We start from the raw sequence: 61,059 nt of genomic DNA, 5'->3' as shown, positions 1-61,059 counted from the left end.
TAGTTGAAAAAATGTCATAGGGGTTGATTATTTCAACCCCTTACAAAAATAGTTCAGGGTTGAAAAAATTTCAAAAAGTGTAGTTTTATTGACAGATAATGTTCACCAAGTTTGGTTTCTTTAGCTTGATGTACGTGGAAGATAAAAAAGAAAAACAATTTTTTTTTGTAATTTTAGGAGGGGCGTAACTTTTCAGGGGAGGGTTTTTTCAAAAAATTTTATACCAAAGACCCATATTAATTTTCATCGGAGAATCGCCCCTTGAATTTTTTCGGTGTTATTTAGATACACCCTGTATAATCATCCTCCTACTTTAGATATTGTCTGTAAATTTATTTGTGGCATTGCGGTTTAAATTACATTTTTTTTTTTCAAAAACATCAAATGAAATGAAAGGAGAACTGTTATTTTATCGAGGGTACTTTCCCAGGACTAGAGGGGACATTTTCAAAGCTGTCGCAAAGCCTGTAACAAATCCACACCAACAAATATAAAAATTCAATTCAAAGAACTCACAAAAATTATCCATAGATAGCTAGAAGTGCGGGCGACGCACTCGATTTTAAATTTAAACGTCAGTGCAACACCTCTGTAACGTCAAGTTAGTCATAGATATCTCGAAAACGCGGTTATATAACCACCGGTGAAACTTCCCACCGAAGCATACGCGACCGTCCGCGCAAATTCCGGAACTCGCCCGCGCCCGTCCAGTTTCAGGAATTTCAGAGGCAGACTGACACCGTTCAGCGGGATGAGGGCTTTCAGGTTTCGGAGGGCTCCTGGCGCAGCCGGAGTGGGGAAACTGACGATGCGGTTCCGTGCCTTGCTTATAACGCTCAAATTAAACAAGTTGTCGTTAAGTTTTACAGGCGACGCTTCTAATTACGCGTATGAAATATTCGGGGTGAGGGGGTAGGGGCAGAGTGGTCGCGGCGACAATATACGGTGGGGTTAATAAGTGTTAGCAGGGCATCTAGAAACAAATCTCCAGCATAAATACAAAAAATATTGATACTGTAAAGTTACAACTACAATAGGTTACAATGTTGTGAAATTACATTGTAAAGTGTATGTAAAATGTGTAAAATTACTTTCAATATTCGTGAAATTACAAGTGAATTGAAAACTTTGATAAATCTGTAGAAATAATGACGTAAAAAGGCGTGACTGTACAAAAAAAGTAACAAATATAGACGACTACTGTAAAATTACAATAATCAAGACAGATTACTTCTTACTAATAATATATGTTCGTTGTAAAATTACATTGTAAAATGCCTATAGAATATTCTGTAAAATTATTCGTGTAATTTAAACATAATATAAAATAAATCCCAAGCAAAAATATCAACGAATATATTATTTTGTCACACAGTAACACCACAAGATTACAGTTACATAACAATTAAAACAGGTTACCTGTTGTGAAATTACATTAAAGTGCATGTAAAACTTTCTGTAAATTTACTTTCAATATTCCTCAATTAAAACCTTGGCAATTTTTCGAATAATTCCGTTAAAACATATCATTTTTCTATAGAATTAAAAAATAATATAAAGAAAACAAATTTCAATAAATAAATAAATGTCAATGAACATTTTATTTTATAATCTTCACATACTACGATAAGTAACACTGCAATATTGCGATTAGTAAGTCGAAGCAATTCAAATAGATTTTGCTCTTACCAATGGTATACGTAGACTGTGAAATTACAATGTAAATTGTAAAATCTTTTGCAGCCTTCACACATTGCGAAAATGTTAACAATTAAAATAGATTATACCTCCCCACATGAAATTACATTGTTTAGTGGTTATAAATATTATGTAAACTTAATTTAATTTTAGTGAAATTACAAATACTTAAACAAATGTAATTCTGCAGTAAAATTACAGCTGGATGTATAATTGGAATATTGTGATTACTGACAAATTTCAAACTCAAATTTCAATGAATATTCCCAAAGGAAATACAGTAAAATTATAATTAAACCAGATTAACTCTTACTTGCTATGAGCGTTGTGAAAAAAAAAACTACATGAGAACGTTGTGAAATTACATTGTAACGCGCCTGTAAATATGTTCGATAAAGTAACTTGAAATTCACATTCAAATTTGTTTAAAAATTATGGCAAGTTTACAATACAATAATTTAGAAAGATGTAATTTTGCTGTTAATTACATTTACTTATATAATTGGTAGTATGAATGCAACGAAATCATATTCCAAGTATAAATGTGTACAAAATTCCCCTAATTTGTTATTTTCACACACTTCGAAAGGGAATTCTGTGAAATTACAACAAATAAAACTTAACACTTAAGTAGTAAGTTGTGAAATTACATTGTAAAGTGCATTTAAAACAGTTTCTAAATTTACTTTCAATATTCGTGGATTAAAGCAATTTCCCAAATAATTGCATTAAAACATATCATTTTTCTATAGAACTAAAATTTACATATAATAATTATAAAGAAAGCAAATTTCAATAAATAAATAAATGTCAATGGACATTTTAATTATAATCTTCAAATACTACGAAAAGTAACACCGCAATATTACGATTAGTAAGTAGGTCATGGCAATTCAAATATGTTTTCTTCTTACCAATAGTATATGTAGGCTGTGAAATTACAATGTAAATTCACTGTAAAAATGTTTGCTACCTTCACACATTGCGAAAATATTAACAATTAAAATAGATGTTGTGAAATTGTTTAGTAGCTATTAAATTATTTTAAATTTTAGGAAAATTACAAATACCTAAACAAATGTAATTTTACAGTAAAATTACATTTGCTTATAAAATTAAAGGTAAATTTACAACGAAAGTATAAATGTGAACTATTCGTTTACTTTGTCATCTTTACATAGTAGCTACGCAAATGAATGCTAATAATAAAATAATAATTAATTCACCTGCTATGTATGTTGTGAAATTACATCGTAAAGTGCTGTAAATATGTTCTATAAAATAACTTTCATGAAATTCACATTTAAAGTAGATTAAAAATTATGACAAGTTTACCACATAATTGTTAGAAAGATGTAATTTTACTGTAAAATTACATTTGCTTGTAAAATTAAAGGTAAATTTACAACGAAGGCATAAATAATGTGAACGATTATTCATTTACTTTGTTATCTTTACATATTTACGGAAAGGAATACTAATAAAAAAATAAAAATTAATTCACCTGCTATGTACTTTGTGAAATTACATTGTAAAGTTTGTAAATATGTTCTATAAAATAACTTTCATGAAATTCACATTTTTAAAGTAGCTTAAAAATTATGGCAATTTACCGTACAATTATTAGAAAGATGTAATTTTGCTGTAAAATTACACTTACTTATATAATTGGTAGTATGAATGCAACGAAAGCATATTCCAAGCATAAATGTGTCCAAAATTCGCATAATTTGTTATTTTCACGCACTTCGAAAAGGAATGCTGTGAAATTACAACAAATAAAACTTAATACTTAAGTAAGTTGTGAAATTACATTGTAAAGTGCCAGGTATGGTGCTATATATATGATACTAAATAAATTATCTTTTAGAATGTCGAAATTTCATATTAAAAACTGTCAATTTTACAAAATTGTTTCTTAAAATTATGTAATTTTACTGTAAAAATACATTGACATTATTTTAATACAGACAGATAAATGGCTTCAATTAATTGATAGCAGAATAAGTCCTAAATTGTGTTATAAATATAACCTATTGCAATTTCAATTTTTTTCATAAAATATTAGATATATTTACGGCGATATTCAGTTTTATATTTTTACCATTTCAAATATATGATACCATTACTGTAAAATTGCATTAAATTTACAAAAAAAAAGTTTATATCCAATTATATTTAAAAAATTTTTTATTTACTGTCAATTTCTTTATTTCAGAATTTTATTAATAAAGAAGCATTAGTAAAAATAAGAAAATCATCAGTTACCTTCAAATTAAATTTATTTCTGATAAAATATGTTTTCAAATTATAGGAAGCTTATGAGATTTCCCTATCTTGCTTTTAACTGATATGAAGGACTATCTGTTATTGAAATTTAGACGAATATGCGTTTAATTATTTGTACGTAGTGTTCAGAAGACTCGCAGTCACTTGTATAAGTACAGACATGCCACATTTCGTGACAAATAGAACATTAAAATTGACTATTACAAACTTGTTTGCCGTAAAAACTTACTAATACTGTCAAAGCTGTTATATTTCTCAAAGAAATAATCTATCTGCATTACGTGATTGTTACGATACCCTAAAAAATTGCTATTTAAAGAAATTGAGTCATATGTCAATTTATCGAGAACGAATCTTGTAAATTTATGAAATGACATATCTCCCTTTTCGCCCTAAGCACCACAATTGATATCCTTGGCAATAGAGTTTGATCTGCAGCCAATAATGGGGTGTCATTTGAATATTACAAGTCATTTTGTGTTAGTTCCAGGTCACATGCTTTATCTGAGCAAATAGACCTGCCATTATGGTTATGTCACTACCAATATTTTACACAGGGCATCTTCTCTGTAAATATAAACAAAAATGGCAGATAAACATTTTTTTCAGTATTATTAATTCATGTAGAAATAAATGAAGTCCAAGAATAATGTCGTTAGTTCGTCGTTAGTAAAATATCTCAACTTTAAGTGTAATGCCATCTACTATCAACTGTGAGAAACTTCTTTTTGTGATACACAGTTTATACTACGTTTATCTGATATTGATTTTATAGTAGTAATGATATGTTACCGCGTACAGAAAACTGCATTGTGAGAACGTTTAGTACTTTCAATCTACGGTAGATATCGCGATATGTTTCCGTTTACATGCAAGACAATTGAATAAAAATTTATACATATTTTTTTGCTATAATGATAAATATTTATTGAGAACAGTACCTAAGCATGACAGAGAATACAAGCAACTTATTTAAATTTTTAGTTATAAATTTGTTACTTAAGTCGAGTGTGCCAAATTTAAGCTTGTTGTAATCTGCTGTAATATATAAATTTCAAGCATATATTTATTTAAATTGTAATATAACAACCATATTACTAATCACTACACCAAGTGCCATGTAGATCATTGAAAAATCGATTGAAAATAACCCAGAACAAGAAAAATTTGTTTCTCTTTTGGTCAAGTATTCGGATAAAATTAATATTTCTTCCTTTGTTCTCATTGATTTTCGAGTACCAGTATCGAAATCGTTTATCACCATTTTGTAGCTGATATCCGAAGTCTTGTTCAATTCCCTAATAACCCGTTCACAACTTACCGCCAATATAACCCCAAAACCCTAAAAAAAAATATGAAGATACATAAAAATTGTACCTACTAGACTAGAAGCACTAAAATTTAAACGATTTTGTTATTTTTCAATTAATATTAATTCTGAAATTGCAAAAAATAAGTTTAAGATGCGTAAGAACTGCACGAACAACATTTACAAATAGGTGAAAGAGTTAAGGACCAATGTTACATCCTTGAGGCACTCCTGAAGTTGATATGCCAATATTTAGAGTATGATTCTATATCGAAAATTAATGATAGTTTAGTTAATTCGAATTTTGTTCAAAAATTGTACAGACTAATGGTTCAATCCTTACCATAAATATACAAGTATCCCACCACGACCCTACAGCTCTCAATCTCCAATTAACTTTGTCAACCTGTAGGTCCATAAATGTCTTCACGAAAAAATTTATATCATTCAGAAATATCACCACCATTGTGAGGGTGACAAAAGCTATTTGATAACCATAAGAATAGTTAACAGCCTCTATCAAGCTCCATATACTGAAGTAGGTTTTAAGAAAAACGTACATATTCACTTGTTTGGAGTTGCTGGTTAGTAGATACAAATTTTCTTTTAGTTTTTCGTTAAAGAACCTTATTAAAACTCTCAATTTAATCAAATGGTTGGCTATTTGCAGAACAAAGGCTGACATGATGTAAGTATTTATGTAATAAGGTGTATTAATATGTGTTCGGTAAAGGTACTTGTAACTGTAGTAAAAATAAGCGAACAACCATGCTTCGTACAATAAAAAGGCAACGAAGAATATCTTGCCGTGGTATTTGTCTCTTCTGAATCGAAATCTTCTGATGAATGTAAGTTCTAGGTTGTCCAAGTCGGTGCCTAATTTTCTTATGCTATTTCGCCTGGCGTGTGTTGCGAATGTAATGAAAAATAAGCTCGATGCACTAGTGACAGAATATGCAAGTAAATCCAAAACCTTAATAGTTGGTATCAGGAAGTGGTAGAAAGCGACAATCCTAGCATAAAGACTGTACCCAGAATAAATAGCTAAAAGGATACAGAGGAGTATAACGTAAATTTTATTGAAAATTACCAGACATGGTTTTCTTGACTTGAGTGTTGAGATACCCAAAAATAAATAAATGTATTCCACAAGCTTCAATCCAGGTCCTTGTTTATGTAGAAGCAACATTTTGACTAAAGTCTGTGACAAATGACTGTACTTAATATTAATTTAATTGCTCGGTATTGAATGTTAATAAATCATAAATACAGACAGATGGAAACAATGGTTGCCACGTGCCACATTATTTTAATGTATGTCTTTTATGACTAGGACTTTCGAATGTATTTATTATTTAAAAATGTCCTCAATGTTGAACAATTAAGAATGAATGTGTGTCATATACAGTATGCGCCTAAAGTATGGAATAAATTAAGTAAAACCGAAACAAATTTTTCTTGGGAAAATTCCTCGAACAGGTCGATTTTTAATTTAAAAAATACATATTTTAGCATAAAAGGCGATTTTCAACCGTCATTTGTTTTCGAGTAATGACGTCATCGACATTTTTTTTAAATAGCTACCTCCTATTTTTTTTCTTGATTCTGCAAGATCGTTTCATTGTCGATCCGACAGTATTAAAATATTGCCATCTTACATAGGAAAGTTTTCGAGTAAATGACGATTGAATGTTAGAAAACCCAAATCAATTAAAATAAAGCAAAAACGTTATCAAATTTAGTTTTTCGAAATGCCTGAAGTTTTTTATGGATCACGTAGGTGTAAATCTTTACAAAGTGTCACTTTCACGCTGACTTTCTAAGTATTGTAAGCGATATAATAGTACATTATACTATAAGGGAGAGAAATGCGTTATTTTGGCAGAGGTGCAATTTGAAGCCCGAGGGCTACAATGCACCGAGGACAAAATAGCATCTCTCCCGAATGGTATATACTATTTTTTCCACGGTCTCATTAACTTAAAAACACATATTTTGTCATTATGAAGTAAGTAGCACCAGAATTATTGTATTCGGATTTGAGCATTTATTTAGTAGTCGTTGAGTTATTGTCATAACTACAAAATAAACAAACAAAAAGAATTGTCAAATTAAGGTGCTAGTTTGGTTTAGTTTAAAGTTTGTTTAGTGCACAATGAATAATTGTGAGTCGGAAGAGATTGTGGAGGCTGCAAATATTGCAATAAGCAATTTGCTGCCTACGAAGTCAAGATCTTTATACGATATAGCCTACAATCGGTTCAAAAAGTGGTGCGCCGAGAAAAATGTTCAAGTATACAGCGAGAATGTTTTGTTGGCATACTTCAGTGAAAATGCAAAGAATTACAAGTCTTCCACATTATGGGCGCAATATTCTATGGTTAAGTCATGCTTGATAATTTACGACAACATAGATATAAGCAAATTCCCCAAGCTGATCGCATTTTTGAAAAGAACCGGTGACGGATATCAAGCGAAAAAATCGAAAATATTGACAAAGGGTGAAATCGACCGTTTTCTATCAAGTGCAGATGACAAAGAATTCTTAATGATTAAGGTAAGATTACTTTTGTTGTTAGGTATTTCAATTATTAAGTATTTTGATTTTTTATAGGTTGGATTAATTCTGGGGATTGCCGGAGCTTGTCGAACTGATGAACTAGTCAATTTAACTGTAGATGATATTGAGGATGTAGGCTCTTCCTTGATTGTAAAAATTCCAAACACTAAGACAAAGATTCCACGAACCTTTGTGGTTACCGATGTGGGAAATATGCTTGAATTGTTTCGAAAATACCTGTCCCTTCGTCCTCCCCACGTCAAGCATAAGCGCCTTTTTTTGTACTACAAAGCAGGAAAATGTAGTTCGCAGCCAGTTGGCAAGAATACCATGGGAAAAATTCCGAGTGTAGTAGCTTCGTATTTAAAATTACCTGATGCTGCATGTTATACTGGTCACTGCTTACGAAGATCTTCAGCGACATTACTGGCAGATGCTGGTGTGGATATCACGACAATAAAGCGTCATGCTGGTTGGAAATCAACGACAGTCGCTGAGGGTTATGTCGAGAACTCCATTGAAAATAAGACCAAAATTGCTAATCAGGTTTTAGTAGGTACCACTACTAGCGCAATCACAAAAACTGTAAATGTAAGCGAAAGTAATATTCCTTCTAATATTAATTTTGAAAATTGTACAAATGTAACATTTAATTTAAATGTCAATAAATAATTTCAATGTTATCTTTTTTTTGCATGAAAAACGTTCTCCATAATGTAAACTCCCTTGGGAGCATTATACTCCCTTGGGAATAATCGACTACTTCTGTTTTAATTTTGATGTCATAGAAACTGATTTCTACTCCCGACCGTGGAAAAAAATTATTGTTGAATTTAAAGTATTATGGCACATTTAACTGTCACATAAAGAATGGAAATGTTAATTCTTATCGGATGCGGGGATAAGACCAGAACGCAACAGGAAGTTTGCGATTTATATAATGAAAAACATCCAGATCGCCGTATCAGCCAATCAGCAGTCAGTAAGATAGAATCTAAATTTAGAGAAACTGGTAATGTTGTAAATATTTCAACCTGGACGTCCAAGCGTTAGTGAAGATCACAAATAGAACATTTTGATAAGTATGGTAGATAATCTTCATAATACTTCACGATTGTTGCATTAAACAATGAAATTAGTCAGACCACAGTGCTACGTATCGTGAGGCAGGAAAATATCATCCCTACAAAATTCAATTTGTGCAGGAACTCAATGAAGACGATGCCGACCGCCCCTTACACTTTTGTGAAATTATGATGGATTTATGTCAAGTAAATAGAGATTTACACCGGCAAATACTTTATTCAGACGAGGCCACGTTTTGTCTCAATGGTACAGTGAACCGTCAAACTTGCAAGTATTGGAGTCGGGAAAATCCTCATTGAATGGCAGAGACACAACCCACAGAAATTAAATGTGTTGGCTGGAATATTTAACAACAGAATAGTAGGGCCTTTCTTCTTTGAAGGGTTCCTTCAAAGGCTTCCTACAGGAGAAAGATATTTAGAGTTTTTACAAAATGACCTTGTTCCAGTGCTTGCAGTAATTTTTCCTAACGATAATGACCCTGATATTCCTGATGACACCATATGGTTTCAGCAAGACGGTGCACCTCCGCACTATGCGCGGCCTGTTCGAGATTTTCTGGACAATTGTTTTCCTAGGAGGTGGATCGGCAGACGAGGACCGATAGAATGGCCCGCGAGATCCCCAGATCTTACACCCCTGGACTATTTCTTATGGGGCTACTTAAAGTCCAAAGTGTACGTTAATAGACCACATAATTTAGAAGAACTCTAAAATTGTATTACAGATGAAATACACAGAGTTACCCCAGAAATAATTCATAATGTGCAAGAAGAATTTCTACACCGACTTGCGTATTGTCAAGAAGTCGGTGGGTGGCAATTCGAAAACTTAATTTAGGTAGAAAACTTAATAAATTGTATTTGCTTGACATAGGAATTGTAATTTTTTTAATGAATAAAATTTACGTTTTCTAATATTCGATCGCCATTTTCGAAAACTTTCCTATGTAAGATGGCAACATTTTAATAGTGTCGCATCGACAATGAAACGATCTTGCACAATCAAGATAAAAAATAGGGGGTTGCTATTTAAAAAAAATGTCGATGACGTCATTACTCGAAAACAAATGACGGTTGAAAATCGCCTTTTATGCTAAAATATGTATTTTTTAAATTAAAGGAGAATTTTCCCAAAATAAATTTGTTTTTTTTTACTGAATTTATTCCATACTTTAGGCGCGTACTGTATATCTCTTATCAAAACTATTTATCGAAATATATTACGAACAAAAAATCATTAATTATATTTTTATCAATCGTTACCTATATTGAAAGGACACATATCTCCTTTCCTTCAAAATTTATATAAACACAAAGTCGAAGACAGAGTCTAGTTAGTCTAGAAAAAGTCACAAAATGTTTCTAATTTCACTTCATGGGAAAAAGTCAGTCTTAATAAAAAATTTTGCTTCTTTTTATAACAAATATGCCATCGAGAATATTAAGTTCGCTAGTACAGGGTGTCCAAGAAAAAAACTCTGAAAAATTGCCCGTGAAAGTATTATACTTAGTTATGCTGTTTAAAAAAAAATATTACATGTGCTGAAGTTGTAAATACACAACAACAAAAGAGGTAACTCCCCCGAATACATACACAAACATGCCATAATTTATTTCATAAAACCCCGCCGCGGAAAAGTACGGCTTCCTAAACTCCAACAGTTTTATTAAAAGGACGAGTTTTTCCTTTAAAATTTTGTAACGAGAATCCTCCAAACCGTGCGGCAGTGTTATCAAGAGCCTGTTAGCGACTTTGACCACTTCATCGACCTTTTTCGTTGCTTCAAAACAAGGATAAACCACCAAGACCCCGTATATCTGAAAAAGAAATAAACAGTGATATAGTGAATTTTTCCAATGGAATAAAAAATCTGTCGCTTACCGCTAATGCAACAGATGGATAACTTTTGACGCCAAGAACGGCAGCCCAGGTGCTTAAATGCAAAATTAAAATTAGGACCGAATTTAAGGTGTTAGTCATTAACAGCATAAGAAGACCTGACAGTCCAAGTATCTGTATCCCGTATATCGCGTTGAAAGCATCTATTGCTTTGAAAACTTCAATAACGAAATAAAGGATATCGTCTACCTCGGAGCCGCCAGTAAATTTTTCAAACACATCTAGATCGCTTTTCTCGGTAGTTTTGAGATTAGTTAGCCGCGTTAGTTCTTGCTGTATTCTATCTCTGACTGAGGTAATATCATCCTTAATGCAACTTGCGTAGCAATTTATTAGTAATGCTGTAGTTTGCACCATATAGACATTCATTTTATCAACTAGCGAAATAGAAATAGGTTCATAAGAACGATAAATGTATAATTCAGTAAGAATCCATACCATCTGTATTATATGCAAGCAGTAAAACAAGTAGTCGTTTTTTGTGTACTTCTTCCTTTTGGTGATTCTGAATAAGGGTTTGAATAAAGTTTCCCATTGTTTTGAAGATCTTTGCACTATTATCATGCAGAATATGTTGTAAAACGTTAGGCACCAGTTTATCGCGAAATCCAACACACCATAAGAAGCTTTGACATTGACGTAAATATACAAATATTTATTCCTGTAGTTCCACGCAAATGTAGCCAAAATGCAAGCTATCAAAAGCGGCAGTCTGATGTGATAAATAACTCTAAACCTTCTCCTCTTGTGGAACTCAAAATTTAGTGGATACAGATGAAATATTCTGGATATATAATAATGTTTTACGTTGACAGGGTTTTGGACGTATTTCTTTGCCATCTTTTTCTGAAATGGATTGTGGTTGAGGTGGAAATCGATAATGTAAGTAGGTAATTACTTAAAAGGTGCTTTTACCATTATTTGTTTGTATTCTAAATTGAATATGACAAAGTGACTATAAAAGCAGTTTCACACTTGTGTATAAATAAAAATATAAATAGTTGGTTATTTGATTTGAACAATAAATTCAACTCTTATATAATTTTGTTACTATTAACATACAGTTTTTGGTGTTTGTGAGCTTATTATATTTGACTCTATAATGTCTTGTACTGAAGTTGTGAATATACAACAACAAACGAAGTAACGCCGCCAAATATGTACATAAACATGCCGTGATTTATTTCATAAAATCCTGCCGCAGAAAAGTACGGTTTTCTAAACTCCAACTGTTTTATCAGAAGGACGAGTTTTTCCTTTACAAAATTGTAACGAGGATCTTCTAAACCGTGAGGTAGTTCTATCAGAAGTTTACAGATGACTTTTATGATTTCGTCGAATTTTCTCTTGGTTTCAAAGCACGGGGTCACAGTGAGTGCCCCGCAAACCTAAAAATGAAAGAGAATTACTGGAATGATTTAGACAAACGAGATATTAAAAACCAATGATTGTAATTGTGTGAGTAATAAAAAATCGGTAACAACTTTTCTCCAAATTTGATACCACAAAAATTAGTAACTAGGCGTTGCCAATTAAAAACTAATTCGAATATTTTGACAATGTTTTTCTGATCTCCATTCTCAAAATAATCAAATCAGTATTAAATGGACCTTTAAATCGTAGTTTGGTCAATTTGCCTGAATTTTTCATACAAGTTAGTTTGAGGTATATGTATAATAACAATAAGTGACAGTAATTTTTTTCAACCCCCAGTCCATGGGTGAAAAAAACAAAATAAAGGGTTTTTTCAAGATAATTCAAAAGAGGTAAGAGCTAGAAAAAAGTTTCTTATAAAAGTTGTAGAGTATAAAATTATACACAAAAATGGTCAAATGACTTTTTCTTGTACCTACTTGTAAAATTAACAAAGTTAGGGTGGTTAGAAGGTAAGGGATGATTTCAGAAATTTAAAAAATCAGAACGAGCAGAAAAATGAATGACTTTTATAATTTTTTTTTCAATCTACTCTAAAAATTGTAACCTTTCTTTTCAGAAAAATAAATATATTGAAAAATAACACAACCACACAAAAAAGAAAAGTAGTATGTACTTTTCATGCGACATATGTTATCAGTAGTATTTTTGCCTCCTGATCATGAATCCGGTGTCAGAATTGAAGAATTTCCTAACCTCAAAAACCAGGTCAAAAATAGCAAAAATTTACGAAAACGTGCTAGGAAAACTAGAAAATTTTTTTTTTCTATATTCAAATGTTCATTTATATAGTTAAGACCCCGCCGAACGTGAATGCGCGGTCAGAATTGATGGTTCTTTTTCTAACCTCAAAAAAACGGGTCAATTAAGGTTAGATATCACGAATTTTCAAAAAATAACAAATTCGCGCCAAATTTGGTATACGGGGGTTTTCGTTGTCGCTGATCACGGATCCGAGGTCAATTTTGCAAAATTCAAAATGGCGGATTTAAGATGGCCGACCAAATTTGCAAAAAATAACAGATTCGCATCAAATTTGGTATAAGGGGGTTTTCGGGGTCGCTGATCACGAATTCGAGGTCAATTTTGCAAAATTCAAAATGGCGGCCGACCAAATTTTCAAAAAATAACACATTCGCGCCAAATTTGGTATACGGAGGTTTTCGAGGTCACTGATCTTGAATCCGAGATGAGATTTACAAAATTCAACCCGTGAATAGATCTTTTACAGAAAAAAGAACAAGATATAGCCGAAAAAAAGTAGATTAACACATGATTGGGTACTCAGGTTATAAAGTAAAATATTACAAAATGAGTTTCGCAATTCTGACCTCGAATACGTAGTCAGCGACCACGAAAACCCCCGTATACCAAATTTGCTGCGATTCTGTTATTATTTGAAAATTTGGTCGGCCATTTTGGATCCGCCATCTTGAATTTTGCAAATCGGATCCGTGATCAGCGACCTAGAAAACCCCCGTATACCAAATTTGGCGCGAATCTGTTATTGTTTGAAAATTCGTGATATCTGACATTAATTGACCCGTTTTTTTGAGGTTAGAAAAAGAACCATTAATGCTGACCGCGGATTCACGTTTGGCGGAGTCTTAATAACTACTCGTACATAAATGAACATTTAAATATAGAAAAAAAAAATTTTGTAGAACTTTTTCATGAATTTTTGCTATTTTTTACTTGTTTTTTGAGGTTAGGAAATTCCTGTGATGTGATAGCTCAATACTGACACCGGAATCGTGATCAGGAGTGCTACAAATAACATATGTCGCATGAAAAGTACAGACTACTTTTCTTTTTTTGTGTGACTGTGTAATTTAATAAAACAGACTGCCGTTTGTATGATTTAGCAACGTGTTATTTTAAAGTCACCATATTTTTTCGATATCAATGTGGACAAAAAGCGCCTGACATTAAAGAAACATTCTAATGTTTTTAAAAACTACAATTTTGTACATTATTTATTAAACATTAACTAATATTGGTATGTAGATACGTTACTAATTGCAAATAAAACTAATTTATGTTGTAAACTAATTGATTTCGCAAGTTTTAAAAAAGTATGTAATGAAAAAAATAAATAAAATTACTTGATTGATTTGAAATATCCTCACGGAGTTAAATAAATACATAAATTAATTCGCTTACCAGGAGCATAATAGAGAAATAACTTTTCACACATACCAATACCACCAAAAAAATATCCAAAACCAATATAGAACTGCACATATTGGTTATGTACATCATGATAATAGCAGACAGCCCCAATATCTGCGTCCCGTATATCTTATTGAAAGCGTCTATTCCTTTCGAGATTTCGACGACGAAATCTAAAACGTCATCTAGCTCAGAGAGCGAGATAAACTTCTCAAACGCAGCAACTCCATTCTTCTCGAGACCTTTGAGCTTCGTCAACAACATAACTTCACGCTGAAGCTTGGTTTTAACTAAAACAACGTTCTCCTTTATGCAAGTAACATAGCTATTTATTAACAGTGCTAAAATTAGCACGACGTAAATATTAACTTTGTCCATCAATCCCAGAAAAAATGGCGCAAAGATGCTGACGTTATCAGTTGATGTTATATACATTTCAAGAAATATCCATAAAATCTGAATCACGTGAACAAAGTAAAATACGTAACTAGTTTTTACATAGTCCCCGTTCTTCACTTTTTTTAACAGAGGTGCAAAAAATAGATCCCACTGTTTGGTTGACCTTTGTGCTATTATCATACAAGATATGTTGTACAAGGTCAGAGTTAAATTTATTGTGAAATCTATGATACTATATGAAATGTTCCCTTTTTTGTAGAAATGCGAGTACTTCAATTTGTTATTCCAAGCAAAAACACCAGTAAAAAGAGCTATTAAGCAAGGCAAACTGAAATAATGGATAGTCTTAAACTTGCGCTTCTTGTGCATGTCAAAATTTAAAGGATACAGGTGAAATAATCTCGATGTGTAATAAAGTAAGAAACTGACAGGGCTTTTCACGTACTTCCTTGCCATTTTCCTCGAAATGTTTTCAATTAATGATAAAGGAAGCTATTAACTTATACACCTAATTCCTTCTATTATTTGTTTGTATCCTAAACTTTGTTATTATTCATTGCAGGTATTATAAATGTGAAATAAGTACTGGTCATTAATAACTTCAACAATACAGTAATTGCCCCAAATGACAAACCGACTTATCCTAAATATGTCAGGAGTTGGTATATAATTTTTTTCTCGAGAATTACAGAAATAATTACGGTAGAGAATAGCATTTTGTAAAATATGTGCCGCATTACATAAAATTTATTTCAGACATGTTACAAAGTGTGGCAAATATACGAGCGTTAATCAACTTGTGTCAAATATTTTTGTCATATGTCCGTTATGTCAAAATGAGATAAATACACGGATTTGTGTTGAGTAATATGTAATTTTACCACCTGACTTAACCTCAACATGGGAAGGAGCCACCTTTTGAGAATCGCCGATTTTCATAGATGTTCGATGCATTTGCTTGCACACAAGCTTCAGCGTGACGTATCCAATTCGCTCATACGCGTTGCAACATTACTATGTCGTATTTCAAGCTTCGGCAAGTCGCGCATTCTCCGAAAGAATTGAGCGGGGGCTCTGTCATGCAGTATCATATATTTTGCCGAACATATAACAGACCAGGAAAGGAAACATTTTGAAATTTATTAATTACTGGGCGTGATTTTATTGTTGGAAAGTCTTGGGAATGATAATACAAGAGGCGTCTCATCTCGTGGGTCATGAAAAAATTATAGCGTCATTGTTTTTTATCAACAAATAGGTCAAAAATTCGTCATTTTTCGATCTATGCGTTATTGTAACAAAACTATTAATCTTAGCAAAAAATGTTCAACAGACAGACGATTTGATCTAGAGAAACTCATCTTCAAAATGAAACTTATAAGTTAAAATTGCTTTATAAACAAAAAATTAATTGCAAAATTATACGGAAAAAGTGCTTTTTCTTTAATTGTTAATAACTTTTTAAATAATTAATAAAATCTTGCCAAATTTTCCCAAAGTGTAAGTTTTTATATCCTTAAGAGATGCGCAAATGATGGGCTCGATCGGTCAAATAGTTTTTACAAAATTCCATTTATTTATCCCATTTTTGCAAAAAAGGCCCATTTTCAAATGACTATTCCGGGGGCAGGGTTATGACTAAAACATTATTTTTGGGCTCATTTTCTTCGAAGGGACACCAAGTTAAAGTCTAGTCTCTAGTTAAAAAAAATTATTTTTTTTTCAAATTTAGTTGTATACAGGGTGATACAGTCACTCAATTTTAAGAGCAGCAAGAACCTCGAAGAGGTCTGAGCATGCCTTGCCAAAAATCTGTTTTTTATTAACATCATAGTGATAATTTTTTAATTTGCTTTAAGCCTTCTAGTAAAAATTGTAAAGTAATGCGGCCCATTCAGATGTTCAGGTAGAGAATGCGGCCCAATTAAACGATCGCCATATATTCCTGCCCATTGAAACCGAATCTCCTCTGATTTCATAACAGAATTAATGACATAAAAAGCCAACACTCACTACATAAATTATAAAGAGAGGGTGAAATGTATGTAGTTTTTAAATATCGACTGTAAGTAATAGAAGATAAAAAAACAATCGGACGGAGGCAAATAAACAACTCGGTATGTGTTTCCGACCTAGGCTAACCTGTGTCGAGATCACTAACCATCTAATTTGCACCTGCACTATAGTCTAGGAGCCAAACAGGGTTCCGTTGCCACTCAGAGTGCCACGACTGCAAACAACTTATTCTAGAGTATTTTGACCTCCTGTAGAGCAAAAAGTTGTCGGTCTTTTATCAAAGGAAAATCGTGTCATCAAATCGAATGTAATGAATAGGGATGATTGTTTTCGAATGTACGGTTATTACAATTTATTATTTTTAATGTTATTAACGTTTTCATGTTTTATAATTTATTATGTTAAATAATACACAGTTTTAGTATTTCAATTTATTATTCAATATGAAGTTGCGTATAACCAAAGTTTACATAATAAATGTAAACTTTAGTGTAAATCTAAACTTTCGTGTAACCAAGGTAGGTACTAATTGTTTTTGAGAAAGCAATACTTATGTTTTTTACCTGTTTAAAATGCCAGCACGAGTAAAACAGCATTCATCCGTCCAGAGCACTTTGTTAATAAAGTTGTTCTGCTGCATTTCGATTTAGGAACCAATTGCAAAATTCAAGACGATTGGAGAAGTAAGATGCTTCTAAAGCTTGAACTTTTTGAAAATGTGTTATGTTAACTCCTTTGCGGGAAAAATGCGGGAGATATGGAGGGTGGTAGATTTGAATAAACGCTTTAAATTGTTAATGGTTTTGTAACCGTGTGTAGTGTATTTTGTATAATCGGGTATTTAGTGTGCCGACTTTTTTTATTTCATAAAATACGGTGTGCCTACAAACCTCAGCTTTACATATTTTCTTTTAACGAGTTGACTTCGAGAAAATTTTTTTTCCGATTTTCTGTCTTTATTAAGCCCTCCGAATACGTGGTTAAAATTAATTACATTATGACTGAATCACCCTGTATAATTGTTAACAAATAAAAGGCACTCTGGACCTATTAGTCGTAGAAACTTTTTTTTCAATTTAGATTTTTTACGAGCTTTCGATAGTGTATATAACTTCTTTCAAAAGTTAAAAACCGCGAAGTTATTTTATTTGTTTATTAGGGAAAAAGTGCAAAACATAATATTCACGATTGCTAAATAAATGCGTCATTTTCAAAAGAAAACTTGGAAATACGGCTACTGAATGTATTCTCGAAAACAGCACAGCAATCACTACAACAATGTATTACAAACTGATTTTTAAATACAGTGCGGCTTCATAAAAAACCCACAAACTCGTAAAAAGTGTTACAGAGTTTTTTTGTAAGTATTCGCCGGGATAAATTACATGTATTTCAGCAGTTCTAAAACAGTTTTGAACACATTTTTAATTAGCTTTTTTCTCCTTTTGCTCCTTTTTCACCCCCTTTAAATTTTTGACATAAGTTCATTAACACCCTGTATTTTCCAATAGTATAATTGAACGCAAATGGAACAAAAAAATGAACTTATTAGGATTGTACACGGATGCGCAAATGGCTCCACCTGCCGTGCGGACTCCCAACTGTGCCATTCAAATGGCTACAGTAGGAAGCGACCTGCTATATTGCAGGTACTTGTTTCACGACTGTCACCCACAGAGGGCGTAACACAATGTTTGAATTGTCAGTGTTGCAAGAAACAACTACTCCGAGAGCTATATGCCCCTACCGGCATTGAATTAGGATTGTTTGTTTATTTTACTTTTTATATAATTTGCATTTGGATATCGCTCTACTACTAATTGCGTTGTGGGGTTCGACTGTCAAACTTTTACAGGCTGTTGCAATTTTTTTAACATCTCCTGAGCCAGTATCAAATTTGATACATATTTTTTACTATTGACGGCATCTAAACAAATCTTTGTTACTAATAAATAATTATTACACGATGATATAGTTATAATGTTACTCGATTTATTTGGCTCGCTCTGTAAAGAAGGTAACGATGTCAAATTTATCACCGCACGGCAATTATTATGTATACTAGCAGTTGCTTTAGATATTCATTTACCTCGGAAATATGTTCGCAGAGGAACCAAAGGGTGTTTTAACGGAATGGAAAGATATAAAAGTTGTGAAACTTGTAAATTTCATGGCGAAGGTTCTTTGTCTCAGTCCACCAAAATTCCTCTCCAGTGGAAAAAATAAAACCTTGTACTTGATTTACTTTTTATTCTTTTGGATCATGGCGTTATTGGCAAATTTTCACGAGGTTTTCATAAGGCGCGCGATATTTTATTACACCATGGTAGCTTCGATAGTGGTATTGGAAGCAGCTTTCCACGTTTGCTTGGTTATAGCGAACTTTTCAGCGTCTATGGATTTTATTATTCTAAGGAGGAACTCCAAGATGGAAATCGAAGCTATGCTGGATAAAATTGAAAAACAGTGCGTTCGGTATTTAGCGATTTCAATAAAATATGACGAGAGAAGGATAACAAGAATATTTATTACAATAATGACGATAGTTTTAAGTTGCGTAATTCTCACGACTGTTTACATGCTTTTGCTCTTTAGGAACATCTTTAGTTATTATTCAATGATGTCATCCAACATTTTCTACATATCACTGCTGAGTTTTAAATTGTACCTGGACCTTTTCCGCACGGAACACTTGCTGAAAGTTATGAATAACTACATGGAAGAACGTATGAAGAAAAAGTCAGCCGTTTGGACCGTATCAACGATCAGGCCCCGGAAGAGCAATTTGAAAATATTCATAGAAATATACTCAGAACTACTGGAGACTTTTGGTAGGATGAATAGCCTCTACGGGTTCCATTTCTTAACGATAATACTCAACGTTACTGTAATGGTGCTGCATTTCAGTAACTTTTCTCTAAAAGTAGCGGCTCAGAGATCGGGTAGACCTTTCAACCCGTTCACCTTGATCACGGATGCATTTTTGATTGCAGCATTTACAGTAAGTATATTCCTATTACAAATAAATCTCCTCGTTACGTTTCGAGAAACATAACGCCCTCTTCTTTAATGGAAACTGAGGTTAGGACCTCTTGCCGGTATTTACATTCGCTGTGTACTAAGTCCATGATGTTCCTCTTGACGTCAGTGATCTGTAATGTTCCGGTTTTGGATTTTTACGCCAATTGTTACAGAATTGTAAACTCTCATATTGTCTCTCGAAACGTCAAAGATTTTAAGATCTGTTTTAGTTCTTACACTACTATGCCATAACTGTTTGTATTCGTTGTGATATTTTATTTCTAGGGTCATGGTATCATGATAACTCAAATTTGTGATAGAGTTACTGAACAAATAAAGACCACCGTCAGCGCTTGTTACAGAAATTTGATAACTCTACCAGATAATCCTACTTTTGACGAGGAATGTGATGACAAGTTGGCCTTGAAGTTATTTGCTGATCATCTTTCTTCTTCGAATGTTACCTTTTCAGCTTCTGGTTTGTTCCCAGTTGACCTGACTGCATTTTTCATGATATTCGCGTCTATAGCTATGTACCTAGTGATAATACCTTTAGATAAGTAGAGCTGATTTTAATATAATAAAAGCATAATGAGCATTTTGACAAGAAAGAATAAAGAATATAATATTTTTTGTCGATATCTAGAAAACAAAGGTACATAGGAAAAAATAGAGTATACACCTGTTACAAAAACTTAACAGCGACTCTTTGTACTTTGTACTACTAGAATTCTATCTCGAAACCATTACTTCTATAAATATAAACATAATTTAAGAAGCTTAAGTAGTAACAATTTGCAAAGCAAATTTATTTATTATAATAATTAATGTTAAACCGTTGAAATTATCGAAAATCTAAGCCTGGTGTCTCTCTAGCATTTCGTCCCTATATTCTAGCAAACCAGACCGCGTCCTTCTAGGTTCAAAAATAAAAAAGTTGAGGATTGTTCGCCATTTTCTAAAGCCACGTGACTTAAATGTGACCAAACAAAGAAAATGAGTATCTTTTTAACCGTTGAAATTATCGAAATACTAACTAGCATTTCGTCTCAAGATTCCAGCAACCCAAACCGCATTCTTCTAGGTCGAGAAATATAAAAGATACCGGCTGTTCACCAATTTCAAATCACGTGACCAAATATTTATAATTTTCACCACCAAGAACACTGTGACAACAAGGCGATGTTTCGCATTGTATTAGCTATGCCCTGTCCAAATTTGGTTGGTGTTAAGTCACGTGACTTAACAAGGCCCCACCGTATCTTCTAACCGTTGAAAATATCGAAAAACTAATTCTGGTATCCCTATCTATCATTTCGTCTGAAGATTCTAACAAACTAACCTTAGAAGGACGCGAAAGGTGACCTAACAAACCCCCCCCCCCCCCCCCGTTCAGAATATCGAAAAAACATCAATAAAAATAATACAAATTTTTAACTTTTGTAAATGCACAATCGTAACTGAGCAGATATTTTATTGGGCGCCAGAAAAGTTAAAAATGAAAGAAAATTTAATTTTAAAGTTCATTTACACGAAAACTATCAGAAGCAAGACTATCAATGATTGTTTATATCACAAATTCGTTGAAACTACATCATACTGAGTGTTTACAAATGGCTGAATCGTTGTCTGTTTTCGGATTTATGAGCATCCACTAGGAGAACAGCCCATCGAAGCACCCATAAACCCTATATCATTTTGCTGCATTTTGATAGGGCTATCCAAATATGCAAAAATATATAGGGTGTTCTATTTAAAAAAATGCTAGTTTGTGTCAACACTGTATATGAGTAGTACAATAAAATGAAAATAAATTTAAAATGTGTTATTTGTACCTACACCTCTAAACTAAATAAAAAACTTTCCTGTGTACATAATTTTATCGCTTACATCATCTGACTATTGTGTTATAAATGTTCGTCATTTTCATAATCAGCTAGATTCCAACTCGGCAGCAACTATTACATAAAAAGCAACGCTTGATAGCATGAATCCCACCACAGTTAAATTAACATCGAAGAATCCACCAGCTGATATCTGAGGTACTCTCGAGAAAGATTGCTCCGCAGTTTGCAGTAGCTCATCTTTCAGCAGCTTGTGGTAGTACGATTTGGGGACGGCGGGGACATCGTTTAGAAGAATGTAGCAAATGTTCGTTGTTCTGCTAGCTTCTTGGGATATGCTCTCTGAGATGACACAAATCGTAACAACTTGAGCCTATAACAAACATTTCTTAATTTTTTTAATTCACAGGTTAGAAAACTGAAACGAAATTATTTATATTATACCTATATTAGTCAAATCTTGACATAATTTTCTGTTTTGTGCTTACCGTACTCACTGCTATCCAAAGGGATCCAACAATCCAAACTTGCCACATATTAAAATACATAAAGGCAAATATACAATAAACAATATTAGTGATGTTAGTCAGTACGAAAAATAAAAGTACGGTCCCGAAAATTCGGTTACAATCGTCGACAATGTCGCACAGTGTGTCATAGAAATTCCTGAACGTTTCAAAATTCTTCGATACCTTCAATCTAGTGTGCGACTGAATTTTGCAGTATCTGATTCCTTTATATTTTTCATGGATTTTCTTCCAGTATCCCTCTATTTTTTCATTCAGAGAATTGAATTTTCGCTTAATATCATGCGCCAAAGTAGATAATAATATGGTAGTTATGGTTAAGTGGTACCACAACAAAATTTTGGATGCGTGGTATTGATAAGCATGACCTCCAAAGAAGCTTGACAACATTGTTAAGTCACCTAGCAAAGCAAGTATTATCACTACGTGAAGTAAGACGAAAACTGTCCACAACTGAGGAGGTTTCTGGTCATTGTTCAGATGTCTGTCGATTTTTTCCAGATTTTCAAGCACTTTTTTCAATTTCTCGGATTTAACAAACATAGTGGTTACTACCGTTGTTATAACAGTGATGGATAGGAACACATAAAAAGTTACGTCTAAAATTAAAATGATTTCAGAGTACCCCGTGTTTTCGACACCTGTAAGTTTTCCCTTTGTGTTGCAGATTATACTAAATATTAAGTAAGATAAAACTCCAAGAGTATAAATTTGATGGATAGAACGAGCTGGTTCAGTAAAAATTGGAACAATTGCCAAGAAATAGCATAGTTTCGTCAACACATGCCACATCATGCTTGGTCAGTGTTTCAGTAGCAAGTCGGACATTAATATAATGACACTAATTTGCGGAGATATTTTATTCATATGTCCAGGATCTACTTCATAATTTATGTGATATTACAGGGTGTTTCACATAAGAAGACACAGAGCAAGGGCATGGGGAACCTAAAATATGGTTATTTAACGTCACTTACCTTTATACTAAGTTGCACCCCAGAAAAGTTATAGGCCTTGAAAGTGGGGTTTCAAATTTCGAAGAAAAAAATTAATCTCAGTTGTTATATTCGAATTTAGAAAAACCAAATTTGGTAATTGGTGATTTTGTGACAAAAATACTAGTAATAAATCATTGATATTAATTTTAATTTTATATTATTATTAACGTATAATAATAAGGAGCACGAAGGTGTTATTTGTAGTAATGTAGGCATAAATAGGTAGGTCAACAAATCTTTAAAAAAACAAAAAAAAAACATTCAGTTGTGTTTTTATATATATCTTTGGGGCCCTTTCCAAAAACTTTGGTCTTTACCATTTCTTCCAGGAAAGAAAGGCAAAAAAGATAATGGGGACAGAATGTTATGTTAAAGACAATATATCTACAATAACTTTTATTAATTGTTATTTTTACTGTCTGCGTTTTAGTAAAATTAAATAACTTTCCATTTATCAATATTGTTTGCATGAATTGGGAAATTGATGTATTCATTAAGAACAATTTAGGTCAATTTGGCCATTAAATAAGCTGTTATTCAAGTATCAGCATACTGGTGTATATGTGCATGTAAGACATAGTTGTACTCTTTCATATATACAAGAGTTATATTCTTCTATATAGAAAAAATGTTTCGAAATGTATTACAAAGCCAGTGGAGGAAACAAAAAATTGTAAAGATTGTGGACTTCTTGGCTAAGATTTTTGGATTTCGTCTCCCAGACTTTTTTTTGACATTAGGAAAATATAGGTACTATTACATAATCTACATTTCACTTTTGTGGATTATTGTGATAGCTGCGCACATTCATGGATTTTGCGTAAGGTGTTTTGTAACCTACCCACGTACTTCTACAGTATTAGCGTCAATATCAGAAGCTGGTAATATCGGTTTCATTATTTCTATAGTTTCAGCATCCCTAGACTTTTTATATGTAAGGAAAAGTAAAATAATTGAACTAGAGTCTGAATGTGAAAAGATAGAAAAATTATGTTTTCAACGGTTAGGACGTAGGGCGAAATATGACGAGAAAACATTGACAGTCATATTTATTTTAATAGTAGTTATGCTATTCACCCTTATAGTATTTTTTATCTTGTTGATGAAGTTACTTCCAGTAGAGTACTTGTTAGCTAATTTTGCACAATTCTGCTGTCATATACATGGGTGTATACTGTATATTCAAATGTACTTCAATCTTGCATTCGTCGAACATTTGGTAAATTTCCTCAACAAATATTTGGACACATGTCTGCATACCCAAACATCCGTACGAAGCATTACCTCGATGAACAATAAGAAAAACGATATACGTTTTTTCATTAAAACTTACTCGAAAATGTCTTATATTTTACAAGAGTTACAGTCACTTTATGAAACACACTTTTTAATGCTAATCCTCAATCTAGTTTTGATGCAGCTGAGTTTTAGTAACACCTTTGTGAAACTTGTCACGTTAAGAAGAACGCAGTACAACTATTTCGTAAGCGTTACGACAAATGTATTAACGATTGTCATATTTACGGTAAGTCTTTAACATTTGATAAACCAACAGCACAAATCTAGAAAAATCTATTTCGTGCCTTTAATTCAAATATGTATACAAACGGTGATGGAATTTAAAAGAAAAACGAGAATTTTGAATCATTGTTTGACTTATGACGAACCATAAACAGGGATGTTGGATCTACATCAGAAAAACGTAATCTGGATTTGTTTCTGGATTTGTGATCAACAAATACTTTTTGTTTGAGGTTCCTCATTACGATTAATAATTTACTTATACTTTCTTTCAGGGACAATATGTTTTAGTGATATTAACGTGTGACAAAATCACTAGCCATGTGAAGGGCACTACCGATGCTTGTTATAAATATCTACTGAATTTACGATCGAATCTTCGTCGAGCAGAAAAGGACATTAATATAATTTTAAGCTCGTTCGCAGATCATCTAGCTACCACCAAATTTCACTTTAACGCTCTTGGCCTATTTCCTGTGGATCTAAGCACGCTATTTATAATCTTTGGAATCACAACTATGTATCTTGTGACTATTAACACCAGCATATAAGTGGGGGAACAAAACATTTGATAGAAAAATGCACACGTGTGTGTAGAATATCCCTGCACGAGCACCTTTATTGATTATACTCTTGACCAAGAATCCAATCTAGCAATTGATACATAAAGAATGGTTGAATAAGATTGTTGAGCAGGTACAACAGCTAATGTTTCAACAGTTTGTGAAGGTACAAATTGGAAACGGTTGAAGCATTGTTTAGAAGAATGTAACAAATATTCGTTGTTCTAGTGGCTTTTTGGAGTATATGACACTTGATTCTATAACACAAACTTAAAATCTGAAGTAATTGCCCCAATAATTTATTGATTCTAAATCACTATTTTGATTTTAGAAGATAGAATGAAAGTAAATTGTGCATACCTCTAGACTTAAATAATTATTAATTTTATTTGACAAGTGGATAGGTCATGTCCATTTCTTAGGAATTAAATTGGATAGCTACAATAATGTATGAAGTAACTGAGGACAGTACAAATCCAATCATACCATAATTAACATGAAAAAATCCAGCAGCACTGATAGAAGGTGCTCTGCAAGCAGATTGTTTCGCTATTAATAGAACTTCTGCCTTCAGCATCTTGTGGTGATATAACTCTGGGACAGGAGGAACATCTCTGAGGATTGTGTAACAAATTGTAGTTATGTTTCTAGCCTCGCAGGATGTATGATCCGACGCATCAGCGATCAACAGAATTTTTGCCTGTGAAAATTAAATTGTTACAGCAATTTATCAGCCAAAATCAACACTTACTAAAGTTTTCGATATCCAAAGGATGCTGACCAGTTTATTTTCCAGAATTTGTGAATATATAGCAACTATAGTCCACAGTAAAAGGTTACTAATGGTTACCAAGGTAAATGACAACAAAGTCACACCAAAAACTTCATTGTAATGAACAACGACGTCACACAACTCGTCGTATAACTTTTTTAAACGCCCTAAGTCCTGAAGTAAAACTTTTTTATCACTATTCAGATCGATTCCGTCATCTAGATTTTCTCCAAAATTTCCAGAAAGCTTGCTACCAGTTTTCATCAATAAATCATTGACAGATGTAAATTTTACCTTTATTTCTTTCACAGTCACGTACATCATCATTACTATCAATGTTTTATAGTACCACAGAACAATTCTTCCCAAATAAGGTGTACAAAGGTCTTTTCTTGAGTAACGGAGGCATATCGTTGGTTGATAAATTATAACGAAAATTACTAGCACGTGAAGAAAACCAAAAATTATCCAAAAATCTACATATTTTGCGGACCCTGTAAAGATTTCAACATTTGTCAGTTTCCGAAATATTTTCCTAAACATGTTTGGTCTGAGGAATATGTTCATTATGATTGAAACCACTACAGCTGCAGATTCAAAGAAATATACAAGGCAGTCAGTAACTTTATACGCTAAATCTTCAACAGAAAATGCTTCTTTATATAGAATATCTGTGGTATAAAAATAAAAGTTCGAAATAATTAGAACAACAATTAATAAGCTATATAACTTATAGTATTTGTTATATCTAGATTTCTCTGATATCGGAACGATCGCAAAAACTTTACATATCCCTAAAAATATATTGAAAAATTTTTGGTTTATCATTTCTGTAGTCAAGAGATTTCAATGTCATGGAAGCCATGGACAATAAAATTTTATTCGTCTCATTATGTTTTGTAGCAGATAAATTAAATTGATACACAAGTAATCTAATTAAATTTATTATGCAGACTAATATAAGGATTATACACTAAGCAACAAAGTTTTTCAACACAATTTTTCCATTTTTCTAATGCCACCAATTTTGGGGTCTTACGACAGCCATTGTCCAGCTACCGCGTGTCAAAAATTAAAAACAAAAATCAGTTTTTAATTTATAAATCGCTAGAGATAATTTAACCAAATTCGGTGTGCATATTTAGTACGACAGTAGGTGTGAATTATTTGTTTCATACCTACTGTCATACTAAATACGCACACCAAATTTGGTTAAACTATCTCTAGCGGTTTATAAATTAAAAATTAAAAATTGATTTTATTTTTAATTTTTGACACGATGTAGCTAGACAATAGCTGTCCTAAGACCCCACATTTATTATAACAAAAAACCCTTATTTTTGGCCATAGAATACGTGCTGCAAATGAATAGTGGCATCAAATTTAAATAAAAATTCTATTTAGAAATAAACTGGAAAGCAACAATTATATAAGCCGTAATTCTGGTGACTATAAAACCCATCATTTGAAGGTTCACTACGAAAAATCTGGTGGTAACACATGGTTTTCTAGAATCCACTTGGTGTGCAATCAGCTAAAGTTGCTCTCTCAATATTTTGTCGTATTCCGTCTCTGGTACCACAGCAATATTATTCAAAATCCTGCTACAAATTTTACTCAACCTGTTTGCTTCCGACTCCAAAACATCTCCTGCTATTGCAATTATTAACATCGACAACTAAAAAAAATCGTTGGCATAGAGCATTTCTGTTTAAGTTTAATGTAATACCTACCAAACTGACCGAAATCATTGCAGCTGAAAAATAGATTAAATCACTAACATCCCTCTCTTCATTTCTTCTGAAAACAGTAAGGCACAAGATTTTAACGGTACTATTTAATACATTTGCTATTTCAAAGAACACAAAAAGTAGAAGATTCTTGCCAAAGAGGTGGTTGTATTCTTCAAGCACGTCACATATATCATCATACCAGAGCCCGATTTTTTTCAAATTGTACGCTTCAACCCTTGTAATATCTTTGCATTTTACCTTGATGAAAATTGGTGACTGTTTGCTTGAGTCAGAAAGGTAATACAGTGATTCGTTTCTTTGAATATCCACAGTGGTGAGTAAAGTGTTGTTTAGAGTGCGATATCTCAGCAAAATTTCAATAATTAACCAAAATATCACAAAAATAGCAGCGTGACAGTGGCACGACAGAATGCTGGTTACTATTTGGTATCTGTATGAACCCATTCCAACGACATCTCTTGCTATTAAAACAGTAGTAACTACCAACACTATCAAAGATAAGTTGACGACCGTATAAAATATCAAAAATACGTCTTTTCTTGTACTCTTTTGTTGAATAGAGTCATCGAAGCATTCAAGGTTATATACCAGAGATTTTAAATTCTCGCTCTTCGTTAAAGTCAGAGTAATTATTCTGAGACAGAACAACATCAGTACCAAACTTGTTGCTCCATCAACTAGTTGAATAATTACTGGCATGTTCGACATTATTTTGGAAGTGAATCTTCCGTAGGTTTGATAAACGAAAAGGGTGATTAGAAAAATGAGGAACACTAAGCAGTAAAATTTGTAGAACTTTGAAGTTCTTTGAAAGTTTGAAGAAAAGTGATATGGAGGAAATACGGCTAATATAGCAGAAAATTTCAGCATTGGTGATATTGCATCTAGAGTCATTGTCACTTTTATTTGCATTAAACTTTGAAATTTAAAATATCTTTAAATCAGTGAGCAGCTGTTTTAATCAACAGGCATGAATTATTGATAACTTCTAATTGTGTTTGTAATGTTTTTGCGTGGTGTGATACACGAAATTATTAATTATTATTAATGAAACAATAATCTATGACTTATCCTTTGGCATATCCAACCTAGTGGCTCTTTTTTATGTGAAATTCCACAAAAACAATTATATACGTAGTTACCCAGCTCGCCATGCTTCCCATGATTTCCAAATTAATCGCAAAAAAACCGGCGCCAGATACGTGGGGCTTCCTAAAAAAGCCTTGACGTGCGATGAGATGTAACTTTTCGTTTAACATTGTATCGTAATCTGTCTCCGGTACTACTGGTACCTCGTTGAGCAACTTGTAGCAGATAATTGTCATTCGTTCAGTTGCTCTAGCCAAATTTTCGGAAGATAGGGCCAACATTAGAGTTCTAACCTAAAATATAATACTTACTGAAAGGTTTGGAAGGCTTTTTCCGAGTGTGGTAGTGTTTTGCGGTGTAGTTTATCGCAGTTAATCCAAACTGACTCATCAGCATCAGAATATTGAATATTCAGATTAAAAAAAAAGTGCAAAAATGTTATTTTGACATGTTTTTGAGGTTATGTCATACTCAGATATATTTTTTACTCAATACTGTGTACGTTAACTTAAAACCAATCTTTAATTTCAATTTTGGATCATCTCTATATGACCTTTCTTCTCCAAGATATCTCGCTCATATTAACTAAATATTTAAAATTAACAAGTTGTACAAAACATGCACTTTATAGCTATATTAGTACAGTCATTGAAGCTGAAAATCAGCTGTATCCTCCGAATTCTTTGCATGGATTTGCATGAAAATTTAGAATAAGGCTCATCTTAGGTTCAAGTTCAAAAGTGACATAAGCCCGATTGATGCTATTTGTTTTTAGGGGTAAAAACAACCCGTAAGTGAAAAAAAATGGAAAAAATTAAGTTTTAAGCATTTCATTGATAGAAATCTTATTCAAGCACAAAGATTAAATAATGTTCCATGTTCTAGAACATGTTTTATGATATATTTGATTCTTCAACCCTTTATTTAACCCTTAAAAACTACCCCTATGCAAAAAATAATAATAAAAAATTACTTTTTAAAGATTTGGAATGATTAAATCGTGCAATTATTTAAAATAAAAGTTACCGTATTGCTAATAAAATAATTTTTCCCTTTCAACCATTAACAAAAATGATAAAAAATTGCTTTTTAAAAGCTTGGAATGCTGTAACGGTGCAATTATTTAAAATAAAAATTCCCTCATTGCTTATGAAAGAATTTGTATCTCATAACACTTTTCAACCCTTATAAATCACCCCTGTGCTAAAAAAATGATAAAAAATTACGTTTTAAATCTTGGAATGCTATAATTGTGCAATAATTTAAAATAAAAATTCCCTTATATTGTTTATGAAAGAATATTTTACTTTTGCCATTTTCAACTCTTATAAACTACCCTTTTACCAATATTAATGTAAAATATTTTTATTATAATCGATTTTTAAATATAATCAATCATAAAAAAATTGCTACGCTGCATATAAATAATCACACTAAATTTTTTTACTTATTTTATTTGTATAATATATAATAACGAGAAAGCCTATTTTGCTCCGAAAAAATGTCATTGGTTTTTTTACCATAACTCGGTTAATTTTGAAGCTATAGTATCCTACAAAAAAGCATTTTAAAGATAATTTCAAGAGCTGTAAGATCGTTTGCATATAAAACCTTTTAAGTCCTTCGTTTTTTAAAGGGAAAGGATCGAAGGGCTCGAGACAGGTCGTTTTTTCACTAAAATGGATACTTCAAGCGGCGATATCTCCTTTATTTTTTATGCTATAGGAATAAAAAAAACAAAATATTTGTTGAAAAAAAAGCTACATTTTTGTTGTCTATCATTTTTTACGTATCTTTCATAGTTTCAGAGTTATTATATAAATAAGGCATTTTTTTGAATAATGAAATATACGTTTTCAACTTTTACCGTACATTATTCAAAAAATACGCATTCTAAACCGGTCTAACTTCAGGATCGTATGAAAAACACTAAAACAAAACTAATTGTAAAGGGTCTATGATTAATTTTAATTCTGAAGGAAATCGTACAGCGTTTACTGCTCATTTTTCCTTAAAAAGTATGAGCAACCCATCTGTTTTTGACAACTCCTTCAATTTTGCTTGAATTGACTTTTATAAGTGCTCATTTTGAAGGAGTTTTTGAGAACTACAAAAAACTCTAGGAGCGTTATACACGTAAAATTAATCCTTTTTCCGTTATTTAACGTTGAATACATCGATTCGAGTATTCCTCCAAAACAAGTCCCCTTCCACTAACCATATTTCGCTTTGTATAGGACGTACAACACTTTTTAAAAAACGATTTTCTTTGTTTATTTATAAGCAACATTTTTGTTCATTACACTTTTTTTAATAAAATGCGTAGTTTTTGAGTGATTCGCGAAAAATACTTTGAAAAAGTGTTTTTTTCACTCAAAATTAAGTTTTCAATCGTGAAAAAAACTATTGATATCTCGAAAAAATTTTTCGAATATTTTTTGCTTAAAATTTGATTCTGTCGATTTCCAGCGTTATTTAAAAAAAAAATCCACCCCCAACAGGGTGGAAGCGTCAATCGGCGCTATGTCACTAATGTTCATTGACCTTTTCTCTGACTATCTGTCAAATTTCAAGTCTATCGGTTCAGTTTCAAAGAATTCGAAGGTAAAAAGCTTCACTGACTGCACTATATATGTACTTAGAACTACACAGACAATCATAGCCTACTAGTCGTAAAACTGCATACTTTATTGTTTATCCGATTCATTCAGTTAGTAATGACGCTGATCCACAAAATCCCGATTTTCTCAAAAACCGTTATTTTTCCGAAAAATTTGTAAGAGTAAAAAAATGTTTAAAATTAATTTTCCTGTAATACTGGCAAAAACTATTTAATAATTGGCATACTGATTGATAAAAGAATAAATATCATTTTAAGGGCGCTCTACCCCTAGTCCGGCTCTTATTGGGTTTCCAACAAATTCATATTTTTACCAATGAAAGATAATAAACGCAAATCATATACCAAATTTGGTTGCTCTATGTTAAGACAGTGCTGAAATACATATTATTGTATCTCAAAATTTAACACTCATCTTCAAAAGCCAATGACTGATCAACAGTATGTTTTAAGATCTTCTACACGTGCCTGCTGTGTGTCGGCAGAGTTATGAAACACCCTGTATAAATGGTGGTGAGCTATGTATTGTATCAACATGACCAACCGTTGCTAACTGATATTTAATGTGGAAATCTTACCAAACTGAAGACCAAGCACATCAAACTAACAAAAATTATATATCCCAACAAATAATCCTCACTAGACTCTCTTGGGGCAGTAACTATGTCCAAAACAGTGACCGTGTTGCTTAAGACGTTCGATGTATCAAACAAAACAAACAGCAACATGCTGATCCCGAAAAGATCGTTGTATTTCTCAACCAGATTGCATAAATCGTTATGCCACATCCTTACGCATTTCAAATGAACTGACACTCTTTTTAAAACATCAGCAGTTCTATTCGTTTCATGTAAGTGGTAGTCATATTTGAGAAGATAATCGTTGAGGGTATCGAATCTGAACCTGATTTCCGCGCCCATCCACACAACCATCATCAGATTGATAGAAGTTAGGTAGATCAGGAAATACTTCCCAAAATTGCATTTGTAATACTCCATTCCAAAAGTGAATCCGAATGCCATACAGTGAAAACCAGCAGCAACTACTAAAGCAAGGTGCAAAACCGTAAATGCTGTAAGGAACAATTTTCTCCTTGTACTGTTTTTCGACATCGCTTTGTCAAAAAGTTCTAATCTGTACAAGAGTTGTTTTAGTTCATCGCAATGCGTGTAGTTTAAAATAGCTGTTCTTGCAGCTAGGACAAGTAAAAATATATTAGAGAAATCCTCGGGTAATTTCACTGCCAGTGCCATTAGTTTTTCCAATCTGCAAGTTATTCTTCCATAAATTTGACAAGAAGATATACATATGATCAACACCAAGAAGAATAGGGTATATATTTTATATCGTTTTCCAGTAGCTTTAAATTTCCCATGGAAGGAATACGGAGGAAACGACGCTAGAACAGTACAGAGTTTGAACATAGGGCTCAAAGCATCTATACTAGATTGAGATTCTTCTTTTGCCATTGTCTATTTCATTTTTTGAAACGTGCATACAATAATTACTAGTTTTGCTTTGAGTGTCACGTCATGTGATGTATAAAATGTGTAAATCAGACATCAACGTTGGTAATTTAAACTTTTATGATTTTTAAAGGTCGAGGTAATAAAGTTCTTGATGATATTGTCCCTGGCATCGATTAATACTCCAGTCGAATTAGAGTTTGAAAGCGTAAAAATTATTAGGAGACATTTCATTGCACTTTATGAGGGGGAAAGATATGTAGAATGAAAATTAGCCCTATTCTGTAACTCCTAATCGAATAGAAATGTATAAAATCGAATTGAGAGCCCATCAAATCGGAATTGGGCAACATCGCTAAGTTAAAAAATAGGGCTGATTCAGCCCTATATGTACTTGGGTAAAACGCATATGATCGGAGATTTTTGCTTTAACGGCTTCTAAATAATATCAGAAATGATAATTTTTCTATGTAAATAAAAAAAAACGTGGACTTAATTGTTATTGCAAAAAAGTATAAAGAAATAGCAAAAAAAATCATTTTTTCTTGGATTTCTCGTCGACAACTTAGCAACTATTCATTTTAGACAAAAATGGAAAAGGAAACAAAGTTTTGTAATTAAATTTTGATCAAGATAGAGTTAGTTGCAATTCGAAAAAATAATTATTGTTATTGCAAAAATCGGAAAAATCATTTAAAAAATTTCAGAAAATGCTAGTTTATTTGTCAATTTTTTTCAGACACTTGAATAATACCAAGGACCTTCATACTTTTCGCAATTAAACTTCTTGGTGCATAGAATCATCACACCAAATTTCATCCAATTCGGTTCAATAGTTTTTACATAATACCTAATTGTTTAATTTTTTTTATTAAAAAATTTTCAAAATCAAATTTCTAAAAATCTAAAGCCTAAAAGAAGAGCTCTCAAGCTTTAAAATGATTTTTGAAAAATTCAAATCTGACGATTAAGTGAGCCGTGGTGATTGTTTTAATATTTTCGCAATTTTCACGCTTATAAACAATTTTGTTTAAATTAAAAAAAATATTGGAACTGCAATGGGAGCACCTATCTCAGCAACAATTGCGAATTTAGTTTTAGACGAATGATAAAATAATGTTTTACAAAATTTAAATTTTAAACCGTATTTTTACAAAAAATATTTGTATTCCAAAAAATAAAATTGATTAATAATGAATTCAACAAATTTCATCCTAGATTACAATTTACAGCTTCTTGATTTAACTATTTCCTACAATAATGAAGGAAAAATTGAAACAAATTGATTTACAAAAAAATTTGGTCTAAAAGATATCTAAATTTTAATTCATTTTCACCTAATACTCACAAAAGAAGTGTTATAAATGAGTTAACCGATCGTGCAATAAAATTATCACATCCAAAAAATAGACCAAAAAATATCAAAAAAATTAAAAATATTTTAGAAATTAATAATTATCCAACAAAATTTTATGATCCAATTATAAGAAAAGAACTTATGGTACATACAATCAGAATTCTAGAAAAAATAATAGTAATAACGAAAGTAATTATTATAAAAGATGCATTTTGGAAAAGATACAAATTAAAAGAAATGAAAATTCAATTGATAATAACACTAATAACAGTGACATTGATGGATTATCGTATATTTATTTTGACCTAATTAAGTAATATAATCATTGCACATTTTTACATTTATCCATTAATTATAAAATTAGATTTAAGTTTAAGTACCTGTACATCGTCTATATACTGATAAAAAAAACCGTTACTATTTCTTTTGAACATTCCTCAATTCGTTTTCTGACGCTATTAATTTCTATATACTGTTTTATTAATATAATAGAAAATAAGAAAATGTGGTTATTTTATTGTTTTACATAATATGGTTAATAGGAAAAGATGTAAACAATATTTGATGACCAATTGTAAGTTTTAAAATGTTTTTAAATGTGTATTGTCTTATTATAACTAGGTATTTTAAAATATTTTTATATTTTAATTTTTACATAAGGAAAAATATTATAATCCATGGTTATTATTGTTTTTATCTGAAGTTCTCGAAACGATCGTAATAAAAAATTTTTATAAAAAATTTGGTTTACAACAAATTATTTAATTGTGACCTGTTCTCCCAGTAAATTAATAATTATTCAAGAAATTATATGGTCAGGAAAAAATACTATATAAGAAATTTATGGAAAAGACGATCGATTCAAGGACTAACATGTGTGTCAAAAACCGATGAAATTGTTGCCCCAACTATTTGTTAATTAATTTCCTTCGTTTTTTTGCAACTAATTGTTTAATTACTAAACGTTAATTTTAGAAGTTAATATCGTAGATATGTTCTAATTGATCTAAAGAGACGTATCGATAAAGAAAAATTGCAAAAGGTTGATATTAAGTTGCTCTTTACAACTAACAAAATAGGACGTGCAAAACAGCGTTATAAATAAATTGTCCCAGGGCCAGGTAAAAGCTGCTCGGGAATTCGCTCTTTTTGCATTAAATAGAGCTTAATTTTACGGTAATTTAAAAAAAAAAAGAAATCACCTACGCCTCTTTGTTCCAAAGATATCTTTTTTTATAATGTTGTTGTTAATTAACTATTGGATGTATCGGAGAGACAATTAAAGAAAAGGTTAAACTTTTATTTTCAGATAGTTTTACATTGATAGTTCATGTAATAAACGCTCTAGCACGAGAGAGAAGGAGCGTCGAGCCCGCGCATGTGCGTGAACGCAGCTCTCGGTCGCACGCGATGTTTTTGACTTGAAATTCTGATAAAATAATTACAATTTTCTAAGGTCTATGACTTTTAACTTTTATGCTTTATTTCCATAAAGCTTTGACAAAAATATAGTACTTAGACATTACCGGAAACAATATTAATAAAAAACAAATTTTACATAAACTGGATAGTTACAATAATATACGACGTTACGCTGGCAACTACAAAGCCCATCATCCCAAAATTTACTTCAAAAAATCCCGCAGCTGACACTTTTGGATGACCGGCACCAGTCTGTTCGGCTAAAAGAAGAAGTTCTTTTCTCAAAGCCGCCTCATAATCAGTTTTTGGAAAACTGGATACCTCGCTAAGAAGAGTGTAACAAATTGCGGTTATTCCACCGGCTTCGTTGGCCAAACTTTCACAAGCAGCTGCTATTGCCATTGTTTGCACCTAAAAAGAAATAGCCCAACAATGAGCACTTCATAAATATACTCTATTTACTCACGAATGCCACAGTTATCCACATGAGACTCAGAAAAATAAATCCGACTTCAAAATCCGTCTCAACTTTCTTGTAAATTACGTGAAGCATGAGTATCTCGGTATAATGTACAACGTTCGTTATGTTAAACAGAATAACAAATAGAAGGTTCAGCCCAAAAATTGAATTAAACTCCTCGACCAGTGTAACAAAGTCGTTGTACCAGAACTTTATGCTTCTTAAAAGAACTGTATCAGGTATTCTGATGTAGAACGGTTTGTCTTTCCTATTCACTATAGAATACTCGTACAGTAGAGTCGGTATTAGAAATGAAGACTTTTTACCTCTAGCACAACGTATAAGCAAACGGTTTACCTCTCTGAACCTCCCTTCTATTTCTAGAGCCAGCCAAAATATCAAAAAAGTTCCTACGTTGAACTGGTACCACATGACGTATTTTGCAATATAGTACACGTATATTTTCAGTCCAAGAGTTTTAATCCAAACGAAGCTGTCAATGAATATTGTGGATAATGTTATCAGTTGTAAGGCAATATAGCCTGCCCAGAATCTCCGTTTACTTTTCCCACATTTTAATCCAATTGAACTATCGAATTTTTCGATACTAAACAAAAGTGATTTGAACTTTTCAGCTCTCCAAAGCACTGTAATAACTGTTAAAGACGTGCTGGCCATAGTTAAAAAAGCAGTAGCTGCGAAGTCTATAAGGTTTTGAACCATGTCGAAGTTTTTGATTATTTCATTGTGAAGTTTTCCGTATACATTGTAAAAATACCCGCTTAATATCGCTGCTAACACAACTGACGCATATATTTTGCATTTTCTGGTACAAGGTTCAGGTTGTTCTCCAAAATTATAAGGTGGCGCGATGGCTAGTACATTGGAAAGTTTCACTAAAGGATAAATTGTCTTCAGGTCGGACTTAAACTTCATCATCTTTCCCTGTTGAATTGACTACTGAAGCATCGCCGTTACAAACAACATCGCAATCGATAAATATAATATTACTAACTAGTTGATATGTATTCCTGTGTAATAATTAACTGGCACGTTATTGTACTAATTAAATGAAAATGTTGGGTGTTAAAAATATTGTAATGAAAGTGCGTAGTTGCTGATCTAGATCGGAAAGGAAGGGGGAGCTGTACTGGTAGACTAGGCGGTATCTGTTTTGGTTTGGGTGAATCGTATATCCACGAAGATTTTTGGCTTTTTGGCTTTCAAATATCACTAGAAATTAAAATTTTTCTGTGCGCATAAAAAAACGTGGGCTTAACTTTTGGCGGCACAATATGTTAAAAAAATTCGAAAATGTCATATTTTCCTTCCTATTTAATTATGTATATTTTCAAGAGTTGATTTTAGGCGAAAATGGAAGAGGAAAAAATGTTTGTAATTATTTTTTTTTACAAAATATGACTAGTTACAAATTAAATGAATCATGATTATTATTGTAAAACGAAAAAATCGCCAAAATTGTGGTTAAAAAACATTACTTTTTAGGGAATTTTTTTGAGGTCTTCAAATTGTGTATAGGACCTTCATATTTGGCTCAAGAAAACTTCATGTTATGTAGAATCATCACACCAAATTTTGTCAAAATCGGTTCTATACTATAAATTTTGCATAATAATTTTGCAATTCAGATTTTGAAAAAAAATTTGCAAATTTTCAAAATGTTGCACGGCAAAAACCAAGGCCCTTAGATACTTGAAAATTTAATCAGATATAAAAGGGCACTCAAGCTTTCAAACGCTTTTTGAAAAATTCGAATCCGTCAATTAGGAGAGCTCTGGCGCTTGTTTAAACATTGGTCGAATTTTTGTACTTATAAACAATTAGAATAACTTTGTGAATAAATAATAAAATGTTACTGATTTTTTATAATTAATTTATTAATTTTATCATCATTTCTTTTGTAATTAAAGTATAATTCAAATATTATTTATTGTTTAAAATATAAGCAAATAAGAAATTAACTCATTATATTACTAATTTTCGACATATTTTGAAAATAATTGTTATTTAAACAATTTTAGAATATTTAAATACATTTGTTTTTGATCTTTGATAAACAGTATATAAGTTTATGTACTTACCTTTGATACAATAAAAAAATAAAGTTGATAATTAAAGGAAGTTTAAAGATAAATAATTATCGGACTGTTGAAAGACCAATAATTATTAACGATAGGCATTTGAAAATACGCTAAGTGTTTTTTTTAACTCGCGAAACATCGATTTAAAAAAAATCATCAAAATGGGATTTCTTAAACATTTTTAAGCGCGTCGCGGTTTTGAACTCGCCGATTCAATTTCGAGCAGGCCGAAGCGGCCGCGCTCTCTGCCCCCACCACCACCACCCGTACGATTTTCTTGAATTTCTCGCTTGCATAAATAACTTTAAACACGTTTTAAAGTAGGTTGCCAATGAAGAAAAGTATTGGAAAATTAGACCTGGTAAGTACTCGGAGTACCAAAGATATTTTTCGAAAAATTAGCCCGGATATCCCAGTACATTTAGTGTAAATGACGGTTAACTTTGATCGCCTATAACTAACGTAATTAGTTGACCAATCGATCTGTTTTTTTTTAAGAAGCGTCTTTCCCAGAACTTTTAAAACATATTTTAAAAAATTTGATTTGGTTGAATGTTCAAGTTATTCTAATTGTTTATAAGTACAAAAATTCGACCAATGTTTAAACAAACGCCAGAGCTCTCCTAATTGACGGATTCGAATTTTTCAAAAAGCGTTTGAAAGCTTGACAGTCCCTCGTTATTCAATTTTCAACTATCTAAGGGGCTTGAAAAACGGATATGAAACTTAGTGTAGAATGGTAGATATTCTTTATTATCAAATTTTCTTTGCAGTTTTGTATTTATGAGATTAGGAATTTTCTTGGACAGTAGCAGAAATATTATCAGTTGAATAAAAATCATGTACCTATTACTCGTATTTTCCCCCAAATATGATGGGGAATTGCAATTTAAAAAATGTAATTTCTATAACATCTATTTTATTAACATAAATTCAATAAACTAAAATTAAGATGATAATTTAATTTCCATCATAATTTGTATTGTAACAAGGCTTTTGAACATGTGATAATAAACGGGGTGTTCTATTTAAAATTTTTAAATTTATTTCACGTGAAAAAAATAATAAAATTGGTTTAATTGACTGATTGCAGTATAAACCAACAAATTGCATTTCCATTACTGTAAACGCTTTTGAGAGGAGATACGTATTGCCTGTCTAAAATTTCGTGAGATATATGTTTTAAACTTCTCCTAAATACAATTTCGATTTGGCCCCCCCCTTGAGAAATTTTTCTGCGAGCGCCCATGTATAAAAATAGTATAATGGCTATAAAACATTTAAATTTGATATATTGATGTCATTTGATAATCAAATGTATTAGTTCTTGCAAAAAACGGGTAAAAATCGATTTTTTTTTTAAAACATCTATATCTTTAAATAGAAAAAAGATTTTTTTACGAAAGTTTCAGGCAAGTGGAATATGTGTATTTTTGTAAAATTGCAAAATATTTGATAGTTTTCGTAGGGCAACTTTTTTTTTTTCGTGAAAAAATTTTTTCGGTAGATTTTTCGCATATTTCCAATAATTTTACAATACGCGCACAATTTGCACAGGAAAGTACAATTCTTAGTGAAAATTGTAAGCCCAAGATGGGTCACGTAAGATCATTACTGTATGATTTATTGAAACTTGAAAAAAACAATTTTTTTTTTCGAAACTCATTTTTTGCAAAACTATCAAATATTTTGCAATTTTACAAAAATGCACTTATTCTTCTTCTCAAGGACTACATATTCTGAAAGTTTCGTAAAATAATCTTTTTTCATTTTAAAGATACCTATAGAAGTTTAAAAAAACGCGATTTTTAGCCGTTTTTTTGCAATAACTAATACATTTGTTTTTCCATTGACTGGGTTCAAAATTATTGTTATAAAAAGTTCTACATCATAGTTTTTTTTAATGAAAAAGCTGTTATTTCCCCTACTTTGAACGCCATTTTGAAAATGAAGTTCAATTCTCCGAAATTTTTCTTAATTTTTACGTATCTTTGTTTATGGAATATTTAACACCCTGTATGTCGAAAACGTAGCATTTTCGGCCCTATGTTTATATACATTCCTCTACTTAATTTTGCGTCAGAGATATATTCTCAAAGTGTGTCCAATTAATCCTGAAACACCCTGTATTAATAGAAACTTTTCTGTTGAGATAACAATATTTTTAAGCACCGCAACAGAAAAAGTATACCAGTCTCTATATTACTTTGCATGGAACCGAAATAATAAAGCGCCATTTTCCCCTTAAACAGAAAAAAATACCTTAATTTGTATTTCTGACATCAAAATCCATTCTAATTTGTTAGAAAGTAACTTTACAGTTTGAAAATGTTTTAGTGGCGGCAAAAATCGATTACTTTAATACTCCATCTGTCTAATTATCCAAATGTAAGTTATTACAGAGAAAGCTAATCAACTAAATGGTTATGCATTTACTAATATGGTACTTTCGTATATAAATGCAGGTCAAATTGAATTGTACGACAAAAGGTATTGTTCACAATGTGTCCGAATCAAATACCGCCCTCAAAAAAATCCAAACTGCGTTGTATATTAAGATACATTTCGCTAGCTTTCTGCGTTTTCGAAAATCCAGAAAATAAACACCTGTGTGTCATTTACTTCATATTCTATTGGACTGCAAGTACTATAATTCATCTGCAAAAAATTTGGAATAGATTGCCACTACTAACCGAGCGTGTTTTCCCGTCCATTACAATCATCGCAATATCCTTCAGAATTCTACTATTTCTAACGAATTTCCTCATGTCACTGGACTTCCTGTTTTTCAAAACACAAAAAATTAAAGAGGTCGCCTTCATTATCTATCGGTTTGAGGACTCGAATACCAGATATCAAACCGAGATAGCTCGCAACAGACAGAGATTCTTTTTCATTTCTACGTCAATTCTGGCATCCGTCGCATTTGCATGTACAACCAAGTATATCGACAGCCGAAGCTTCACGGGATTGTTGCATAGCAAAGCTTTTGGTCCGCTTTTCCTTCTGGTAACCCAGACTGCACTTTTGGTAACGAATATGTGTGCCAAACTTAGCGATATTGGCACGTGTCTCAAGATTCTGAACAGGGAAATGTATCAAACAATGATGCACTCTTATCCGTGGGTGATTATTGGGAATGCCAATGCCCGAATACAACAATTTTTTGGATTCATGCAGACGTATAACGAGCTTTTTACAGCTTTGACTGTGACAAATAGTGTACATAGTTTCCATTTTTTGATGTTACTGCTCAGTAATACTGTTATGGTTCTCCATATTTGTAACTTGTTTATGAAATATGCCTCCAGTGATCTACCAGTGATTGATAATGTCTTGAAACTGACATCTATATTCACTCTTGCTGTAACATACGTGGTAAGTATGTAGAGAAATAGTAACATTCGTAGTACGCATTTAGTATTAAATATATTAAATTTACCCAACACTTGTATTTAATGGTACATACTATAATTTCTTTGGTTTTAAAGGAATAATGTGTCCTATAAGTCACTAGTGAGTTATAAGTCATCATAAGTCACTAGTAAGTTATGACTTATAACCCACTAGTGACTTATAGAAATCATAAAAAGACAAATATTTGGTTTATTTTTTTAGTTTCTATTAGAAAACCAATTTGAAACAGTAATATGTCAACAAATAACCTAAAATACTACAAACTTACAATCTACCTACTTATTAATATTAACATTAACATTTATGGTAAAGCCGTAATTTGATGTCAAAGGATTATAGGAATCATTTTGTGAATGTGGTAAATTAAGCAAATGACGCGGATCGTAATCAGTCTGTATTCCGCTTCTCTTCGTAGCGCTGTTTACGGCAGTTGTCATGGCAACGAGGCGGCCAACACGAGAGTAAATTACGGCGTGGGGAAACGAGTGACGCGAAAATTGAAGCAGCTGCACTATCTATTGGTTCATTCCTTCCTTAGGTAACGTATGCTGTCTTGCCGACTCATGTGTCAATCATTTCATCCATTCGTCGTATTCTTCCACGAAATTTACTTGTTTTCGCCGTCGATAAAGTAAATTGCATCGTATATAATTATCAATATTACGTTCAATATGATTTATTTATTCATTATAGACATTATTTTAATAAGTACGTAATTCTGGTCCATTTAATAATTTTCAGCTGCGGGTATTTTATTGGAAATGTCATTTTCCAGATGGAAAATTGAGGTCAAATAGGATTTTTTAAATTGCGAGAGACCTACTCTCTCGATATGGAAAAAAGGGGAAGTCAAAAGACAATGTGTACGTCGTTCGGAAGTTTCAAAACGAATGGTATTCGGAGTATAAGTGGTTATGTGGAAGTGTTTTTCGGGCGTGTGGAATAAAAGGAAGGATTTAACAACTTTGGGAACGTCACGCGAGATTGTCGTAACCACGAAGCTTCTTTCCAACATACATATACGGTGTGTGTTAATATTCGCAGAAGTCCACAAGCCCAACAAATATGTCTATTTTTTATAAGATCTAAATGATAATTCATTCTAGCGAATGTCAGTTTTTCGGTAATATTGCAAATGCAACTAAAAATTTCAAGATTCATTTAAAGCTGTTTGACCTTGAAAATTTGAACGTTTTTTTTTCTTTTTAGTCAATCAATAATATGCTTCACTTATTCTCAGTGTCACGAGTCCCCACTGGTATCTATCCAATTATCTAAATGTAAGTTATTACTCAGAGAAACCTAATCACCTAAATGGCTATTACTTTACTAATATGGTGCTATCGTATATAAATATTGGTATATTTTAATCTAAAAGGCAGCCAAATTGAATTCTACTTCCAAAAGTATTGTCCACAATGTGTCCGAATGAAATACCACGCTCTAAAAAATCCAAACTGCATTATATATTAAGATATATTTCGCTAGTTTTCTGCGTTTTCGAAAATCCAAAAAATAAGCACCTATGTATTATTTACTTCATATTCTATTGGACTATAAATACTACATATCAGCTACAAGGAGTTTGGAATAGGCTGCTTTTAACCAGATATCTTTTGCTTTCCGTTATAATAATCGAAATGTCTTTCAGGATTATACTGTTCCTAACAAATTTCCTCATGTCATTGGACATACTATTTTTCAAAACACAAAAAATCAACGAGATCTCTCTCATCATCGAACGGTTTGAGGAGTCATATAGTAAATATCAGACCGAGATAGCTCGCAACAGACAGAGATTTCTTTTCATTTCTACATTGATTCTGGCATCCATCACATTTGCATGTATAACCAAGTATATCGACAGCCGTAGCGTCGCGGGGTTGTTGCATAGCAAAGCTTTTGGTCCGCTTTTCCTTCTGGTAACCCAGACTGCACTTTTGGTAACGAATATGTGTGCCAAACTTAGCGATATTGGCACGTGTCTCAAGATTCTGAACAGGGAAATGTATCAAACAATGATGCACTCTTATCCGTGGGTGATTATTGGGAATGCCAATGCACGAATACAACAATTTTTTGGATTCATTCAGACGTATAACGAGCTTTTTACAGCTTTGACTGTGACAAATAGTGTACATAGTTTCCATTTTTTGATGTTACTGCTCAGTAATACTGTTATGGTTCTCCATATTTGTAACTTGTTTATGAAATATGCCTCCAGTGAACTACCAGTGATTGATAATATCTGGAAACTGACATCTATTTTCACTCTTGCCGTAACATACGTGGTGAGTATGTATAGAGAAATAGTAACATACGTAGTACACATTTAGTATTAAATATATTAAATTTATCCAACACTTGTATATAATGGTACCAAAATTTCTTTGGTTTTAAAGGAATAATGTAGCCTATAAGTCACTATAGTAGGATCATATTCGATGCAAAGTAATAAATCATTGCCTGTCAAGGGAATCAGTGCAATACGTTTTAGGGGGTTTTGGAAATTGAATAATTTGTTTATGCATTATGGATTAATAGTTATATATTTATGAAGAACAAAATGAAAAACAAAGGCATCTCCTTCGCACATTGGGCGGCAGGGCAACAATACATTTATTACTCCCTTCATCCTCCCTCGTATGACTTGTGTCTTGTGTTTGTTGCGGCGGCGCGCGTGCCGAAACACATTAAGGAAAAATATAAAAAATGCTCCAGATAAGTTGTTTTTTATTTAAAGATTGGGGCATCATAATCTCTTTTTCAGTAGCAATGCAAATGCAAATTTAAATTTATTTCTATTATCTGGACGTGCGTATTATTATTAACTACATATTTTTCTTATTTCACGAAAACATCATAGCACTGCAAATACATGAAAAATGGTAACGGTATTGATATATTTTCCTTAAAAGTGGCTCACTACAAGCATTCTAAGAACATTTTAATGTCTGTTACAGGTATTTTGCATCCTGCTGACGTACGTATGTGACGACGTGGTTAAACAAGAGAAAGATACTCTCGACATAGCATACAAGCTTCTGATAAACGTACGAGGAGAACTAGGTCAGGAAGAACAATGTATTAAGGAATATCTGATGATATTCGCGGAACAAATCCATGGCAGAAACTTCCGATTTACGGCTTGGGGACTGTTCAATGTAGATCTGACGGCCCTTTTTATGATATTAGGTTCCATAGCGATGTACCTCGTCATGATACCTATACAGTTTTAATCTGCAATGACTTGTTCAAATATAAAGATATTGTTAGTGTTCTTTCTAAAACTGTTTAATTTTTCATTAGTTTTTAAAAAAGTGGGTTTTGTAGAATTTTAATTCATAAACACTTTCCCTGATGTCCTCTAGGGCTCTGTGATGGTTTTCTTTCTTTGGTAACGCGTTGCATAGATCAGGATCCCACCTCATGCACAATTCTTTAACCGTTGAGACATTTATTATTCGATAATGCAGAAAATCGTTTAGCTCCGGCATAAACTTCTGTAAGAACATCCTGTCCACATAAACACTATTACCAGCTAATCTATGTCTAACCCTGTCATCTAAAATTTTCACAAAACATTTGCAGTGCAGTCTGCTTGATTATAAAGGCCCTGTGCTTATAACTCAGTTACCCATTTTTGGTCACCGTGTAAAGTATATACAGGAAGTTTGTAAAATATTTTAGTGTGTGGTTGCCAGTTATTTTGTGAAAAAATATCACATAAACATAGGTCGAAATATACTTCGTTTTCGAGATACAGTGTTTAAATTTTAATTTTGTATTTATGTTTATTATTTCAAAGAGTTTTAAAGATATTGACTCGAAAGTTGATAATTGTATTTTATTTAGAAATATTGACAGCAACCGACTAGATAATGTAGCAACAGAAATTAAACATACACATCTTGCAATAAAATATGTTTTATTTTTTTCTTAAAAACGGTACATCCTACGAAAAAAAATTGAAGAAACCAATTTCATTCAGAATTGATGGCGAATTTATAAAAAAATATCAAAATGGGGAAAAGTCAGTGGCGTACCATTTTTTTTATTATAAAAGGTTGTGGCATTCTCGCACGAACGCCACTGGTGCAAGCAGAAAAATTCGGATCACCCCTTCAAAGTGTTTTTCAAATTTCAAGTCAGTATCTTTAAAGCTCTTTGAAATAATTAATAAGAGTAAATAAAAAATTTTAATTTAAACACTGTATCTTGGAAACAAAGCATATTTCGAATTACGTTTGTATGAACTTCTTTCACAAAATAACTTTGGCAACCACCCACTAAAATATTTCGCACTTATTTACAAATACCCTGTAAATTTTTAAAATTAAAAAATATACATATACAGGGTGGGCCACCAGTAACGCCTCGGTCGCTAGTGACCAAACGGCAAATGTTACACAAAACCTGTTTAGGTGGGTATGTGTAGGTTGATTATGGCTACATTTTAAAATTATTTTGAGATATACAGGGTGTCCAGGAAAAGCGTACCATATCAGAGTTATGTTTTTTTAAATGGAACATCCTGTATTTTACTGCATTTTTGAAAGTACCGTAAAAAAATAGGTGAACTTTATTAAAGGTTCTGCATACCTAGGACTTACAGTTTGTGAGATATTTCAATTTTAGTGAAAATGCAAGCATAGCGTAGAAATTTAATATTAGCAATAAAAAAATAATTTTAAGGAAGCAGCTTTGGAGGGTCTATTTTAGATCCTTGAAGTTATAAATTGTTATATTTGTCGTCACTTAGTATTATACAGGGTGTTCAAAAAACTGCTGAATACTTCTCTCAACTTTAAACAGCAATAACTTGGTTATTTTAAATGGAACACCCAGTATATTTTTACTTTGGGAGTTGGGAAATTTAAAACTCTTTCAAACTGTGTATAGGTTCCCTATACCTATCTCTAACGGTATTGGAGATATTTGTGCCGTTTCGTTTTTTATCGATTTTTTTTTTGTAAGATGTATCCACGTGTCTTTATCGAGGTCTTTACTGAATTGGTTTGAGTTCTTCTTGATGACGTCTCTTTAAATATAAGGAGAAAAATGTGAATGCAATTAGATGGCGCACCTGCACATTTTTCATATTCAGTGAGGAATTATATAAATCGATAAATAAGTAATAAATGAGTAGGTAAGAATGGTCCATGTCAGTGGCTACCACAGGTGTCCAAACCTCTCGTAATAGACTTCTTTGTTTCGGGCTGTATAAATATATATCTTGTACACAGTGTTCCACCTACTACTTGCGATGATATGAAGAAAAGGATTAGATATATCACCCCAAATAACTATTCTAAGGAATGTGAGAATATCATTTGAAGATAGAATAAGATGCTGTATTCAAGAGAAAGGTTATCAATTCGAACATCTATTAAAATTTTTCTTTGTTTCTTCTAAAAGTAAAATTTTCTTTAATAAATATTTTTCTTGTTCATAAATAATTCAGTTACTTACTACAAACATATTTATACAAAATTAATAACTTTTTATAATCATTCTGCTTATAAAATAATATTTTTTATTAGAAAACTTTTTTGAATATTTTCATGATAATGATAAAAGGAACTTTTACTTTTAGAAAAAACAAAGAAAAATTTTAATTGATGTTCGAATTGATAACCATTCTCCTGAATACAGCATCTTATTCTATCTTCAAATGATATTCTCACGCAAATGCATCTCTAATCCTTCCCTCCAATATCATCGCAAGTAATAGGTGGAACATTGTATACAAGATTTTTTATATAGCTCGCAACAAAGAAGTCCATTACGGTGAGGTCTGGACACCTACGTGGCCACTGACATGCACCATTCCTACTTATCCATTTATTACTAAATTTTCGATTTAAATAATTTCTCACTGAATATGAAAAATTTGCAGGTGCGCCATCTAATTGCATCCTCATTTTTCTCAATATATTTAAAGAGACGTCATCAAGAAGAACCCAAACCAATTCAGTAAAGACCTCGATAAAGACACGTGGATACATCTTACAAAAAAAATCGATAAAAAACGAAACGGCACAAATATCTCCAATACCGTTAGAGATAGGTATAGGGAACCTATACACAGTTTGAAAGAGTTTTAAATTTCCCAACTCCCAAAGTAAAAATATACTGGGTGTTCCATTTAAAATAACCAAGTTATTGCTGTTTAAAGTTGAGAGAAGTATTCAGCAGTTTTTTGAACACCCTGTATAATACTAAGTGACGACAAATATAACAATTTATAACTTCAAGGATCTAAAATAGACCCTCCAAAGCTGCTTCCTTAAAATTATTTTTTTATTGCTAATATTAAATTTCTACGCTATGCCTGCATTTTCACTAAAATTGAAATATCTCACAAACTGTAAGTCCTAGGTATGCAGAACCTTTAATAAAGTTCACCTATTTTTTTACGGTGCTTTCAAAAATGCAGTAAAATACAGGGTGTTCCATTTAAAAAAACATAACTTTGATATGGTACGCTTTTCCTGGACACCCTGTATATCTCAAAATAATTTTAAAATGTAGCCATAATCAACCTACACATACCCACCTAAACAGGTTTCTGTAACATTTGCCGTTTGGTCACTAGCGACCGAGGCGTTACAGGTGGCCCACCCTGTATATATATGTATTAGGGTGGCCCAAAAAAAACGAATATTTTTTTCGTGTCTCTTGTGAATATGTTAGTTTTGAGCCCCCTTAAAAAATCAACTCAAAAAAAATTTTTTAGAGATCGCTCAAGATTTATAAGAATTTCCAAAATCCTCAAAAATTGAATTTTTTTTTTTTATTTTTTTTCTTATTTTATCATTTTCTAGGTTGAAAAAAATCTGCATTCTGAAAATTTCAAATCTATATTTTAATTTCATGAAGGTCACTCATAATTATTTTAACTTTCAAAGTATAGTGTACCGATTTTTTTCGAGCGACCTCTAAAAATAAATATCAACGAACTAATAATTTTTTTTTATTGAATTTGATGAACAAAAGAATAGAAATAAATCATAAGACACTTAAATTTTAAAAAATTAAAAAATTATAAATATTTGATACTCACAGTGCGATAGTAAATTATACCTCTCGTGATTTATTTTTATTCTTTTGTTCATCAAATTCAATAAAAAAAATGATTAGTTCGTTGATATTAGGTACACTACTTTTAAAGTTAAAATATGAAATTATGACTGACCTTTAGAAATTAAAATATCTATTAGAAATTTTCAGAATCGAGATTTTTTTCAACCTAGAAATAGAAAAAAAAAATAAAAAAAGTTCAGTTTTTGACGATTTTGGAAATTTTAAAAAATCTTGAGCAACCTCTAAAAAATTTTTTTGAGCTGATTTTTTGAGGGGGCTCTTAAAACATTATAAACTAACATATTTTCACAAAAGAGACGAAAAAAAAAATATTCGTTTTTTTTTGGGCCACCCTAATATCCAGGGTGTGCCATTTAACACTCTCGCTGCTAATATCTCCGAAATGAAGAAATTTATTTTAGTTTCGGAAATTGTTGTTGTTAGGTCCCTCAAGTAGCTTCAAATTGTAGTTAGAATTGTTAGTTCAAATCTTTCTGTATAGATGGCGTAGCGATACTAAAAAATTTTTTTCCTTCCCTGGAACATGGAAATACAGTCCATCTGAAAGATCGTTAAATTTTGAGTAATTTTTGTAATATAAAGTTTTTCCCTATATTTACTTGTTTTCGAGATATGCCGACTTCAATATGCAATGTATGATATAACAGGAATCTCTATTATTTTATTTAAATCGCACCGAGACAAAATATTCTTTTAAAATATTGTTATAATGGCTTTAATCACATCACATACTAACTAACAAACAATAAATTATAAAAAAAAACGAATGATCAACTACAGAAAAAAAAATTGTACAATGGTAAATCTTATAAGGAGCAGAGACGAGCCGTATTTTATCAGATATTATAAAAAATGCAGTCATAGGTGGCTCACGTCATTTGTTTAAAACAAAACAATGATAGATGACACATATTAGTTTTCCAATAATTACAGTTTTATCAGTTTGCGTCTTTTAATTTAACTATACATAGTTTAAGATTTACCATTGTACAATATTTTTTCTGTAGTTGATCATTTGTTTTTATATAATTTATTGTTTGTTAGTTAGTATCTGGTGTGAATAAAGTCATTATAACAATATTTTAAAAGAATATTTTGTCTAGGTGTGATTTAAATAAAATAATAGATTTTCCTGTTATACCTATCATACGTTGCATTGCATATTGAAATCGGCATATCTCGAAAACAAGTAAATATAGGGAAAAACTTTATATTACAAAAATTACTCAAAATTGAACAATCTTTCAGATGGACTGTATTCCCACGTTCCAGGGAAGAAAAAATCTATACAGAAAGATTTGAACTAACAGTTCTAACTGCAATTTGAAGCTATTCAAGGGACCTAACAACCCCAATTTCCGGAACTAAAATAAACTTCTTCATTTCGGAGATATTGGCAGCGGGAGTGTTAAATGGCACACTCTGTATATGCTTTACAGGGTGTCCAAATGTGGATAACCAAGATATAGCTCAGGGTCTTTATAATCAAACAGACTGTATATTATCTGATTTACCTCCATGTCCACCCATACTATTCGTTTTTCTTCAAAATTTAGTGAATTATCCAAAACTGTGAAAATTAAAATTTATCATGAACGATATTGATATTTCATCAAACAAAACAAACTTACATATTTTGTAAAATTAATCTTCTGTGTACAAAGAGAATAAATTGCTGAACTAACACTGCGTTGCACAAGATCTCAATTTAAAGGAAGTTTATTTCCAGTTTTCCGTGATATAAATCCGCAAAATAAAAACTTAACTGATAATGGTAAATTTATAAGAACATATCATAAGTCACTTCCACACTGGCAAGAAAGGAGTATAATAAATATAACAACACAGAACTAATTTCTTAAATGTTTTATTAAATATAATTTTATAAGTATATTATTATCAGTTTCAATAAATCAATTAGAAAAAAAATAATACCAAAATGTTTACATATATTTTAATAATTCATTTTCGTTGTTAAAATATCCACCAATTAATAAATTAATAGATAATAAAAGATTCTTTCACCATTTTTGTTTTTTTTTCTGTTAATTTTAGCATGTATGAAATATAAGTTTTGGTCCAATTCAAAAACCATTACATTTAAGTAAAATGAATATTTAAAAAAGGTGAGGGTTTTGCGAAAAATAATATACCTATTTTCCCACTATTTTATTGGAAAAATAATATTACACACATAAGGGATACAGCCACTCTAGAGTTTTGAAAAACATATTTTTCAGTAAATGATTTGAACAATGCTTCATTATGTGAATAAAGGAAAAACGTCCATGCTTATTATAAGACACGCTATAGCTATTATAGACCAGATGAGTCTCAAATCAAACGATACAGCCCTTTGAAAAAAAGGTGTCGCTGCTTGCCATTCTGAATAAAAACCGTTTGAAAAAATTCACAATAATGCATGAAAAGCTGTACAATAGAGCCGTTTTGTTCCTTGTATCGATTTTTCTTTGACTATTCCCCAAAATCCCCTATTTCCAACATCGAAAGTGGCGTTTCCCCTTAAGTTAAAATATCTTATATCTAACCTGTGTCTTTTTTACAACAAATGGACAATGCCCATTTGCGATAAAAAAGAAACAGTACTACTAGCAGCTTTTAAAAAAGTTAGTTTTATAAAACCTTAGCTCCTCCACGCTTTCTTTTATATCCTGTAGAGCCCTGTGGCTATATTCTTTCTTCGGTAGCTGCTTATATAACGCCGGATTCCACCTTCTACAAACTTCTTTAATTGTCGAGACGTCTATTATTCGGTAATGTAGATATTCGTTTAACCTAGGCATGAACTTCTTCAAAAACATTCTGTCCATATAAACGCTGTTACCAGCTAAGGGACTGTGACGTTCAGTTACGTATTTCTTCACAAAGTCAAGTAGTGCGTTTTCGGCGTCTTCTACAGTTACATTAGATTTCAAACAAGCTTGCGTTAACCCAGTCTGAAAAGAATATCAATTAATGCACTTGAATTTGAGAGACATGAAGTATTAACTTATACTTTTCCATGTTGATTGATGCACCACTCGTCCATATTACGAAGTAAGTCCTCAGGTTGATGTATTATAATGTCTGGACCTTCTGCTACAATATTTAACTCAGAATCGGTCACTAGGCATGCAACCTCCATTATTTTGTCTTTTTCCAAGTCTAAACCTGTCATCTAAAAATCTACCATATGAGAAGATAAAAAATAATTTACATCATAAACTACCTCCATATCCACCCATATTATTCTATTTACTTCTAAATCAAATGTGTTTTGAGAATAACCATGACCATTTACTCCATTCACCAAGGCTACAAAAAAATTATGTGTACAAGTGAATGCAATTAGTGAATAAAAATCTTACACATTGTTTTGAAATTTCTCTTCGTTGAATTTAACACGTGGTTCAACAAGAATCTGTACATTATAAAAGTGAATAATTTCTTAAATATAGGTTATATTTACATTACATTCTCTGACTATGCAAATGTCCCTAGATTATGCATTCACTAGTAATTTTGCTCTATTGTGTTGGTATTTTAACATCTAAAAATGTGACCGAGTTTGTTGGTTTGTTTACTCTAATTCAAAGGTTTGTTTCTCAAAACGAAAGAATAACATGTCATAAGCTCCAAATTACACCAAACATTTGTGTTTTCCTTTATCTTTAGCAAATAAACAATTATTTTTATGTTAAAAAGACTGGACACTAATTTTATTTTAATGATATATCAGTTAATCTCACACTAACCAATATTCACAATAGCTGAAACTAGCTGAGATCTCAAAACTAAGCTAATATAACAATATCTTTGACACAGAAGTATTTTCTGCGCCGCTTTTATTACTATACTTATCTTTTAAATTTTAAATATCTTAAATACTACAACCCTTCTTAAATATAATATTCTTTTAAAATGTGAACGAATAAGGTAGTTCTCTTACTCTATTTTACTCTAATAACTCGTATTTTGGTTTTCAAGATTGGCTATTCCGTAAATTCCACCTATTTTTTTTAGTCCCCTACTCCCCACTAATCCCCACCTCACTTAGCATTATTTGTGAATAATTCGTTTTTGTGGTTATACCCATTGTCAGCGTTTAACGTTATTAATAATTTATACTATTCATAATCAGCACTAATCACATATAAACATGGCTCTACACGTTCCTAAAGCTCCAGGATTTGCCCAAATGCTGAAAGAAGGCGCACGGGTAAGTTTTTCACTTTGAAAATGCTTAATAAATAGACATGTGGTCTGTGGGTGTATTAACACCGGTAATGTTAATCCCTTTATTAGTATATAATGTTCTCTTAGCATTACTCTGGATTAGAAGAAGCTGTTATTAGAAACATAACAGCCTGCAAAGACTTTGCACACTCTGTAAGGACAGCTTACGGACCTAACGGCATGAACAAAATGGTCATTAACCACATTGAAAAGCAGTTCGTTACCAGTGATGCAGCCACTATTATTCGCGAATTAGATATAGAACACCCAGCAGCCAAACTTATGATTTTGGGAAGTCAAATGCAAGACTCTGAGGTTGGGGATGGAACAAATTTTGTAATTATTTTAGCAGGAGCCCTTTTAGGTATATTTATACTTTATATATAACACGACTTATTTTTATGTAATTAATTCTTTATAGAATGTGCAGAGGAACTTATTCGATTGGGAGTGACTCCTACGGAAATAGCAGAAGGTTTCGAGAAGGCATTAGATAAATGTCTAGAGATTCTGCCTTCCTTGGTTTGTTACGAAATTAAAGACTACCGCAATATTCAAGAGGTAGTCAAAGGAGTGAAGACCTCGATACAATCGAAACAGTATGGGAACGAGGATTTTATTTCTGATATAGTCGCCAAGGCCTGCGTTTCTATTATACCAGAACGAACCACCTTTAACGTCGACAACGTTAGGGTTTGTAAAGTGCTGGGGTCTGGATTGTACAGTTCTCAAGTCGTTCAGGGAATGGTATTTAAGAGACAGGTTGAGGGGGAAGTCTCTAAGGTCGAAAAGGCGAAAGTGGCTATATACGGTTGTGCAGTGGACATTATGCAGACTGAAACTAAAGGTAAGAAATTATGTTTTTTGGTATAGGGTGCTAAAAAAAAGTTTATTCTTTTGACGAAAAGTAATGACTCGTTTTTATTTATATATAAAAAATTTCCCAACATAACGGAACTAAATAAATTATTTTATAGGCACTGTTCTAATTAAGACGGCTGACGAACTGATGAACTTCAGCCGTGGCGAAGAGAATCTGTTGGAATTACAGATAAAGGCGATCGCTGACACTGGCGCCAAAGTCATTGTCGCCGGAGCTAAATTCGGCGACATGGCACTCCATTACATCAATAAATACGGTTTGATGGCCGTTCGGCTTAATTCCAAATTCGATTTGAGACGTCTCAGTAAAACGGTAAATAATATAAATATTTTTTATTGTTCTGAAGCTTGCAAACTCAGCAAAAACTGTAGGAAATAAATTTAATACCGCTTCCAGGTCGGAGGTACAGTCCTGCCGCGTCTCACAGCGCCCACACCCCAGGAACTCGGCTACTGCGACTTGGTATGCGTCGAAGAACTTGGAGACACCCCGATCGTTGCGTTTAGATTGGAAAGCAAGGAATCCAGGATTTCTACCGTCGTCGTTAGAGGAGCTACCGACAACTACATGGACGACATAGAAAGGGCGATCGACGATGGCGTAAACACCTTCAAGGTAAGTCAAGGGGAGTCGATTCTTTAAGAGGGAAAGAAACATGTTTTTCTTTCAGTGCATTTCAAGAGACGGTCGTTTCGTACCCGGTGCCGGAGCCACGGAAGCCGAATTGGCGGTTCAGTTAACAAAATACGCGGATACGCTGCCCGGTTTGGAACAGTATGCCGTTAGGAAGTTTGCCGCGGCGTTGGAAAGCTTCCCCAAGGCTCTGGCCGAGAATAGCGGGCACAAGTCCACGGCGGTGTTGGAGAAAATACTGGATGCTCATCAAGTAAGTTGAAAATTAGTTTGTTTCTGCGGAATTTGTATCTTTCTGTAAAATAAGACTTTTTTGCATTGTACGTGGGTCTACAAATGCTTAGTTTTCGATATACAGGGTGTTATAAAGTTTTTTTCAAACAGATTCAAATGTTGGCCTAAAACTTGGGGTACGGGGTTTTATTAGGATGCTAAATTTAAATGTCATTGCTTTTGACGCTGCATGTAGAGGGCGCCACCTACAAGGGTACGCTTGAATTAAATTGGCCCCAACTTTTTTCTTACCCTGTACATTGACATTTCGTATTAGTGTGTTTATTACCCTGTCAATTTTAAGCAAAAAAGGTATACTTGGTCGAAATCTCTCAGAACAACCGTTTCCGAGGTATTGGCTGATGAACAGTTAAATGCACGTCATATTTTCAAATTTTAACTTTTTACGGTGAAAAATTTTTAAATTTATTTTCACCAACTAATCAGTAATGTAACGATCTTGAATTGTAGCCCTTTACATTTTTTTGTTTCAACTAACCGTTTTTGAGAAAATCAGTGCTGACTAAAAGGAGGTTGTATTGTCATTATCAAAATACATAGTAGGCTATGACTGCTTTGTTTGACAGCTATTCTTAGAGGTTTTCTGTCAAACTTGTTGAAATCTAAGACTCTTACGAAAGAAAAGAATAGGAAAAAAAATCATATTTTGATCTCAAAAATACGCCTCTAAATTCTTTGTGCTGAATTTTTAATCGCCCTGTATATTATACATCACACATCAATCTAGGAAACTGGGAATTATCGTGGAATACTTCATAGATCTGGATTTCTTAGGGATTTTTCAAATTTTCTTTGCTGCGTTGCCACAGCTTGCTCAATCGAGCGAGATCTCGCTCTTTTTATTTCGAATTAACTGTCTCGCTCTTCTTTGTGAAATCTCGCTCGTTTTAGTACCCTTCACAACAATCTTTTTGTACGGAAAATAACAGCAGACGCGCCGGATTTTCAATTTTATTACGTTAAGAGGTCTCTATAGCAAATAGGCAATCAGCAATACATTCTTATAGATTTTATTACACCGTGTGTCTAATTTTGAATTAATGCGCAAATGACAGACTTTCCTCCATTCAATTGCAGATTTTCTATGAAATGGAGTTAGTTTGAAACTCAAATTATTTTTTGTTGTACAGAAATTTGTAATTTGCTGGTTTTGAATAACTAAATTACAAATTTCTTTTCACCAAAAAGTAATTTAAGTTTCAAACTAACTCGATTTTATAGAAAATCTGCTATAGAGTGGAGGAAAGTCTGTTATTTTTGCATTAATTCATATTTACCTGCCTCAGATGCCGACCGACAGTCGGGTTGGAATCGGAACGACGAAACATTTATCGAATGACCAGATAATCACAAGAATTGAATTTTTAATTTCTTCAGAAGTCTTTATTAAAATTTAAAATTAATAAAAACCTACTAACAAAAACTATGGAATTGTACCTATAATTAATGAAGTTTGGCTATTCTATTCTTGTAGTATAAACCACTTTTAAAGTTTCCGTAGTTGCCTTATAGTATACTGCCCAAAACTAAGTTGTAATTTTATTCGAATATTTTAATTTCTGATTAACGTAAGTTAGTGTAGAGTTATTGATTGATTTATTTCAGCATTAAAAAAATCTCTCTTTTAAATAAAATCTCGCTCGTTTTTGATAGGACCGCTCTCTCGAAAAAATATAGGTCTGTGGCAACACCGTTTCTTAGAATTTATTCAAATTCCAGTGGCAATCGATCTTTCTTTAGCAGGTGTCACCACTAGATGTCGCTTTGCAGGAAAGTAAATCCCCTACAATCACTAGTTGAATCTTCGTAAGCTGTCATTAAATTAGTGCAAATGTGTTTTCAGGAAAAAAATGTCATTGTTTTAATCAGCTAAATTATTATTATTTTTTTTTAATAGCAGGATTATCGACTAGATTTTAATAGCATTCAGTTACATACATCTCCAGAAAGGCGACTTTTTAAATTTTTCCATTTGTTTTCCTGTTCCAAAGAGTGACCACAAAAAACCTGTGATTTTCGCCTGTTTTTTCACAATTCGCAGAGAATTAAAAAAATACATAAAAATATGTTTTTGGTCGCAAATTACTTGTAAAAAACTGAAACGAGCATAGCTTTTAGTATTTTGAAAATTTAAAAAATCTCTCCTGCTTAGGGGTTGAAAAAATGCCAAAAATGTAGAATTTGAATATTACCAATTGATATAAAAACTATTAGTATGTGAATTATCTTAATATATTTTTTTTTGGAATTTTTATAATTATTTCTGATATTCTCTATTTTCGGGGATGATCCCGCCACCTGAGCACGCTTAAGGGTGGATTTTCTAATTCAACATGCTTATTTCAGTCATGAGAATAAATTTTCGATAGAAAAATTCTCATGCTAATAGTTTTTATATTTATTGGTATTGGTAATATTCAATTCTTCATTTTGGGCGTCTTTTCAACCCCTAAATAGGGGTGATTTTTTTAAATTTTCAAAAAACTAAAAGCTATGCTTATCTTAATTTTGTACGACGAGTAATTTGAGACCAAAAACATATTTTTATCTAGTTCTCTGCGAATTGTGAAAAAACAGGTGATTTTTGCGGTTACTCTTTGAATGGGAAATTTTGAGTTTCGACACCATATTTCAGATTCAAATTCAATGTTTGAAATTCATACATGAAATTTCAAGTTAGAACTTGAAATTTCTAGTGTTGGTGAGATATAACCTAGAAAGTATAGGTTACATTGTAAAAGTCATTCACTTTGAACACAAACTTTTCGTATGCGATATTTCAATTAAGAACTTGAACTTTCATGGCTGAGCATATCTGCGGTATCTGTTTTAAAAAGGGTAGACTTGGGTAAAACGCATATGATCGGAGATTTTTGCTTTAACGGCTTCTAAACAACATTATAAATCATAATTTTTCTATGCAAATAAAAAAAAACGTGGGCTTAATTGTTATTGCAAAAAAGTATAAAAAAATAGCAAAAAAATATCATTTTTTTCTTGGATTTCTCGTCGACAACTTAGCAACTATTCATTTTAGACAAAAATAGAAGGGGGAAAAAAGTTTTGTAATTAAATTTTGAACAAGATAAAAAATAATTATTGTTATTGCAAAAATCAGAAAAATCATTTAAAAAATTGCAAAAAATGCTAGTTTATTTGTCAATTTTTTTCAGACATTTGAATAATACCTAGGATCTTCATACTTTTCCGAATTAAACTTCTGAGTGCATAAAATCATCACACTAAATTTCATCTAATTCGGTTCGATAATTTTTACATAATTCAAACTTCAAAATTTCAAGTTCGAGTTCACATGTCAAGTAATTTTTTATTTTATTAATTTACAGCTTAAACTGAAAATATCAAGCCGAAACTAGAAATTTCGAGTTTTAACTTAATTGGTTTATATTCTCAAAAGAACAAAACATATATTTTTTTTCGTTTTTCTTCAGGCTGTCAAAAAAAATGTAGGCGTAGACATAGACTCGGAAAACACGATCTGCGACGCCTTAGAAAGGAACATCCTCGACTTGTTCGTTTGCAAGTATTGGGGGCTTAAGTACGCAGTGGGTGCTGCGGCGACTATTCTCCGCGTCGACCAAATTATTATGGCCAAGAGGGCAGGGGGGCCAAAGGCTAGGCAACCCGCTGGCAGCGACGACGAATCTTAAAGTTACTTTCTATTTCGAACTTATTCTGCATTTGCATGTGCTTAACGTTTTTACACAGCACCGTTTGTATTTAATTTCATAGTTAACTAATAAATCTTAACAGTAGAATTTATTTTATTTACAACGCAATATGAAAATATTAAAAAATTTGTTCCACTTCCCCGTTTTCCCTTGCCAATATCACGACTAGTGCAGAAATGACGTGTCGAGGGGCGGAATTGTTCTGTAGGCTACATTACAATTCAAAAAATCAAATCTTTGCGGGAAATAATTTGGAATCTCGCAGAAATCATCCACAGTCTCGCGGAAATTATCCGCAATCCCGCAGGTTTGAAGGAAATCATCTGCAATCCCACGTCTCGGCAATCACCAAAAATGCTTAAAAGGGGGTGTGGCGGGGTCATAAATCTTGGCAGTTATTTATTCAAAATATTGTTTATTGAAACCCGATGGAATAATACTTAGATTTAGTGCCAAAAACGTGATATGCGGCCCATGCTAATACTTAGTCGGGGCGAAGTATTTGTAGAGTCACCACTGAAGATACCGACAGTAAAGAACGACGAAACTTTAGAAGCGTCGGATGCGACCAGTTGCATACGCCACTATGGAACGTGTCAGAGAATTACCATCACCCGAGGAGCGGTTCCATCCATAATAGCTTAAGACCCAATAAGAACCGAAACGAATATCAGGGTGGGCTTAGCGGTTCTAATAGTTGGTCTGATCCCCACAGAGCTTAGGCCAAGAACAACGGCAGGTCAAAGGAAGTGAAAGGTAATTCTGTAACTAGTAGTGACTAGATACACGGGCCACAGTATAACAACCTGAAAAACTATCGTACTTTAAAAACACTAGGGCGATTTCCGGTACATTTTGCTTTATCAGGCATATGTGCTCAAACATGCCGTGTGCTTTATTTTTTTTACCTCTAATTTCACGTACCCAAAATTTCGTTCATTGTACATGTACGTTACGATACAATCAACGGTTTTGGAATAATACCCTCTTATACAGGGTTATCCAAAAGTTCCGGTACGGCAGAAAAGTTTTTGTAGAAAGCATTTTGGTAAAAAATGTTTCAGACAAATGTATACGGATTTTTCCCTGGCCACTTGATGGTGACCTTAGATTTGACCTTAACTTTGACCTTCAAGGTCATTTGAAGGTCAAGTTAAGTTTTTCAAACGGAAACCCCTATTTTTTTATTACGGATTTGGAAAGAACTGAAATTTAACCTTCAAGTACGACCTTGACTACGACTTTGACAATGACCCTCAAGATCATGTCAGTCAGGTTAATTTGACCTGAAGGTCAAGGAATTGGTCAAGGTCATAGTTAAACGTAAAATTTCCTGCTCTTTCTAAATCCGCAATAAAAAATAGGGGTTCCTATTTAAAAAAATAACCTGACCTTCAAATGACCTTGAAGGTCAAACCCAAGGTCACCATCAGATAGCCAGGGAAAAATCCTTACACATTTGTCCGACACGTTTTTTCCCAAAATGCATTCTTCGAAAGTTCTGCCGTACCGGGACATTTGGAAGTCGACCCTCATTTGAGCTTGAAGGTCATTGTCAAGACCAACTTTGGACGTAGAATTTCCTGCTCTTTCCAAATTCACAAAAAATAGGGGTTTCCATCTAAAAAACTTAACTTGAGGGTCAAGGTCAAATCCAAGGCCACCAGCCAGGGAGAAATCCTTACACTTTTGTCTGAAATTTTTTCCCAAAATGCTTTCTTTGAAAGTTTTTCTGCTGTACCGGGACTTTTGGATAACCCTGTATATGTATTTATATCATAATAATTGAAATTATTCATTATCGACCACGTACATCAGAGTACTAGACACTGAACATAAAAATTAGGTCAAATAATAAAAATATCCAGTATGGCATCTGTAAGAGTTGCTTTTTCAATGTTTTTTACATCGACGGGGACTGTGGAGCAGAGACATCTCTAACAGTGAATTCCTAAACTGAATTGCAAAAGATTTTTAACTGTTTTTGACTTTTCGTCAACTTCAGGAACTTGGTTTTTACAATTAACGTAAGTTTTTTCAAAACACTTTATTATACAAAAATATATATCATAATTTACAACAAAATATAACAACTCTGCTTATAAAAAATTAAAAAATTAATTCTTAAAGGACATTAGAGATCACACTTGTTACAACCTTGTGTTTGCGAATCTAAAATTTTTTTGTAAATATTCTACAAAGTTTAATCAAAATGAGATCCTTCGTAACAGTTTTAATTGTTTTTTTATTACAAGAAACAAATTTTACCATATTCCTTTCGACTTATCTGAAATAGTTTTAGAGGGTTCTATAGCAAATAGGCAACCAGCAATACATTTTTATTGATTTTATTGCAGTTTGTCTAAATATGAATCAATGCACAAATAACAGACTTTCCTCCATTCTAACGCAGATT

General features: G+C 32.3%; 7 protein-coding genes across 7 annotated transcripts; 2 read left to right on the top strand and 5 right to left on the bottom strand.

Annotated features, from left to right (window-relative positions):
* Positions 1 to 10,586: 10,586 nt before the first annotated feature.
* On the bottom strand, positions 10,587 to 14,828 carry LOC108915814 (the record flags this gene model as incomplete). The annotated part of the gene is made up of 4 exons (XM_018721952.1): positions 14,478 to 14,828; positions 12,057 to 12,232; positions 10,827 to 10,878; positions 10,587 to 10,762 (listed from the first exon to the last, which is right to left on the bottom strand). Coding segments are annotated over exons 1-4 (755 nt in total), but the record flags the coding sequence as incomplete, so codon positions are not given.
* Positions 14,829 to 19,188: 4,360 nt separating this feature from the next.
* LOC108915813 lies at positions 19,189 to 20,450 on the top strand. Its single transcript, XM_018721951.1, has 3 exons — positions 19,189 to 19,340; positions 19,461 to 19,866; positions 20,172 to 20,450. Exons 1-3 carry the CDS (start codon positions 19,189 to 19,191, stop codon positions 20,448 to 20,450), a joined length of 837 nt encoding a protein of 278 aa, XP_018577467.1.
* Positions 20,451 to 21,818: 1,368 nt separating this feature from the next.
* LOC108915811 lies at positions 21,819 to 33,043 on the bottom strand. Its single transcript, XM_023456093.1, has 3 exons — positions 32,153 to 33,043; positions 29,008 to 29,247; positions 21,819 to 22,103 (listed from the first exon to the last, which is right to left on the bottom strand). The coding sequence occupies exons 1-3, from the start codon at positions 33,041 to 33,043 to the stop codon at positions 21,819 to 21,821; spliced, it is 1,416 nt and encodes a 471-aa protein (XP_023311861.1).
* Positions 33,044 to 35,951: 2,908 nt separating this feature from the next.
* On the bottom strand, positions 35,952 to 37,218 carry LOC108915810. Its single transcript, XM_018721947.1, has 2 exons — positions 36,286 to 37,218; positions 35,952 to 36,230 (listed from the first exon to the last, which is right to left on the bottom strand). Exons 1-2 carry the CDS (start codon positions 37,216 to 37,218, stop codon positions 35,952 to 35,954), a joined length of 1,212 nt encoding a protein of 403 aa, XP_018577463.1.
* A 7,394-nt stretch (positions 37,219 to 44,612) lies between these two features.
* Positions 44,613 to 50,607, bottom strand: LOC108915817 (probable oligoribonuclease). The gene is made up of 3 exons (XM_018721955.1): positions 50,537 to 50,607; positions 50,420 to 50,475; positions 44,613 to 45,363 (listed from the first exon to the last, which is right to left on the bottom strand). Exons 2-3 carry the CDS (start codon positions 50,433 to 50,435, stop codon positions 45,104 to 45,106), a joined length of 276 nt encoding a protein of 91 aa, XP_018577471.1. The 5' UTR covers positions 50,436 to 50,475; positions 50,537 to 50,607; the 3' UTR covers positions 44,613 to 45,103.
* Positions 50,608 to 50,815: 208 nt separating this feature from the next.
* LOC108915816 (oligoribonuclease, mitochondrial-like) lies at positions 50,816 to 52,397 on the bottom strand. Its single transcript, XM_018721954.2, has 4 exons — positions 52,274 to 52,397; positions 52,135 to 52,220; positions 51,922 to 52,083; positions 50,816 to 51,862 (listed from the first exon to the last, which is right to left on the bottom strand). The coding sequence occupies exons 1-4, from the start codon at positions 52,332 to 52,334 to the stop codon at positions 51,515 to 51,517; spliced, it is 657 nt and encodes a 218-aa protein (XP_018577470.1). The 5' UTR covers positions 52,335 to 52,397; the 3' UTR covers positions 50,816 to 51,514.
* Positions 52,398 to 52,956: 559 nt separating this feature from the next.
* Positions 52,957 to 58,730, top strand: LOC108915815 (T-complex protein 1 subunit theta). The gene is made up of 7 exons (XM_018721953.1): positions 52,957 to 53,124; positions 53,229 to 53,505; positions 53,563 to 53,988; positions 54,119 to 54,336; positions 54,421 to 54,639; positions 54,695 to 54,910; positions 58,404 to 58,730. Exons 1-7 carry the CDS (start codon positions 53,065 to 53,067, stop codon positions 58,620 to 58,622), a joined length of 1,635 nt encoding a protein of 544 aa, XP_018577469.1. The 5' UTR covers positions 52,957 to 53,064; the 3' UTR covers positions 58,623 to 58,730.
* Positions 58,731 to 61,059: the final 2,329 nt, after the last annotated feature.

The sequence above is a fragment of the Anoplophora glabripennis genome, unplaced genomic scaffold (assembly GCF_000390285.2).
Source record: "Anoplophora glabripennis isolate ALB-LARVAE unplaced genomic scaffold, Agla_2.0 scaffold1182, whole genome shotgun sequence".
Lineage (NCBI taxonomy): Eukaryota > Metazoa > Arthropoda > Insecta > Coleoptera > Cerambycidae > Anoplophora > Anoplophora glabripennis.
This window is presented reverse-complemented; position numbering and strand designations above follow the sequence as displayed.

What these genes read in the sequence shown, in the direction of transcription:
- LOC108915813 (XM_018721951.1), top strand. Translation starts at nt 19,189, where the DNA reads ATGGTAGCTTCGATAGTGGTATTGGAAGCAGCTTTCCACGTTTGCTTG. An exon ending in ATTGAAAAACAGTGCGTTCG is followed by an intron (nt 19,341 to 19,460) that starts GTATTTAGCGAT and finishes TTTGCTCTTTAG; the next exon opens with GAACATCTTTAGTTATTATT. An exon ending in TTTTGATTGCAGCATTTACA is followed by an intron (nt 19,867 to 20,171) that starts GTAAGTATATTC and finishes TTTTATTTCTAG; the next exon opens with GGTCATGGTATCATGATAAC.
- LOC108915810 (XM_018721947.1), bottom strand. Translation starts at nt 37,218, where the DNA reads ATGATGAAGTTTAAGTCCGACCTGAAGACAATTTATCCTTTAGTGAAA. An exon ending in TGTGGATAACTGTGGCATTC is followed by an intron (nt 36,231 to 36,285) that starts GTGAGTAAATAG and finishes ATTTCTTTTTAG; the next exon opens with GTGCAAACAATGGCAATAGC.
- LOC108915811 (XM_023456093.1), bottom strand. Translation starts at nt 33,043, where the DNA reads ATGGCAAAAGAAGAATCTCAATCTAGTATAGATGCTTTGAGCCCTATG. An exon ending in TGTGCTTGGTCTTCAGTTTG is followed by an intron (nt 29,248 to 32,152) that starts GTAAGATTTCCA and finishes ATTATATTTTAG; the next exon opens with GTTAGAACTCTAATGTTGGC. An exon ending in TGGGAAGCATGGCGAGCTGG is followed by an intron (nt 22,104 to 29,007) that starts GTAACTACGTAT and finishes TGTTTGTTATAG; the next exon opens with GCTCAAGTTGTTACGATTTG.
- LOC108915816 (XM_018721954.2), bottom strand. Translation starts at nt 52,334, where the DNA reads ATGTACAGATTCTTGTTGAACCACGTGTTAAATTCAACGAAGAGAAAT. An exon ending in GAGAAATTTCAAAACAATGT is followed by an intron (nt 52,221 to 52,273) that starts GTAAGATTTTTA and finishes ATTTTTTTGTAG; the next exon opens with CCTTGGTGAATGGAGTAAAT. An exon ending in TAATATGGGTGGATATGGAG is followed by an intron (nt 52,084 to 52,134) that starts GTAGTTTATGAT and finishes GTAGATTTTTAG; the next exon opens with ATGACAGGTTTAGACTTGGA.
- LOC108915815 (XM_018721953.1), top strand. Translation starts at nt 53,065, where the DNA reads ATGGCTCTACACGTTCCTAAAGCTCCAGGATTTGCCCAAATGCTGAAA. An exon ending in TATGCAGACTGAAACTAAAG is followed by an intron (nt 53,989 to 54,118) that starts GTAAGAAATTAT and finishes ATTATTTTATAG; the next exon opens with GCACTGTTCTAATTAAGACG. An exon ending in TGAGACGTCTCAGTAAAACG is followed by an intron (nt 54,337 to 54,420) that starts GTAAATAATATA and finishes TACCGCTTCCAG; the next exon opens with GTCGGAGGTACAGTCCTGCC.